This window comes from Rhinolophus sinicus, chromosome 2, assembly GCF_057876585.1.
Source record: "Rhinolophus sinicus isolate RSI-liver-muscle chromosome 2, RSI-T2T, whole genome shotgun sequence".
NCBI classification, from domain to species: domain Eukaryota; kingdom Metazoa; phylum Chordata; class Mammalia; order Chiroptera; family Rhinolophidae; genus Rhinolophus; species Rhinolophus sinicus.
This window is the reverse complement of record NC_142502.1, coordinates 142,529,075-142,601,163: the sequence shown is the minus strand read 5'-3', so window position 1 is coordinate 142,601,163 and position 72,089 is coordinate 142,529,075. Positions and strand designations below refer to the sequence as shown.

The following is a 72,089-nucleotide window of genomic DNA, read 5'->3' as shown; positions in this document are numbered from 1 at the left end:
AGGTCCTTATAAATAGAAATGGGAGGCAGAAGAGGGACAACCAGAGAGTAGTGGCATAAGACAGATCTAGCCTAATGTCAGCTTTGAAGACAGAGGAAGGGGGCCATGAGCCAAGGAATGCGGGCAGCCTCTAAAATCTGGAAAAGGCCTCCAGAGAGAACACAGCCCTGCTGACCTTTTCATTGTAGCCCAGTGAGACCCATTTAGAATTCATGCTCTCCAGAATTATAATATAATAAATTTTGATATTTTAAACCCTAAGTTTATGGTAATTGGTTACAAGAGCAATAGGAATCTAATACACCTTCATGTAAAAAAATACAAAGTGTCATAATTAGAGGCATGGTGTAAGGTTAGAGATTAGAGGCATCTGCCTATAAAACGGTCAAGCCAAAGATAGACTCTCATAACAGAGAAGCACCAGCTTCACCTTCAGAAATGCTGGCTATTCTGATTACTCAAATGTAATAATTCCAAAAGACAACCTAGAACATACTTTAAACAATGCTAATATAAATTTTTAAATGGTACTCTTTATAAAAATAGTCTAAGTGATTGAATGATCATGTAAAGTACTATGGACAAAAAAGGGGTTCTATAATAAATCTGACAAGTCCAGTAACTAAAAGTAACCTCACAGGGTGATCTGTTCATAAATTCCTAACTCGACAGGTCATGAGGAGTAGTCATGCCTCAGGCCAATAAAAGGTTTATTTTCTCCTTAAGCAAGCACTGTCCATTGTTTTTCGTGTATCTAGGTTAACACAACTTTGAAATGCATCTTTTTCAGGCCCCTCAGAGGCATAACCACCCTCAAGGAGCACATCATCATGTTAACTCTCCAGTGCCTTGCTTTCTCCCACCTTCATGCAATCTTCCTTATGTTCCTGCCTTAATTACAAATGTGCAAAAGAAAGAGCAAAACTGTCATTATCTGTAGCATCTGAGATATTTCTTCCTGGCAATGTTGTCAGTTTGGTTCAAATATACTGTTATAAAAATTCTCTACAGGGTTGGATGTTACTTACTCCAATGATACTAAACAGTAGTATACTGTGTATCAATAAGTATTAGCTGTGTTTTGTTTTTATCACTAGTTACAATTTCTGGAGTACCTGTAGTGCTTATATACATTCTCTCTAAACCTTATAAGAATCTGGCAAAGTCAATATTATCTTCATCTTATAGATGAGAAAATGGAATTTTAGAAAGATTAAGAAATTTGCCTGAGGCTACCCAGCTCATAAATTAGTTTTAAAATTATGTATAATTTCTTAATGTGATTCTATGAAAGGATAAAACTCATTTGAATGTGTAAATTGTAGCATGTTTAAGCAATGTCAGTCACAGTTCTTCCACATTTCAAAGAATTTAAACTACAAAGTGGACATATTTTCTGAATCATCAAAGAGAGATCACAGAAGTGAAAATGCAAAAATCTGACTTTTGGTCTCAGCTCTAAAACCCTGCCTCATCGTGAGATCTTGGGCATGTCTCTGGATCTCAGCTTCATTGTCTAAGAAATCAACGAGGAAACTAAAACTTCACCACGGTCTCCTGCCACTCTTTTATTCGCAGGTTTAAGATAAATAACTTCCTTAATGTACAAAGGCCAGAACCATCAGTAATTTACTTATAATGACCTCAAGCATCCTGTTCTCCACTGCATGTCTCTAAACCACCTCCCTGCTTTATCATGCTGACACCTTCAGCCTTGCTTCTCAGGAGAGCAGACACTTCTGATTTTCCTTTCTCCACTGATTACACTTCTCACTTTGCAAGTCATATCCCTGCTCTGTTCTTTAATTGATCACGACTCCTACATTTCCTCTCTGGGGAAAAAATAAATAGAAAGAAATTAAAAATAAGTACTCAATATGTATTGATGACATTTTGCTAGTGAAGGGGAACAGAGTTTGCCACTCCAAAATATGTCTCTTTGGGAAATAGATTATTTTAGGCTCATTAATTTTAAGAAACAGCAGACAAGGGAGGAGCTCTGACAACCCACTATAGTAAACACATCGTTTTAAAAGGACATTTACATTTGTAAGGGAAATCTCCATTTGTAAGACTGTCTCCCTCACTGTACTGCCTTCGCTATCAATAGAAAAGGCACAGGCTTAAATCTGCGTAACAATCTTACCCTCATTTGCTGTGCTTTTCCTGGTAACCTTCTGTAACTGACTCTCCACCCCCAAAATCTTCTTTTGTCTTTAAGGTGGTATTTAAGGTGATGTCTTCCAGCATTTTGGCAAGTTACTCAGTGTTCCTGGATTTCTCCCAGGTATACAGGAAGTATACATGTTATTAAACTTTAATTTGTTTTTCTTCAGCTAATCTCTCTCATATTAATTTGATTATTAGTCCAGACAGAAGAACTTGAAGGGTAGAAGATAATTTTTCCTCCCCAATACCAGGAATGAAAATATCTAGTGAATATTTTGCAACATGATAAAAATTTCTGAAAACCAAATTTGAAAAAAACAAAAAGATTAAGCCTTATACTTTTTTAAGCCCATGTTCTCTTTTTCTATTTTACTAACTTGTAGATATTAACTAAAATTCACACACACACACACACACGATCCAAAGTCCCTTTTTATTAAATCTCAGCATTTCCAGAAAACAGTGTTTTATGTCATGTGAATCACTGACTCTCAGGGTCCCTTTGCTGTCCTTTATTAATGTCTGTCATCAACATGTGATATAACCAAAATGGGTTTTGTTCCTCATCAATAAAAATTCCCCAAGTTTTATAACCCTAAAACAAAAACTCAAAATGCTCAAGGAAAGAAAATGCTGATTGATACACCAAAACTACTGTCTCCTAAGGAGCTTTCCACTCCCGTGAGCTGTCAATCCCACACCATACGTGAGTCTTACAAAGATACGTTTTAACACAAATATGGAATATTAAAATAAAAATATCTGCAGATGAGATAATCCTAGCTTACATTACGAGTGCAATTTTAATTAAAGTTGGCATATTTCTGCTGCTATGATTTAAAAGATTAACTAAGTTAGACAAGGTCTCAGATCTTTAACTACACCTAACCTGTTTGTGATTTTTGGCACTCTGCATTTTAGGTGTGTTATGAAGATGACAACGTGCCAGTCATCCAAGCTGTCAAACGCCTGCTAAAATCTGTTCAGAGCCAAACTCATTTGCACTCAGATGAACACCTCCCAAGAAGCAATCTCTTAAATACCTATAGTTTTAGTTGCCTGTCATGGCTAGTAAAACAAATTTTACAACAAGTCCAGCATGATTTTCCCAAAGTGCTGAAATAATTCCATAGAATAAACCAAGGTAAAGAATGATGGGAGTTATTAGTCCTGTAACCATTGTATATGATTTGCAGAATAAAGCATTGGGGTTGGATATGTATGTAATTATGTAGTTTAAACATTCTTCTGAAACAACTTAATTTACAGTATTTTGAAACACAACATTAAAAATATGTCTTCCATTGAGGGGGAAGAACACTTTTGTACACTGTTAGTGGGAGTTTAATTTGATACAGAGTTCTGACAAATAGTTCAAGGATACGCAGCATGATGTTTTAGTGTTTATATCCACTAATCCCAGAAGTAGGAAAAAAGGTAAGGGTAGCTGAAGAGTCTCCTAGGCTGAAGGAACCTTCTCATGTGCAAAGTATGAAGTGACAGAAAGTCTTTTCCACAACTGTTAATACAGAAATTCTCTGGCACTCAGGAGCACTGTCTTCACAATTTGGGTTCTTGCAAACAAGCACAAAGGTGACATGTAATAGTCTTTAATGTTCCTGAGGTATGACTATATCTGCATAGCTGGGAGGCTTGAGAACATCTCTTTGCCAGTGAGTGCGCAATGAGTGTCTCTCATGTGACATTTCTCATTAGGGATTTGTGGGGATATTTATATTTTCTGTTATACTTTGCTCTAAGATTGTGTAGTGACCTTTCAATGGTCAAAGTTAAGAGAAACTGCTGTGGGGAATGGGAGCAAATGCAGTTTCTTGACAAGAATTGTCAAGCATCACTGTGGGGCAATCTGAGGTAAGAGCGGGTGTGCACTCTTAATTTCAGTTTCTGGACTGTTCCTATGAACTCCCACACTAAGAGATTTACATCTGTAAAGTATCATACAATAGATGATAGATGATAGATAGATAGATAGATAGATAGATAGATAGATAGATAGAGGAGAGAGAGAGAGAGAGAGAGAGAGAGAGAGAGAGAGAGAGAGAGAGAGAGAGAGAGAGAGAGAGAGAGAGATGGTATGTGGCCCACAAAGTGATGTGCATGATGTTGGATCTGCTGGCAGTTTCTGGGTGTAGGCCAGAATCGTGTCTCGTGAAGCCGAAGAATGGAAACACAGACCAGGGAGAGGCAAAAAGTTTTAAAAAGAGGATAGTTTATTAGAGGCAGGATAAGAGGTTGCAGCTCCCGAGCAGGAGGGGGTCCCAAATGGGGGGTGCCCCATGACTGAGGCAAAAGCTCTTACTTTTATACCTTCCCTTGCCTGCTTGGGGAAGGGGAGCTGTTTGAGGAAGGGCACTTGTTTGAAGAAGGGAACTGGCGCCTTCTAATGAAATTCGTCTACCAGGTTTGTTCTGCTTGCCCATCTTAAAGGAATTAGCAAAGCAACCCACTCTTATCTACCAGATCTGCTCCATTTGTCAGGCCAAAATGAATTCTATGATTAATCTCAAGGCCTTGTTACATTATGTCTTGGAGTGAAGGAGTGATTTCAAAACCTGAAGTTTTTGGATATGACTGTCTTTGTTTATTCCACCAGGGACCTCCCTGTCTACCTAGGGACATGCTAACTCTCCTGTATCAAAAGTCAGACAGATGGATGGATGGATGGATGGATGGATGGATGGATGGATGGATGGATGGATGGATAGATATAGATGGATAGATAGTATGTGGCCCACAAACTCTAAAATATTGCCTACATGGCCCTTTACAGAAAATGTTTGCCAACCCTGGGTCAGAAAATACAAAACTATGCACACTTCTCTGTGGTTACTTGAACTTCTCATTATGTTCAATAGCCTGCAGCACAAAAGTTACAGGGATGGACTGATTCACATGGGAGCTAAAGGGATTAAGAGAGAAAGAAAAAACTGAAGTATTGGATTGTGGGGACTAGGCTGACCAGAAAAAGAAGTATAGAGAGCAAAGGGCTGATATATTTGAGGCAGTGGAAGAATAAATGGATTAGAGATCTTTAAAATTGGTACAATTAAAGTAAGAGAGCAATGAGCTGAGAATATTGGAGTTTGGATGAACTCAGGATGGGGTATTTGGGATTAATATTTCAGAGACGAATCAGTTCCGAATTACGTCACGGAGAATGTGGCCTTGGGAGTGAGCGGCAGAAATGGAATGCAGAAAGATGGCTGGAGTTGAACAGGTTAAGGACGTTTAGATTCACATACTAGATGAAAATTATCCATATGGTTATATATATGGGGGTGGAATTTTAAATATAATAAGCCAGTGTGCTTTATTTCCTTTGTAAATCAGCCACCGTGCCTGAAGTCAATGAACACAACGTTGGGAAGAAATAATACAGTCTGTTCTCAGGAGGCTGTAAGAACCAGCTCTAGCACACCACTGAGTAAGAGTAAAGGAGATCTCAAGAGAAAGAGGATATGATGTTCAAGAGCTTTAACTAAACAGGGGGAAAAGAATAAGAATATTCTAGTTATGGGACGATGAAAACAAGAAATGGAAAGTAAAGAGGCCAGAATCAATGTTATATTCCAAATATTATGCCTTATAGAGGAAGACTCTTAAATGATCTTATTTATAGGCCAAGGAGCTCTTTTGGAAAGCGGGTACATGGCAGTTCTTCATATTCTTAGGAAGCTATGGAATTGACCAGTATTATCAGGATTGTTTCTGAAGCTCAGAGCTGGCACTTTAATTTCCTAATCAAGTACTAGAAGGCTCCAGCCATTCCATAATCCCAAGAAGGGATGTACACATTTTGGAGCAAAGGAAGAAAAAAGAAGAAACATTTTAATATTTTGTTAGAGAAAACCTCCTCTCAGTTCCTGAAATAGCAAAAGAAAGGTACAATTGAATGACCTCATCATCAATTATCTTTGTTACAGTAAGGTTACCATTTGAGGCAGGTAATAGAAAAACAAACACAAAAGGAAAACTCTTTCTTTATATGATCCTTTATCTTGTACAAGTTCAATGTATTTGGATGTTCAAAAATTAGGAAACACACACACACAAACTCACCGGCATAGATTGCATAGATAGAAAATAAAGGACCTTACAGATAAAGCATTCTGGGGGAGAGAGCAGGGTAATTTCTGTTTCTTATGTATCGATGAGTACGTGCTAAATTGTGCTGAGAGAATCAAGGACCAGAAAATATCAGCAACTTAAAACAACAGTCTATTGCACATTTATATCACATTTTAGTAACCACAGAGCAGGAACAATGCAATGAGCTACTCATGGGCTCTTAAAGCTTTTGAAGGGAAGTAAATATGATTGGTCCATTCCTGTTTCACTGGCCAGAGAAAATTACTTGGCCACTCCTCAGTTCAAAGGGGTAGAGTATTTCATTCTCCTATAGGGCCTGAATATTTGTAAACAAGTGTATAAAGTAGCTCTTTTAGTATTTTGAAATGTTTGTCTCACTGCTTTAAAAAAAACAAAACAAACAAACAAACAAAAAACACCTAATAGACTTGAAAGATCAAGAGTGGATGTGAGGCTTAGGGGGAAGGAAATGATTGAGCCAGGGCCAATGATGTTGATGAAAGTAGATATATGGACCAGGAGTTCATTTAATGGTGACTGGTAAGGTTGATGATTAGCGTCTAAAGACAGGAAGCCTCAGAACAGGACAATTTTTTTACAATAAGGTAAAAATGAGTAGGCACAAGAAGTAAGAGATTGCTTCTACTTCCTCTCCTTGTCCCCTGATCATGTGAGGAGTGCTTGTGAAAGGAGCAGCCCATGTGGGGGAGATGTGACTTTATTTCAGTCAGGGAGGTGAGGGAGAACTTTGGAGAGTTGAAGACTAAGGGGAGAGCAGGGGCTTCCAAAGGGCAGTAACAGAAGGATGGCAGTACGAACATCTAGTCCTCTAGGAAGAGAGGACTAGAAAGAACAGATGACCAGAGAGGCTGGCATTTAGGGCACAGCTAAGGTTGATTGAAAAGAGAAGTTTGGGGAAATGAGCTGGCCCCAAGCATCTGAGTGCACCCCAGGACAAAGTGGTTCCTAGCCCTGCATAGGTTGGGATTGCAGGTGATCTCATAGGGCCGGGGATGCTAGGAACTGGTAAGCCCAACATAGGCCTACCCTCCAAGACTAACTAGGTCACATGATATATTCCTAGTCATCCTACAAAGTAGGGCTTTAGCCCAGAACTCACTACACAACTGTGCAAAGCAAAGAAAATCCCTCAGCTAGGAAAATTGATCCTTAATACTTCGTTTTTCTTTACCCTTTCATTCTAACTCAAGAGCACATACATTTCATCTCTGCAAAAAAAATCTGCTACAATCTCTTAAAGGTTCATAGAAAAAGAAAGTGTAAAGAGAGAATTGGGTAAAAAGAAAGTGCTAGTTTGAAAAAGAAAAGCAATTTCTAGTTTCGGGAACGTGATAGAGGAGAGAACAAAAATAACAGTGAGAAACAAAAATGCAAACAATGATGGATTCATAAGTTTAGTCAAGGCATTAAATAGGGCAGGTAAAAAAATGTTAATTGTGATATACTAAAAACAGTTGCAGAACTTCAAGGAAAGGAACAGTGACTTACTGAAGGCGAAAATGAAAATTGATAGCAAGAGCTGCTTTATTTCTCATTTTTTTAATCTATAGAGAATCAAAGATATTATTCTGAAGATTGTTCCCTTTTTTCTTTAGTTTTTAAACTAGGATTTCTTTTGCACAAAACATCTCCCTCCAAATTGCATGGCTGGTAAAATGCAACTAAACATTTTCCGCAGCACCTTGACAGAAGACATCCCTTGAATGTCACTGAGTGGATGTCTCATGGCTCTCAATACCATGAGCAAACAACCCAAACACCTCTTCACACCACTCCTCACTGACATCACTCACACTTTCTGAGAAGAAATTCTTTTTGTATTATAGGAAACTATACCGGTGTGTGATCTCTGACTACTAAGTTAGTTGGTAGAAATTCTAGCATCTGATTACAGTAACACAGTATTAAAGAAGTAGCCTTATAACACTTAATAAGTAGCGTTTATGGCTCAAGAATTTCTTCCTAGTTGATTAAAATTCCAGAATCCAGGATTTTTTTTTTTAATTCTGGTTTCATTTTCTTTGGTAATATGATTTTTGGGCAAGGCATAAAATAGAGAATCAAAGGAATTTCTTTACTATACAGGAGAAAATTTATGGAGAAGAAATGAAAATGTTTGTGTGAAAATAAATTACACTCCATTTATAATAAGAATATGCAAACAAAATTATTTTTCTTCTGATAAATTATAAAAAGTGTGTGTGTGTGGGGGAAACAGAAACACACAATGCCTGTAGCAAAATGGTTACTTTCTCAGCTAGATTCTTCTAATTCTTTTGGAAAGCAATTTTGTAATATATTAAATGTACATATAGGATATCTATTGAAGGGAACCAAAGTTTTGCCACCCTGAAGCTGTTTTTCAGGATATCGATTTTGAGCTGTTTATTAAGAAAACCCTTTGTCCCCACCCCACCCCACCCCCTCTTTTCCTGCGCAAGTGATTCAGGTAGAAAAACCTCCTTTAGGATGGGAGATTGGGCTTAATCACCTTAAGAATTTTCACCCTAGCACCAGTCAGGAAGTCTCTAAGCCAGTTATCTAGATACCCGCCCCGCCCCTCCTGCCCCCAGTGTGTCATTTTTTCTGAACTGCCTAGCAAGAATGTTCCTGCCATGTAAATTCTGCTCTTCCTCAACTCCCTGTAAATCGCCCATTCTCGCTTCTGAAATCTAATACCCCTCCCACCTTTCTCTTTTGTCCATAATGTTTTATTCTCAATGTTGCCTCGCTCTCTTTGGGATTTTCATACTTATGTCAATTCCCCAGGTGTATGTATTAAAACTCAGATTTTCTCCTGTTAATCTGCCTCTGTTAATTTGATTATTAGCCCAGCTAAAATAACTTAGAAGATAGGAGGGAAAGTATTATTTTTTTTACGCCCACATTATCAAATATAAAAACATTTATAAATGCAAATACATACTTTAACTCAATAATTAATGCTTTGGGAAATTTATCACCAAAGCCTTATATATAAGATAGTCTACACAACGTTATTTATAATAGTGGGAGTTTGAAGTTTTTGGAGGACCTGAATCTTTCCAAAGAAGGAAATGTGTAACTTAATTATGTTATAATTGTCAACGAAAAAACATCGAGCCTAAGAGAAAGCTTATAAGAATTTATTTGAGCCAAACTGATGACAATTGCTGGGGAGCAAAGTCTCAACGGATTGAGAAAATGCTGCAGAAAATGGCTGTTTGCAACTTATTTTAAACATTAGAATCAAAGGAGGAGGGTTACATGAAATCCATTGGTTGTAGATTAAGGGGATGGGAGAAAGCAAAGCGGGGAAATCTTGGGATTGGATAAAAAGCAAAATGGAGAGACACACACTTCGTTTACATTGGTGGGTACAGGATAGTTAATAGCATTTTACAGCACATAGAGATGGTATTTGGGGAACAAGATAACAATGAGGGATTTTGTAGTTTCCTGCTCTGGTGTGGTGGGTTGTGCCCCCTGGGGGGTCCGGGGGAAAAAAGGGATTACTCTGACATTCCAAGGGTATGTTATCTTAGATGCAAAAAGACAACAGACAGGCTCACTTAAGGTAAAGATTGACCTTTGTCAAGGAAACTACAGGCCAAGGAAGTGACTTCCTGCCATGGCCCACCTTAGTTAGGAATTTTTATGTTCACGCCATCCTATGTGGTTATTTTCAGTCTCCTGAGTTTGTCAGGTTTAACATGTGGCTTCTTTTCCGTCCACATAATCAACCACTATGCAAAACACTGCAATTATTAAGAACGAGCGCTCCAAAGACTAATACAAAAGGCTTATGTGATGCATAAAACATTATGAAAACTGAATATACATAATAATTACAAATATATGTTCACAAATGTGGTTGGTGTCTATGTGAGTGTACGCACAAACACACACACACACACACACACACACACACACACACATCCCCCTTAGGATCATTTTGTTTGGAAGGATTAGAAACCCCAATAAAAACTGGCTTTTAAACAGTAATAACATCGTATAAATCAAGATCCTATCAAGAAACGAATGGCACAGTTAAATTAAAATAATTTTGAAGAGGATTTGTGTAGAAAAAGGCTGGTTACAGAATAAGTGTAGAGGAAACACAGGAATCAATGCCAGAATCTGGGGCTAGAGGCAAGGAAGTTGTTCCTACCCCTAGGCCCTATCAGAAGAAGGAAAAGAGGGTAGAGAAAAGAAAATAACAGAGAACTAACTAGCAAAAGTGATTTGCAGGGTTATGATATGCAAATTTAACAGCAGACCTGCCTACGAAGAACTTGTGGAAAAATTCTCAGCACCCAGTGGGATGGGAAGGGCAAACTAAAAAGGCAGAGTAGGAAAAGAATCCATTATATATGTTTGCTACACTATAAAAGCTGATGTGATATAGTGTTTGAGGGGGGCCATACTGTGACATCACGTAAAAAGGCGCATCATAATTTGTGAGATGAAAAGGCTCTGGGAACATTCAAAACCGCACATCACAAACCTTTGAATCTCAACGTCTTCTCTAATTTTACCAGACCCAAAATAGTAACATTAAAAACTGAGACAGATGTGTTATTTCTAGGAGGTCTCAGAATAACTTTTGATCTACTGCTTTAAATTCACAAGGAAGAAACAGTGTTATATAACCATTGTCAGAACAAAATAACCTTCATTTTGACATCACTCGAAGCAAAATTTGTAAAATAAGAACAAAAGGCAACAATGACACAGTGTTCCCTTTGAAAGCAGATTAAATTATAGGCACAATAATCAGGATGATATCGGTTTCCAATGCAGACAGTTTTAGAAATGCTTTGTCTAAAAGTAAATTGTAATTTCCTGATTTTGATCATTATACTGAGATTTTGATCGTTATACTAAGACTATGTCCTTGTTTTTAGAAATACACACTAAATATGTAGGGCTAAAGGGGCGTATATCTGCAACTATATATATATATATACATATATATAAAGTGATGAAAGCAAACATGGTAAAATGTTAACATTTAAAGAATCTAGGTAATGGATATATGGAGATTCTTTCTATTATTTTCACTTTTCTATAAGTCTGAAATTGTTTCAAAGTAAAATGTTAATGTATAATATATAAAGTTTCAAGGAATAAATTCTTAGAGACTGAATACCTCCTCTTAGGAAAAAAAAATAAGAGCTACAGAAGTAATTATTGAAGATAGCATTGTTGGGGCAAGCACTGATAATGGAGATTTATTTGTTTAACACCAAGTAGTTATTGAATGTTCTGCACCCCACCAAAAACAGTCCTCTGAAAACTCATCACCATTTTATATTGCTAATGACACTCTCGATACATAACATGACACACTTTGATCTAGTGCCTATACCATCTGGTGAATTGAGGCATTGAAGACAGTGAAGGAACAATAGAATTACTTAAAATTATGGTACCAGATTTGTAAATGGACTCAGGTATAACTGTCATCAACATACACAAACAGAAGATTAATAGTAAACTAAATGATAATATATTTGTCATTGGAGGCAAAGCTATATTTAGTTGTTTTTATCTCATGGTTAAACAATATTCAGGTAGGAAAAATATATACTTACTTGTCAAATAGCATAAAGTAATTCCTTTATAGTCCAGAAGGAATTTTATTTCTGAAAAATATTAAAAACTGTAGGCTTTCAATCATGTACCCAACATTAATCTAGCAGATATTTCGATGCCATCTACCACAAGTCAGGCACTATTGTGGATACTGGGGATATAGAGAATAAAACCAAAACAATTCTTGTCTTCTTTGTACTTACATTGTAGTGAAGGTAACAAAAATAATAATAATAAAAAGTAAAATATGTAATGTTACTGATATTTGCTAAGGTAAAAAAATGAAAATAAGCCATGTAGATATCTGGAGGAACAGCACCCCAGAGAGGGAACAGTGAGTGCAAAGGCCCTGAGGCAGGAGCACGCCTGGTAGGTTGAGAAGCAGCAATTTAGCTGGAACAGAGAGAAACAAGGAAGAGAACAGAAGATGAGCCCAAAAAAGTACCTGGCACTTAGATCACATGAGACCTTATAAAATTAAGGACCATGGCTTCTACTCTGAATGACATGGGAAGCTGTTAGAAAACCATAACATGATCTGTCACATGTGTTTCAGGATTTCTCTGGCTTCTGTATTGAGAATAAGCTTGCGGGACAGTAAGTCCAGAAGCAAAAAATCAGTTAAGGGACTATGGCAATAATCCAGGTAAGAGATAATAGTGATTTAGATCAGAGTAGTAGCAATACTGGTGGTTATTTTATATATATATATATATATATATATATATATAAACATGGCATTGAAGACAGTGAAGGAACAATAGAATTACTTAAAATTACTTATATATATGGGCTTGGGGGTGGTCTGGGGTTGCCAAAAAAATGTATACATATGACTTGTATTCATCTTTTGTTATCGATATATATTGGGTATTACAATTTTAATACAGTTTTTACCTTTCCTAAAATGGGTATATATATATATATATATATATATATATATATATATATATATATATATTTGGTCCTTGCTTTGAATGGACTGCAGAACTATAAGTATGTCCGTACAATCTAAAACTATGCATCTTAATAATCAATTTTATCTTGGTAATCAATGGGAAAAATCACAACTGTTCCTGAAACCTTTAAAAAATTTTTTCTTTGGCGGACGGGTGGTTCAGTTGGTTAAAGCACAAGCTCTGGGCAACGGCGCTGCCGGTTCGATTCCCACATGGGCTAGCGAGCTGTGACCTCTGCAACTAGAATAAAGTCAATGAGCTGCCACTCAGCTCTCGGGTGGCCAGATGGCTCAGTTGATTGGAGCGTGGGCTCTCAACCACAAGGTTGCCAGTTTGATTCCTTGACTCCCGCAAGGGATGGTGGGCTGTGCCCCCTGCAACTAACAACAGCAACTGGACCTGGAGCTGAGCTGCGCCCTCCACAACTAAGATTGAAAATGACAACAACTTGACTTGGAAAAGTCCCAGAAGTACACACTGTTCCCCAAAAAAGTCCTGTTCCTTTTCCCCAATTAAAAAAAAAAAAAAAATCTGAAAAAAAAAACAAAACAATTTTTTTCTTAAAACATTAAATATTTCCTACTGTCAGTTATAAACATAAAGGGGAATGAAAAAAGAGTATGACTATTATTTATTTAGAACAGTATAATTTAAAACATTGGAAACATTGAGATTTAGTGTTTTATTTCTTTGCAAAAGACTTTTCCAGAGTAATGTGAACAGATCTTGCCTTTCTCTTCTTTTAAAACTTCAAATAATGAGCAGGCATCTTTCCTATGCCTTGGTGAATTCTTATGCTCCTTTCTAAGTCTGGGTCAGTTTCCAACAATTTATCCTTTGTACTTTCAGTGCCTTGAAGTGCCCCTGAGAGTTCCCTTAGGGTGAAGTTATTTGTCAGCATCACCTCCTCTGGGGCATTCATCCTTTTTGTCACAACCACTTTCTTCACTTATGCTGATAAGTCTACCTTTACTGAGTCCCTCTAGCCACAAATCTTGAGTCTCCTGAAGTACGGCTATGCCAACAGTCCCATGAACAGGTATTTCTTCTATAACTCTACTATGTTCAATTTGAATTTCACTTCAAGCGTTATCAATTTTCATTTCTTTGTTTCATTTTTGGCTTTGTGGGTCAATTCCTTTTTCAATGATCCCTTTTTGCAAAATGCCATGTGGGTTTATCACTAAGAGACAAGGAGGCAACACAATAACACACTTTGCTGTGCATGAACTGAAGAGCAGATGTGCAGCGACCAATCACCAACAGGCTTTAAAAGAAATGAAGTGATTGGTCATTGCTCATGATGCACATTTGTTATTTACATAAGGATACGTGGACTGAAGAGCTAGCAGTGAATACTGTACTTTATATAATTACTCACAATGAATATACCGTGGTAACTTAAATTTGGACTACGTTATTGGTGAACTGATGTTATTTAACTAAACTGTGGTAACTGAAATACATATCTATCAGAACCACAAAGTGAGGACCACCTGCTTTCTGAAGTCAGAGATAATAGGAGTTTTTGGAAGATAGGATGGATGTGGGTGTGAAAAAAGAGCTTCCCTTTCATGGCACCTGCTTTGTTGGTGATATTTATTATCTGATTACTGCCTGTCCCTCTTTGATAGGAGGGCAAGGACCACACTTAACTTTGTTTCCCATTATACAGTTGATGTTGCACTTTCTCAGATAGTATCTCTTTAAGTTTCACAACAACCCATGAGTAGGTATTACTAATGTCATTTCACAGATGAGGACACCGAAGCTCAGAAAAGTTAAGTAATTATCCTAGTTTCATACAACTAGTAAGTGACAGACGAGGACTCAAATTCATATCTTTTGAATTCAAGATACTCAAGATAGTGAATTTAGTACTCTTTCCTTAGAAGCACCTTATACCTCCCAATTAGACATAGAGCAGAGTCTTAGAAAGCCTTGCTTTGGAAACCATAGCACCGTGTTTTCTATGCCATAATGAGTTACCAGATGGAAGCTGTAGAATGTGAGAGCAGAAATAAAATGAATGTTGTGAGTTTGACTCTTCTGTCTGTATAAATATCCTACAAGTTTCCATTTAAATTCTAGTCTTAACCTCCATGACATGGATATATAAAATATTTAAGGATTTCTTTGTTATCATAGCAACAAGACTAGCAGTGCCTAATTCAGCTTCTAATTATAATACTCATGAAAACCCATAAAAAGACAAACTGGCAACTACACTGATGGAAGGCAAAAGAATACATCCTAGACTTCAGAAGAATTTCCACTATCTTCATAAACAATAAGGACAAATTAACAAATGCAATCCTAAATTGCTGAAACTCTAGTCTGAGAATCAGAACATTAAGGGGAGGTACCTAAAATATAGAAAAAACTTTGACTCACACCACTAACCATACCTAAGTCGAAAGTGTCTAGTTGCATTTATCAGAAACCACCTCTCTTTCCCAGAGGAATTAGCTTTTAATCCAGCAACTTCTCTCTCTTTCTTCACCATTTCCAAAGCCTGCATTCAGACATTATTCCTCTCAAGATGCAACAGAACCAGAAATCAACATGACGGAGCAATTTGAGGGAGACTTCTTGATCTCAATATAATGGCCAACAACGCTATTGTCCTGGCTGTTTTAACATCCAAAGTAGTCTGTCAGAATAGAAAATCATTGCTTTGTTACTAGCATATTGTTAGTTTAACAAGAAAGATCCTTAGCAGACATAACTCACCCATTTCAATTAAGGGACTTTTTCACCTACTTTTACATTTCTGATGTGACATGAATTTCTTACAAGTACTTTTAGAACTAACAATAATCATTTTTAAATTATTTAAAAATTTTTTGTTATTATACAATAGCCTAAAGTATCCAATTAAATGTATTTTAAATATTGAATACTAAAATAACTAACAGAAAAATTACTTGAGAATATCCTGTATAATCTAGAGCTGAGAATAAGATTGCATAATGTAACACAAATATCCTTTCTCTTACAGCCATTATATAATAAATACCAAATCAAAATGTAAAAAGAAACAAATTGATAACACCCCTAACTGAAGACAGAAGAAAATACTTTCCACAGGGGGGGCATTTCCCTATTTGTATCCTCAACAGGGATACACTAAGAAATGCATTCCTGAATAGTTCAAGTTCTGCTTTGGGAATCGTAATCATGAAATCTACTAAGAGCAGATGATTCCTTTAAATTTTCCAAAGGAAAAATATGTATTATCATTAAGCTGACAGATGCATGCATTGCTTAAAATTAAATGAGTATGACTATCCTTATTTTAAGAGAGAAATGGAGGATTTGATATGCATACCATGGAGGATACAGTGATTTCTCAGAGACTGAGCACACACTTTGCTCAGAATGGTTCTGAAAAAAGCCTGTGAGAGACAGAATAGGCAGATGATTGTAGGTTCTATGCAGTTTCCTTCTGGATATTGCCTAACACCCCCCTCATCCTCATCATATGCACAAACCCCAGCCTATCCCAAGCCTTCCTCATCCTCAGACTTAACCTCTCTCAATCTTGTGGCTTTCTCAGGAGTGAGGGCACTCTGGTCTAGGGGAAGGATCCACTCCAAACATCACTTAGTAATTGTTCTAAAATCCTGAAAATGTAGTGGTTTGTTGTTGTTGTTGTTGTTTTGTTTTGTTTTGTTGCCACATTAAAAATAACCCAGCAGGAATTTCTGGTCAAGATAGTGGAGTAGGTAAATGCTGTGCTCACCTCCTCTCAGGATCACATCAATTACAACTAAACTATAGAAAAACCATCATTGAGAATCACCTGAAATTTAGCTGAAACGAAGCCCTACAACCACAGACATGTAGAAGAAGCCACCTCGAGACTGGTAGGTGGGGCAGAGATGAGGAACGGGCTGGTTCCACACTCATGTGTGACCATTAAAAATTAGGAGGGGTACCTTGGTTGTGGAGGTGCCCCTCACCCCAAGGAGCGAGGAGTCCCATCCCTATACCAGACCCCACAACCCTGGATTCCAGTGCCGGGGAGAGAAGTGTCCATAACTTCTGGTTGTGAATACCAGCAGAGATTGTGGCTGAGTGAGACGAGGGCAGCTGGAGTCCCAGGCACTCCTCTTAAAGAGACTACACATGGATGTATTCACTGACTGACTCACTCATTCTGAGCTCCAGTGCTGGGGCAGCAGCTAAAAAGGTGCCAGGGACATACGGGAAGGAACTGATTGTCTTGCTACAGGGTGAGGGCTAGAGGGGTAGTTTTCTTCCAGATGGAGGAACTGGTGGAGCCATTCTTTGTTGAGCCCTCTACCATCCTGCATGCAGATGCAGGCAGATGCCATATCTGAGTCTCCATCAAACTGGCAAATCTTTTGTCTGCCCTGCCCTAGTGATTCCTGGAGACCCTGCCCCACCCAACTTTCAGACACAGGTAAGCCACTTCCAGTGGCTTTTCCATACAAATAACCTGTCCGAGCTCATGCTGTGGACTTTCCTAAAATCTCTCAAAGATTCACAACATGCAAACAAGCAGCCCTGTCTTCAGCATGTCCTGTACCACTGGTTGAGCAGCCCTAAGCCCGGCACTAGTGACAGCCATCCTTGCTTCACAGTTTGGCCTCTTGAGGCACCTCTAAGCCCAATGCAGGCAGCGGCCATTAGTGGATTGCTTTGTGGCTCATACCAGGTGGCCCCAGGAAGAGCACAGGCTGCAGCTAAACTTGGCCAGCAACAGGTTCCCTCCCAGGAGGCCTCAGGGCTGGCACACCAAGTGGACAGCTTTTGACCAAGCCGGAGCATCACCCAGGTGCCTAAAAGGATGACACACCAAAAGGGTACACTAGGCAGACACCAGAACCCTGCTAAAGTAAATGCTCCTCTGTAGAGTCAGCCCTTGTACAACAGCTCCGCCACAACAAATCAGCATGAGGGTCAATCTCTCCCATTGATGGGTAAAAAGCAACCAAGCCTCAACTGCAACAGGGGGACACACACAACCCATGCAAGGGAAACACCTGGAGCACCCAGCTCTGGTACCCAGGGAGACTGTACCCCTGGGTGCCATAGCACATCTACTACATAAGGCCACTCTGCTAAGACCGGAAACCTATGGCAACACTATCAAACATAGAAGCAAACACAGGGAGGAAGCCAAAATGGGGAGACAAAGAAACATGTCCCAAATAAAAGAACAGAACAAAGCTCCAAAAAAAGAACAAAATAAAATGGAAAAAAGCAATCTACCCAACACAGAGGTCCAAACAGTGGTTTTTAGGATGCTCAGTGATCTCCGGGAGAACTTCGACAAAGAGACACAGAACACAAAAATGGAAATGGAAAACATTTTAAAAAGTCAGAAATAAAGAATACAATAACTGAAATGAAAAATACATTAGAGGGAATAAACAGTAGATCCGATGAAGCAGAGGACTGAATCAGCAATTTAGAAGATAAGGTAGTAGAAAACACCCAATCAGAACAGCAAAAATAATCCCCAAAATTAGGAGAGTTTAAGAGACCTCTGGGACAACATCAAGCATATCAACATTTGCATCATAGGGGTACCAGAAGGAGAAGAGAGAACAAGGAATTGAAAATCTATTTGAAAAAATAATGATGGAAAACTTCCTTAACCTGAAAAAGAAATTAGATATACAAGCCCAGGAAGGGCAAAAAGTCCCAAACAAGATAAACCCAAAGAGACCCACAACAAGACACATCACAATTAAAATGGCAAAGGTTACAGACAAGAGAGAATCTTAAAAGCAGCGAGAGAAAACCAGTTTGCTATCTACAAGGGAGCTCCCATAAGGCTGATGACTGATATCTCAACAGAAACTTTGCGGCCAGAAGAGATTGGCAGGAAATAGTCAAAGTAATGAAAAGCAAGGACCTACAACTGATATTATTCTATCCAGTAAAGCTATCCTTTAGAATCAAAGACAGATAAAGAGCTTCCCAGACAAGAAATAGCTAAAGGAGTTCATCACTACCAAACTAGTATTACAAGAAATGTTTGAGGGACTTCTTTAAAAAAGAAGAAGACAAAGAAGATAAAAAGTAGAAATAATAAAACGGTAATAACTACACACGTATCAACAATTACTTTAAGTGAAAATGGATTAAATGGTCCAATCAAAAGATAGGGTAGGGGCGGCTAGATGGCTCAGTTGGTTAGAGCATGAGCTCTCAGCAACAAAGTTACTGGTTCAATTCCCACATGGGATGGTGGGCTATACCCTCTGCAACTCAAGACTGAAAATGGCAACTGGACTTGGAGCTGAGCTGTACCCTCCACAACTAGATTGAAGGATGACTTGGAACTGATGGGCCCTGGAGAAGACATTTCATGAAAATGGAAACAAACAAAAAAAGCTGAGGAATCCATACTTATACCAGACAAAATAGACTTTAAAACAAAGGCTATAACAAGAGACAAAGAAGGACCCAGTAATCCTACTTCTGAGTACTTATGCAAAGAAACCCAAAATACTATTTTGAGGGACGTGTGCATCCATGTGTTCGTTGCAACATTGTTTACAATGGCCAAGATATGGAGGCAGCCTAGGTGTCCATCAATAGAAGAATGCATAAAGAGGGAGATGGTACATATATACAATGGAATATTTCTCAGCCATGAATGAGAATGGGTTCTTGCCATCTGCGGCAGAACAGATGAACCTGGAGCGAATTATGCTGAGTGGAGTGTCAGACAGAGAAAGACAGAGGCAATGTGATTTTGCTTATATGCAGAATCGAAAGAACAAAATAAATGAACAAATAAAACAGAAACAAACTCATAGATACAGAGAACATTTTGATGGTTGCCATATGGGAGAAGGGTTGGGGATAAGTGAAAAGGGGAAGGGACTAAAAAGTACAAATTAGTTGTTACACAGTAGTCATGGGGATGTAGAGTATAACATAAGGAATATAGTCAATAATATTGGAATAACTATGTATGGAGTCAGATGGTCATTAGATTTATCAGGGTGATAAATGGGAGGAGGGTTGGTGGGCAGGGTGAAAAAGGTGAAGGAATTAAAAAGTACAATTTGGTAGTCACAAAATAGTCATGGGGATATAAAGTAAAGCATAGGGAATACAGTCAATAATATGATAATAACTATCATAATTCCAGGTAGGTACTAGACTGGTCAGGGGTATCACTTCTTAAATTATACAAATGTCTAACCACTATGTTCTACCCCTAAAATTAATATAATATTGAATGTCAAAATAAATAAAGTAAAAAAAAAATAAAATGAAATAAAAATAACCCAGCAGTTAACATGTCATTTATGTATGTAAAAATGACAGATTCAGTACATGCCACTAATTTTGTTTCCTTCCACTAAAAGGGCAATAAAGGGACTTTTGCTTTTAAAGACATACATCCCCAAGTAGGAATATAACAGAAGAAACAATGTCAACAACATTTTCTAAAAAGGAAAGCAGATGGAGGAGCAAAAACTTAGAAGACTAGTAAAAAATGAATTCTAACCTGGCAAATGAGGAAAGTGTGAACGTGTTCACAAAATCCTTAAAGGCTCAGGTATAGGAAGGTCAAAGTACTTTCAGAAACGGAGTGCTAACATAAGGAAAGTTGGTGAAGAACAGTTTAAGAAGCAGCTAGAGACCAGGTCCTCTCCTCTCCTCTGTGAAGCTGGGCAAATTTTCCCCAGTCACCAGACAGAAGACCAGTAGTTTATTCTCTGGAGATTTGTCTTAATGTGACATTCTTAACCATAAGTGTGCTACCAAGATTCCCAGACAGCTGAGAAAACCTTATAAAGGAATAACAGATCAAGAAAACAGAAAGAAAGCACTTGGAAGAAATAGAGATTCTGCAGGGGAAAGGAAGCTTGAGAAAAACTCAATAATCCTAAAGACAGAAGAGGAGTTAATAAAACATTATAAAAAGGCACATTCATGGAACAAAAGAAAGGTCATGAAATTTAAAATATGAGAGCGTAATTTTAAAAACATTTAATAGATTTTTTAGAAAATAAAATACAGGAAATCTCCCAGAAAGAAGATGAAAAATGAAACAGAAAATAGAAGAGAAAGAAAAAAAAAAAAAAAAAAAAGGAAAGAAAGCTTGTACATTTGGATTAAATTCTTTCTTGGTTTCATTAATAAATAAATATACTCATTTTCAAAAGTCAAATTATACTAAAAGGCTTCTAACAAAAAAAAATGATCGATTCCCCCTCCACTTTTTCCTAGTTCCTACTTGAAGATTTCAGAGAAAAGCCCTTTGACTTTTTCAGCTGTTTCTTGTTGACATTTACCTAACTTTATATGTTTAAACACTATGTATTTTGCTATATTTAGATACATCAATTTTGGACATAATCCAATTACTTCCTATGATGGTCATCGAGCATTTAACTCTTATACTCCCATCGCCTTTGCTTTCCTTGCTCCATGATTTCAATGTAGTTGTGCTCGTGTTTTTAGATTAAATCAATATCCAGTTATGTCTATGTAAATATTACTCACAGCTGAGCACTGTACTGTGATTACATTTCTGTTCTTATATTTTTGCTGAAGTTAATTATTACCATCTTTTTTATTGATGTACAATTTACACACGATAACATGCACTCATCGTTACGATTCAATGAATTTTAGTAAATTTATAGAGTTGTGCAACTATCACTACAATCTAGCTTTGGAACCTTTCCATCACCCCCAAAAACTCCTTTGTGTCTGTCTGCAGTCAATGCCTGCTTCAGCTCCCAGCCCCCAGGCAACTACTCATCTGTTTTTTGTCTCTATAAATTTGCCTTTTCTGGAAACTTCATAGAAATGGAATCATGCAACATGCAGCCTTTTGTGTCTGGCTTCTTTCACTTAGCATAATATTTTGAGATTCATTATGCTGTAGCATGTATCTGTAGTTTGTTCCTTTTTATTGATGAATAGTATTCTATTTTATGGATATACAACACTTTGTTAATCCACTCACCAGTTGATGGATATTTGGATTGTTTCCATTTTTCAGCTACTAGAAATAATGCTGTTGTGAATATATGTATACAAGTCCTGGTGTGGACTTTTGGTTTCACTTTCCTTGGATAAATAGCTTGGCATGAAATTGCTGAATGGTATAATAAGTTTACGTTTAACTTCTTAAGAAACTGCTAACCTGTTTTCCAAAGTAGCCATCTCATTTCACATCCCCACAAGCAGTATATGAGAGTTTTAGTTATTTTATCATGTCACCTACGCTTGAAATTGTCAACCTTTTTGTTTAAAGCCATACAGTAGCATCTCATTTTAATTCACATTTTCCTAATGACTAATTATTTTAAGCATGGGCTTATTAGTCCATGATCTTTTTGATGAAATGTCTGTGCAAATCTGTTGTCCACTGTATTAGTTTTTATTGCTGGCATAATAAATTACCACAAATGTGGCGGTTAAAGTAATACACTTTTATTATTTCACAGTTTCTGTAGGTGAGAAGTGCAGTTGGGCTCAGCTGGGTTTTCTGCTTAGGATTTCACAAGACTGCAATTAAGGTATCAGCAAGACATCTTCCTTACTGGACGCTCTGGGAAAGAATCCTCTTTCAAGATCACTCAGGTGGTTGGCCGAATGCAGTTACTTGTGGCTGTAGGACCAAGGTCTCCGAGTCCTTGCTAGCTGTCAACCAGGGACTAGTTTTTGCTTCTAAATGCTACCTGAATCCCTTCTCTCCTTTCTATGTGCCCCCCTCCAGCAAGAGGGCGTTGCTTCCCTCTCTCACTTCAAATCTCTTTCTCTTTCTATCGCATCTCTTTGACTCTAGCTTTTAAGGGCTAGTGTGATTAAATTGGGACCACTTAGATAATATAGGATAATATTCCTATATTAAAATCCGTTATCTTAATTACAATAGCAAAATCCCTTATGCCACATAGCGTAACGTATCCACAGATTGGGAGGGATTAGGGCACGAACATTGTGGGGGTAGGTGGGGGCTTGTTGCCTAAAAAACACATTTTAAAGTAGATCTTGTTTTCTTATTACTGAGTTGTATAAGTGCTTTATATATTCTGAATACAAGTCCTTTAGCAGAGGTTAGCAAACTTTTTTGCAAAGGGACAAAAAGAAATATTTTATATTTTAGGGGTCTCACAGAATCTCTTTTGCATTTCAACTTTTTTTTTATCAACCTTTAAAAATATGAAAGCCATTTTTAGCTTATGGATCTTACAAAATAGGTCTCAGACCATAGTTTACTGATTCCTTGAGATGTTTGATTTGCAAATATTGGGGGTGCCAAAAAATGTATACACATAACTTATATTCATCTTTTGCTATTGGTATATGTTGAATATTACAATTTTAATACAGTTTTTTTCCATTCTTAAAATGTGTATACATTTTTTTGGCACCCTCTGTATTTTCTCCAAGTTGGTGGCTTGTTTTTTTATATTTTCTTACTGATGTCTTTGGAAGTGTGGTAGAGAGAATTTAAGATGGCTCTCAAAACCCGTGCCTCCTGGTATTGGTACCTTGAGTATGGTGTTTCTAACCAATGGGATGTGACAGTTCATTACATGTACACAGTTAAAGAGCATAGCACCCTTCTTGCTAGAATCCCTTTCTCCTTCTAGAGTCTTTCTTTCTTTCTCCTTTCTGGCTTTGAAGAAGCAAGCTGCCATGAATCCTATAGCCCCCAGGTACCACATACTGTCAACAGCCCTGCAAGTGGGGAAATGGATCTTCTCTAGTTGAATCTCATGGAGACCTCAGCCCTGGCTGACATCTTGATTGCATCCTCATGAGACCCTAATCTGACAACCCAACTGAGCTATGCCCTATTTCTGACTCACAGAAATTGTGGAATAATAACTACGTGTTGTTTTAAGTCACCAATTGTTATGCGGCATGGAAAAGTAATACAAAGAGCAAATGTCTTTAAGTCCATTTTATTGCTTTTTTTCTTTTGATATCGTATGGAAGAAATCTTTGTCTAACTTAAAGTCACAAAGATTTTCTCCAGTGTTTTCTTCAAGACGCTTTATAATTTCAGTTTCTACATTTAGGTGTATCATTGAGTTAATTTCGTATTGTGTGAGATAAAGGTCTAAGTTTTTTTTTTGTTTGTTTTGTTTTTAACATATGTATATCTAACTGTCCCAGCATCATTTGTTGGAAAGGTTTTCCTTTCCCCCCATTGGACTGCTTTGGCACCTTTGCTGAAAATCAATTGACAATAAATGTATGGATTATTCCTGGAGGCTTAATTCTGTTTGTGGATCCATAAGTCTATCCTTACCCAAATACTCCACTCTTCTGATGAACATAGATTTATAGTAAGTTTTATAACTGAGTATTCCAACTCCTTCAAATTTGTTCTTTTTCAAAATTGCATTGGTTAACCTAGGTTCTTTGGGTTTCCATATAATTTTAGGAGCAACTTGTCAACTTCTACTATGCTACTGGTTCTTCTATTACTAATGCCTCCTAGGGTTTTGACAGAGATTATACTGAATCTACAGAGAATTGCCATCTTAACAATATTGAATCTTTCAGCCTAGAACATAAAATGTCTCTCCGTTTATTTCAATCTTAATTTCTCTCAGCAGTGTTTTGTAGTTTTCTGTGAATAAGACTTATACTTCTTGTGTTACATTTATTCTCGGTATTTCATTCTTTTCGATGCTATCAGGAATGAAATTTCATTCATTGTTCATTGCTAGAATATAGAAAAATAATTTAGTGTTCAATAGTTATCTTGTATCCTGTCCTTGAATTCATTTATTACTTCTAGTATTTTTAAATATCTTTTAGGAGTTTCTACACTTAGGATCATGTCTTCAAAAAGGGCAGTTTTGCATCCTCCTTTTCAATCTTTATGCTTTCAATTTTTTCGTCAGGTCTCCTTGTACTGGCCAGAGTCTCCAGTCCAATGATGAACAGATGGTGAAAGCGGACATCTTTGCCTTATTCTTGACCTTAGGGACAAAGCACTAAGTCTTTCACAATTAAGTATAATGTTAACTGTAGATTTCTGTAGATGGCCTTTACCACACTAAGAAAGTTCCCTGCTACTCCCAATTTGTTGAGAGTTTTTATCATTCATGGGTACTGAATTTGTTTTCAAATGTTTTTATTTCTGTGTCTCTTGAGATGATCATATGGTTTTAATATTTTTTCTATTAATATGGCACATTAGATTGATTTATTTTCAGAAGTTAAAATAACTTTGTATTTTTGTGATTAGTCCTACTTGGTCATGGTGTACCTTTCATATATGTTGCTGGATTTCATTTGCTAATTTGTTTTAGGACTTTTGCATCTGTATTAAAAAGGGAGATATTAATTTGTAGTTTGGTTTTTTTTTTTGCTTTTTTTTCCTTTGGCAAGCATCAGCTTGTTCTCTGTATCTATGGGTTCTTTCCTACTTTGTTTATAGTTTTCTTTTCTTGAGATAACTTTGTGTCTTTGGTATCAGGATAATAGTAGCCCCTTATCACTGGGAAGTATCTTCTTTTCCCCTATTTTCCAGCAAAATTTGTAAAAGATTGGCATTATTTCTTACTTAAATGTTTGATAGAATTCGCTAGTGAAGATATCTGGGCCTGGGCTTTTCTTTGTGGATTTTTAATTACTAACCTAATTTCTTTACTTCTTGGTCTGTCAAGATTTTCTATTTCTTCTTGAGTTAGTTTTGGTAGCTTTTGTCTTTCTGGGAAATTGTCTAATTGTCTGCTTCATCTAAGTTTTCTTTCTTGCTTTCTTTTTTGGACATAATATTGTTGACAATATTTTCTTATACTTCTTTTAATTTCTTAAGAGTTGGTAGTGATGTCCTCTCTTTTATTCTTGAATTTACTAATTTGTGTTTTCTCTCTTTTTTTTCTTGGTCATATAAGATCAAGGGCAACATAGTATACACAGCTTAGTGGTCAGCCCATGATTGGTCAGATGTTGCACTCAAACATCCGAAGTCAGTAAACATCTTGCTCATAGGTCTATTAGTTGGTTGGGAACACATCCAAATTTCAGGCAGTTTGACTCCTGGGCTCTGCTTTATACTCTTTCATGCTCTTTCAGGTCTTCTCTGTGTGGACCCAACAAAATTAATTTTGATTTACATCTGTATGTACATGCATCTAAACTCCCTGAATCAGCCAGTAATGTGTGAAAAACTTAGCTAGCTGTTTATTCACTAATTTTTTTGGAATCTACCTGTTAAATTTCTGGTTAGTTCATAGGTCTGCCGTTCAACCCAACCAGGATTACAACATCAGGCTTGCATTGCAGGACTATGGATTTCATTATACTTTTCCTACTACGTAAGATTGCTACTATTATAGGCAATACTTCTGGGTGTGGGGTTTTCTTTTTTCTTTTTTGGGCCACCACTCCAAATCAAGTCACCCTTTAACAGCAAAGGTGATGGCTTTAAGCCTAGCCCCACCCTGGTACAAATACCAAGCCTTTCGAGCTGAAGGACTGGATGGAAACAGCCCCAAGCAAGAATGGCACAGACTTTCACAGTTCTTACTTGAAATTCAGCAATGTTTTGTTTTTTCTTTCTTTTTTTTTTTTTTTTTTTTAGTAATACATACTTTTCAATTTCTTGTTTGTCTCTGTTTGATTTCCATAGCCTTGAGAAAAGAATTTTTTTTTTTAATATGTCAAGTTTTATACTTACTTTTAGAGGGACAGGATTTGCCAATCTTTTCACTTTGCCAGAATTGGAAAGCCTTGCTTAGGCCACCTGGCATCTCAGATACCTATCTGTTTTCATTTATTCAGTTTTTCCTTATATTTATTGCTAAATGTCCACACCCATACCAACAGAGTAATTTTTCACCAGAAAGAAATCTTTCTCTGTTTTATTTTTGGAGTCTTAACCTCCTGAGAACTTCTATTCTGCTTTTATCTAAAGTATAAATTAATTGCACCACTGTCTTAGGACATCATTTCCTAATTATCCTAGGAATTCTCTTCACCTAGGATCTCTTGATTTAGATTATCTGTCTTCTGAATCTCAAAACTGTCTCTTTTTTGTTTTTTTCCCTTATTTTGGTGGAGCACAGTCTGCAACAGAGTTTTTTTTTACTTTTTTCTTTTTTTTCATGTTAAAGATAGCACTCTTTCAGAGAGAATATCATGGCGGTCCTCCACATGCCTTCTTCTGTGGTCATACTGCTCTGATCTGTTTCCCTCAAAGTGTATGGCTGGGTGGAATTTATTTGTTTTTGAGATAGACAATGCAATTTGAAGTAAATAACATAACTGCTAGAGAAAATAGTTGAGGAAAGAGAAGTGCAATACCCAGAAATAGTCTTCTTTGTCAGTGATTTTAAAATTAGAGTTGCATTCTTTTGGATAGGACAAGTGGCTGTTTCTGGCCTCAGTATGGTTTCAAAACCAAAGCAAAGGGTACCCAAGGAAACACATCACATTCTCATTATAGAAACATGAGGATTACAAGTCTATGCAAAAGTTAACAACTGTCCATCCTAACACCCATCAGTACAGACCTTTGTCTAAAGAGGAGGTTCAATGTGCAAAGACTAAAATTTTAACAAAACTTGGATTGGTTCTAACACACAACCCTTGTCAGACGCATCCTCCACATTTGCTTATCTCAAATCCAATCAAGAGCAAAGAACATTGTCACAGCTGTGGAGACCATGGTAGAGCCCTGCACCCTGGTAATGATGGGACTGGTTGTATCTTGGAGAAGAGGAAAAAAATGAGGCAGTGCCTTTGGTAAATGATTTTATCCACTCCAGAATTGCCAACTTAATGTTTTGAAAAAGGATATGGATAAATTGACCATTATTCTCTTTATATTCAAGATGCAATTTTGTCCTGACATCTCTCTTCAGCCAGCTCCTGGTTTTTATCCAGTATATCCACACTGATGTCACCCAGGAAAATTTCCTAGTTTATGAACACTTCTTACAAACTCTAAAGTCTACCAGGACCTTTGAAATGGTAAAAAAATAAAAATAAAAAATAAAAAATTATTTGCTGAGCAAAACTAATTTAGCAAAATATCTGAGTACCTAAGATGGACTGCCTGCAGTGAATAGCCACACATTTATTTTGGCTTCAATGGTGAAGATGGAAGCTGTATCCATAGTACTGAGGCTCATTATGTTCTCCCACTACCACCAAGGAGTTGTCCTACATCCTACATGAAGATTGTCCTCTGCAGCAAAACTTATATTATCAATGCCAGGGATAAATGTATTACCTTCCTAAGAAGTTTTATCAAGAACTGAAGGTATAATATTAAGTTCTTAATTATACTGAAGTTCATTCAATTTCAGAAAATCTTAAAATTCTTTTTTGAAGGCTAGAAAATTTTGTTATTGTTGATGATAGAGTATGTATTTGCCTATGTTTACTTTAAAGCAAAGAACATTCTCAGAACCACTTAAAAGAGAGACTTATTTTGGCATGGCTCACTTGGAAGATGATTTGGGTCTGTATAAATGAAGTATATCATTCCCTTTAAGACAATAGTCAAGACTGTGCAACCATGAAGTCTTAGCTAACCTACCAAGTCAACCGGGCCCATAACTCCCAAATATTTACAAAGGACTGGGCCAAGCAACAAATGGACGATGAAGGGCCAAAGCCTGTCTGGCCTCCATGTTTAAGTCAACTTTTCACCTCTTATTCAACCTTACAATACTATGTACCTCTTCTTCATAATACTTTCTATGATTGTAACTGTATATTGTTAATAGTCTTTTTACTGTGTCAGCTGGCTACAATCCCCATTATTCATTCAAACACTAACCTAGGTGTTGCTATAAAGGTATTTTGTAGATATGAGTCACGTCCATAATCAGTTGAATTTAAATAAGGGAAATTATCCTAGATAATTTGGGTTGCACCTGATTCATTTAGCCGAAATGTGTTAGAAGCCAAGCTGACGTTTCTCTAAAGAAGAAATTTTTGTGTGTGGACATCAGCTTTATCCCATTCCTGAGAGATTCTAGCCTGCCCCTTCTGATAGCCTGCCCTACAAATTTCAGACTTGCCTAGCTAGCCAACGTAATTGAGTAAGCCAACTCCTGGCCGTAAGTTTCTTAATATGTATCTTCTACTGGTTCTACTTCTCTGGCTGAACCCTGACTTTTATAACACTGCTGTGTGATTTTTGGGTAAATACTAGTATGTTTTACTCTCACATAAACTTCACAAAGGCAGAGACTGTACCACTTTTATGTATGTATTTATTTAGATACATGGTATCTAGAGACATTATTTAAATACACCATGGTATCCTATAGTGTATCTAGTGCCTGGCTTACAAAACTCACTCAAAATATGCTTGCTGAATGAGTAATTAAAGATCTATAGATTTCTGTATTTCTAACTAAAACATAACACCTGAATAGAACTGTCTTGGCAAGTATGGAAGTATGGAAAAAGAAGTCAAAAAGGCTCCTTTCCACCTTGACGGTGGGTATACGTTTCATTATTCTTATACACAGGAATAGATTCTGGTCAAGTAAGGACAATAATTAGTATTTACCGAGAACTTGTTCTGTGCCAGACACCATGCTAAATGCTATACCCACATCATCTTTAATCCTTAAAACAACCTTGGGTGGTAAGGATTATTATGCCCACTTATAACCAGAAAATCGAGAGACATAGGAATTAGGAAATTTGTTCAAGATCACAAAGATGGTAAGTGATAAACTAGGATGTGAACCAGATGTGTACTGCAAAGCCAATGTTTGGCTACATCACCTCCTTCTTAAAACCCTTCTGCTGTGATGGTCGGATATATCCAAATGAATATATCCGAAGTTTTTATACATAGAAAAAAATGTCACTTATATACAAAGCAGCTATAATTGTTATTATTAAATGCATAAAATAGTCAAAATGTCAAGTTTTGTGTGTGTGTGGATTTCTGATACATTTTGGAAAAAAACAAACTTGAAATCAATTAACGCAGCAAAAGAGTTAAGTTTGGAAAGCCAGGGTCTTTGAGAGCCCATTAATAAAAACTTGGACGGTGTTCATTTGTAATATTCCCCATTAATCCATTAAATATATGTCTCCAGTATACACCTGTTTTCTGCTGAAAGTGTTAATGGCATTTCTTTTCACTACCAGAAGTGCTCTGATTTGGATGTTAAATGGTACGGTCCCATTACATATAGAAGACTGTGTTGTGTGTGTACGCAGGAACTGAGGCAAGCCTTGTCTCTGCCGTGATTCCATAAGGCCCAAGACAGCCGCAGTAGGAAACCAGCCTCTTCTCTGCTCTTCTCCACCCTTGTTAGATCGAGTCTGCACAACCATATCTCCAGGGCACTTACACATTCATGTGCATGTGTAAAGGTGGAAAATGGAATTTTCCAAACACAATTCCAATAACTAGAATATGGGGCCTTGACTTCTGACCTCACTGAATTCCATTACGTAAACATCATCATCCTGAATGAATGATTCCTCCAGATCCGACTTCCTGTGAAGACCTAATCCTGACCATCCTAGATGCATTTCAGAGCAACTTTGTCCAGGCCAAGCAGGAAAAGCATACGTTTTCTCTCCCACAAAACCAGCAGATGCCTGGAAAAGGGGCGGCCCCTCAAAATGACCAAGATTATCTAATGTTTTGGGGGTGTGAGGTGAAGTATGTTTACTTTACACTGATTTTCACAAGCCAGTACATGGTGTTCTAAGATTATTAAAATTAACTCAGAGAAGAAAAAGGACATGGAAATAAAAGAAAATTTGGAAAACACTCAGTAGTTGCACAGAAAAACTATTGGGGGGGAAGTTACCATGTAAAAATAATGATGTTTTAATTGATTATTTGTAGGTTAGCTATTTATTCTTAAAGCATATGTAAATTAAAGGCCCTCTTCTTAGGAACGCATCAAGCGAAACCTAAGACTGAAAAGATGGAAACACAGATCACCTACTTTTAAATCTTGGTTATTGTATATCTTTCTCTGTAGATGAACAATGGCTTAAGAAAAATATTTATCACATATAGCAAATTTTTCACAACTTTCAATATGTTCTGAGTAGCCTTAATTAAATTCAGATCTTCAAAATATAGTCCTGTTCTTTTGATAGCAATCAAAGAAGCAATCTGGAGGATATATAACAGTAATGTTTTTCGGTCTTTCCTACCAGGAAAACCACATTTTTTCTGGTCTTAAAATAAGCTTATGACTGGTTTTCTTATAAGGGTCAAAAAAAAATGTCCGCAAAAATATCAGCCTAAACAGAAAACACATTTCTCTCCCTGACATAGCCTGGAGCAATAAAACAGGGTCAGCGTGTGTGTGTGTGTGTGTGTGTGTGTGTGTGTGTGTGTGTGAGAGAGAGAGAGAGATATGTGTTATGCTGCTGCTTTTGCTAGATTTTTTTTGTTCTTCTCTAGCTACACTGTTTTAATTCTCTAAATATTAATAAAATTGGGGAACTAATCCTGAACATGTACCTTTAAGCATAAGGAATAGCTCATAATGATATTAAGTTGCAATCTAACAAGCAATTAGAGACTAAAGAATAACACAATGGTCAAGTCACAAAATAGATGTTGTAATAAAAAAATCTTAAACTTACCACTATGGCATATTACCTTTGTTCTTTTTGCTATTTATGTACTCATCTTGGGTTGGAATAAATACCAACATTTCTTTAGGAATATGGTCTTAATGAAAAATTAAGGATCATGATTATACTCTTGCCAAGTGGGGACTCAGGGTTTACTTTTATGTCTTGGCATCCATAAGAGAAGAAAAACTATATATGAAGTTATTTGAAATCTTCCATTCTTATTAATAGCTTCTTTCTGAAGTATGTAAATATTTCTTTTTATTAATACTAGGATAATTTTTCATAGCTTTTCCTAAATCTTACCTCAAAATGCTTTGGAACATAAGGCAGAAGGGAATATAAAGCGACTTTAACAAACCACTGAAGAGTAAGCACTGATTGTAAACCTCCATAACAGCATTGCACCAAGAAGCCAGCATAGAACATGGGCCCTGCCATCGAGGGCCAGGGTGGAAAAATGACTGCCCATGGACCAAATGTAGCCTGCCTGGGGTCTGTTGTTATACAGCTCTCCACTTAAATGTGTTTTACACTTTTAAAGAGTAAACAAGGCAAAAGAGAATATGCAACAGAGACAGTTTGTGGCCTGCAAAGCCTAATATATTTACCATGTGGCCTTTTACAGAATTTTGCCAACCTCTGGTCTAGAAGGTCACAACATTGTCAGGAAAAGGTCGATGTGTGTATGACCAATGTTAATTAATGAGAGACACAGGACTATATAATCAAGGTCTAGCGTATATTGAATGGACTGAAGGTCAGGTAGGGTTTCAGAGAAAAGAGGCACTAATCATTGTGAGCCAAAATTATTAGGGGAAGTCCCTGTAGAGGATTGCCTCTGGAATGTTCCTGGGCTCACGAACGACCTGGGGATCTTGTCACCTTGCAGATTCCGATTCAGCACATCTAGGACAGGCTTCAGGTTCCGCATTTCTGACAAGCGCCCAGGCGATACCCAGGTTGTTCTTCCACACACAACATTTTGAGTAGCAAGGACTTAAAGGACAGGGAGGATTTCAAAGTGTGACGAGTAGTAAAGGGGCTGCCCATTGATGCACTTAGAAGCCATGGTAACAGGCTTAGGAAAATAATTCAACAGCAGAATAAAGATACCTGTGTTTTTCATATATTTCTTGCCAATGAGATGACAACCCCCAGGGCCCAGTTTTCCCTAACACTGTTACCCAGATTATTGATACTAGACCAAAGCCAAAAGAGTTCTTTACCTTCAAATGAAATACACCAATCATTTTTTCCAATAGTCTGAAAGACAGGAAAAGCCCTGTTGAAAGGAAAATTTTCTTATGCAGGGAACTAAATTAATATGAGCAGAGTTAGTTTTATAATATAGATTTTATAATTTCTCCTATTCATTTTTTACATTCAAATTGATCAAAAATGTTATTTAAAACTTTAATATGTTTTAAATGCTGTAATTTCATCCCTAAACAATCAAAAGCCATTTTCAGCTCTGGCCAGAGTATTCTGTATAAATAACCACTCACCAAAAGAACCATTTGTCATCTAGGACAATGCAAGCGTCCTTCAGCATGCATTTGGCTAAGCTAACCTAAATACAATTAACAGCTGTAAAAATGTTAAGACTATTTTTACTGCAACATAAAGAAATTTGCGACAGCCTCAGAGACAGTGGAGCAGTGTTTTAAGTTAAAATTGTGGTGACTAAGTAAATGATACGGATACTGCTGCTTGAAGAAGAATCAAGGGCGATCTTTAAAACCAGGCCGTCTTCCTGGTACTCAAAAAAGCAAAAACACATAGAGGATGACTAGATTCCATTACAGCCGGGAAAAACAAAGTTATTAACCCTGAATCAGACATTTTGGGGGTTGCTCAGAGTCTCCCCCCAAAGTTTCACTTAAAGTAGTAGAGAAAAATGTCTTTGCAAATTACTTCCATGACCCCCACAGCCATTATTCCTGACTAGATACTGGCCTGATGGGGGTTGATACACGAAATGATCAGAGGGATTGAATTCAATTAGTGGTACTGCTGAGTGGTACCTGCAGAAAGCACAGTGTGCCAAAAAACACGCTCCACTTCAGAACTGAGTTAACCTGCTTTTCTCCCTTCTTACTACCAACATCTGCTCAAGTCATTTACACGTAAGTGTGATTTTGACAAAATTTACAATAATCATCTTGTCCTTAAGAATGGCTTTGGCATCATGCTTTGCAAACAGCATTTAAAATAAAAGCATTTTGCAGCTGACATTTCTCTGTTCCCAATTTGTGCCTTCCAATAAACACTAAGAAACAATTAGACGAAAATCATATATGGTGATGGAAGAACTGATTTGGATGGTGAGCACACAATGTGATATATGATGTATTACAGAAATGCACACTTGAAAACTATGTAATTTTACTAAAACCATTGTCACCCCAATAAATTTAATTAAAAAGATATATAATCCTTGATCCCAAGCTTTGTTTTAGTTCAGCTTTTGTGGATGTAAGGAATACAGACTAACCGGCATTAGTTAGCTCAAGGAAAGGAAGTTTACTGCAAAGGGTCTGTATTGAAAGAGAAAAGGAAATGACTGAAATTACAGTAGAATCTGGCCTTAGGGGCATGGAGCTGAATGGTTGCTCAGTTTCCAGGTGTGTGGAATATATAGATGTTCATTCCAATGGCCCTGGCAGTGTAACACTGCTGCTTCTTTCTATTCCACTATTAGCAGGCTTTCTTATAATTTCTGGCCCCCCATGGTTTTGCACACAGCCCTCTAGCAAATTCTTCAGCTCTCCAAGAGGAAATATGATTGTCTGCATGTCTCTTTTTGTGAGTCAGCAGTAGAGAGCCAGCCTATAGAGTGGTTCCCAAAGTCAGCTGTTCACCTCTAGTCCATTCAGATTCATCTGCTTGGGGTCACCTGGTAGGACCAAAATCAGTCAGGCAGCAGAGGCTCCTGATAAAGTTCCCTTAGAAGAGGGATAGGCATGGTAGGTAATTTTAATTACAATTGCTAGTAGGTCAGGACAGAGGAAAAATGGGCCCAGTACTTAACTGAGTACATTTTGGGGTATATTTTAGAAACATAGTAACCAGATTGGAAAAAAGTGATCTACTCATTTTGTTGCCTGTTCAGGTACTGCCAATTGTATCCTGATAGACTTGGAGCTGGGGCAGGGCTCTATACACATACTATGGTGCATAATAACACATTATGATTTTTTTTTTCATGAAACAAAAACTTCTCACAATTAGTCCAGCAAATAGTATCATTGTAATGTAAGTGACAAGGCAATAACCCCACAAAAAAAGCTACTTAACAACAAACTCTCAATTTTTTGCTTAATAAACACTGTCAAGTTTATGGATAATTTCTGCAACTAAAAAAGTAAGAGTTTAGAGGAGATCCAAGATGGCAGAGTAGATAAACACTGTGCTTGCTTCAATCCATGAACACATCAAAATTACAACTAAATTATAAACCAATCAGCCTGAAGAACCATCTGAAGTCTAGCTGAACAGAAGAATTATAACTATGAAGAAGACACCTAAAGACTAGTAGGAGGGGCCAGGATGTGAAACGGGGCTGATCCCACACTTACATTTGGCGGTTCAAAATTGGAAGTGATATCCCACAGAGGTTCCCCACGAAGGAGTGAGGGACCCCAGACTGCCACACCAGGCTCCCCAGCACAGATTACTGACAAAGGGAAGGGGAGCCCCCACAACAACTGGCTGTGAAAAACTGGGGATTCTGACCATCCGGATGGGATGAAAGGCAGTGGGAAACCCAGACACCCTCTTACCGGGCCCACGCAGGCACTCACCCTGGACTCTGGCAGAGGGACGGTGACTCTGGGGGCGTCGGAGACATGGAGAGAGACTGAGTTGTGTAACTTTGGGGCAAGGACTGGAAGGACAGTCCCCATTTTCCCTGAGTGGGGCCCTTCTCTCATACAGTCGGCAGGCAGAAGCCATCTTTCCTGTGTTGAGCCCGCCCCCACAGGCCAAATCTGTATCTGATTGACCTGATGAGCTCTGCTGCTCCCTGCTGCTAACTCACTGAGATCCTGCCTCCCCCAATTTGCATACATCAATGAGGCCTTATCAGTGATTGAAATTTACTGGAGCCTGCAGGGGGCAGCAGGCCTCGGAGTGTCCTGGCTTTTTGCACAGCTACCCCAGGCCTGGTACTGGTGGCAGCCGTCCTCGATTCGCAGCATGGCCTCTCCCACATACCTCCAGGTACAGCACAGGCAGCAAACAACAGACAATTGCTTTGTAGCTCCTAACAGGTAGTCACAGGCACTGGATGACCTGGGCCTTCCCTGGAGCCCCTCCCAAGAGGCCCCAGAAACAACATACTTGGAGGTTGGCTTCAACCACAGCAGAGCACCACCCAATTAGCCCCACAAGAAGCACATTAAAAGGGTGGTACCAACAGATGGCAGAGGCTGGTAGGACGATTATCACTCAGTGCGGTAAGCCCCCTGCACAGCAGCCTGTAAACTGTGGACATGGCCAAACCCCATAGCCAGTCAGCCCGAAGGTCAATACCAAACACTGGCATGCCAACAGCAACCAAGGCTCAACTATACTGTGTTTCCCCGAAAATAAGACCTAGCTGGATCATCAGTTCTAATGTGTCTTTTGGAGCAAAAATTAATATAAGACCCAGTCTTATTTTACTGTAATATTAAGACTGGGTCTTATATAAGACCAGGTCTTATTTTACTATAAGACCAGGTCTTATATAATTTATCATATAATACAATATAATGTAATATAATATAATACCTGGTCTTATTTTACTATAAGACTTATATCATATAAGACCGGGTCTTATATTACTTTTTGCTCCGAAAGATGCATTAGAGCTGATGGTCTGGCTAGGTCTTATTTTCGGGGAAACACAGTAACAGGAAGGCACACACAACCCACACAAGGGACATTTCTGGAGCACCTGGTGCAGGTGAACAGGGAGACTGTGCCACTGGGCCCCAAAGGACACCTACTACATAAGGCCACCAGGCCAAGACTGGGACACACAGCAGATCTACCTAATACATAGAAACAAAGAGAGAGGCAGCCAAAATGAGGAAACAAAGAAATACATCCCAAATGAAAGAATGGGAGAAAACGTCAGAAAAAGAACTAAAGAAAATGGAGGTAAGCAACCTACCAGAGACAGAGTTCAAAACACTGGTTATGAGGATGCTCAAGGAGCTTAGTGAGAACTTCAACAAAGAGACAGCACACATTAAAAAGGACATAGAAACCATAAAAAAGAACCAGTCAGAAGTGAAGAATACAATAACTGAAATGAAGAATGCACTAGAAGGAATCACCAGCATCCATATGTTCATTGCAGCATTACTTACAATGGCCAAGATATGGAGGCAGCCTGGGTATCCATCAATGGAAGAATGGATAAAGAGGAGGTGGTACATATATACAATGGAATATTGCTTGGTCATGGAAGAGAATGGGTTCTGGCCATCTATGGAGCCATGGATGGACCTGGAGGGTATTGTGCTGAGTGAAATGACAGAGAAAGACAAATGCAATGTGATTTTGCTTATATGTGGAATCTGAAGAATAAAATTAACAAATGAAACAGAAATAGACTCAGACACAGAAAACATTTTGATGGTTGCCAGACTGGGGGGTGGGGGCAGTTGACAGGGTGGGTGAAAAAAGGGAAGGGATTAAGAAGCACAAATTGGTTGTTACAAAGTAGTCATGGAGATGTAGGGTATAGCATAAGGATTATAGTCAATATTGTAATAACTATGTATGGTGCCAGGTGGCTACTTAGACTAGTCACAAGGAATCACTTCTTAAATTATATAAATGTCTAACCATATACTGTACACCTGAAATTAATATAAAATATTTCAGTCAACTGTAACTGAAAAATTTAAAAAGGGGGCAGAGGTGATGGGCAATAAGTTGTCTAAATTCCCGGGTATAAAACTAGTAAGTCATGGGGCTGTAATGTACAGCATGGGAAATACAGTCAATAATATTGTGATAGCATAGTACGGTGTCGGATGGTTGCTGGACTTACGATGGTGATCACTTCTTTAGGTATATAAATGTTGAATAACTATTATGTACACCTGAAACTAATATAATATTATATGCTAACTATAGTTTTAATAAAAATCTTTTTAAAAAGAAGAGTTTAACTTTGGTTTATTAAAAATAGTTCATTGTATTAAACCTTACTTAAGCGTATATACACATATTATTCAAATGCTAAATTTTGGCATTTTTAATCATATTGCATTTAAATGTCTATAAGGCTTATATTTTGTTTATTAAGAACATTTTATCAATGAGTTTTTTGTACTGTACTTATTCAGGAGTTATGTTCAGGAAGTACATTTAATTTGAATTACATTAGAACTGTAACAGATTGTTTGAATTAAGCAACATTTAAGCTAAAACTTATGACAGTTTCCTATCACATAATGATTACAATTATAGCCATCCTGGATAGGCACTGGGTAAAAACACACGTCTGTTCTTTGGGCTCGAGTTATTCCTTTTTACAATGGTTACTTGGGTACTACAGATTATGTACAATTATGGGAAATTGTTCACTGTTATTTCACTTGCAGTATTAATATGATTTAAAGGATTACCACGTGGTTATTACTCCTATAGGAATTAGGAAATTCTTCAAACTTCAACTATTTTCTAAGTGAGAGTTGGGAATTTTTCAGAGTAATTACGTCTTTGAGACAACCATGATGCCATCTATTTAATAAAATGTTGTAGTGGACATTCGAGATTTTTTTTTTCTGCCTCTGGTATTCTCGGTCAGTTGAGAGGTAGAAGAAATCCCCAAGAGAAATAACAGTATACCTATCAATTTATATTAATTAGGCAACTAGAAGTTCAAGTAGTTAGTTTGAATTTTAAGAGATGTAATTTCCCAAGCAGTCATATCTAGTTATAAATATATAAAACCAGAATAATGGTTTAAAAATATGTAAAAGTAATCATGGCAAGGAAAATAGTAGAAAGTCAAGGACTGAGGAAAAAGGATGACATTATTTGGTCACGATGGTTGGCATAATTGTTAAAACTGAAACTCAAGTTTAGTTCTAGGATTCCTGGTAGCCAAACTGAAGAATAAAAACAGGAAATTACAAAGAAGAAATATATGTCAGTTCCTCATGGAAATAAAGATTTTGCCTTACATTAAAATTTTAAAATATTTTTATTGATAAATATAACATATATACAGAAAAGTACACAAAACATGTTCAGCTCAATGAATTATCACAAAATCCAAAACTAAAACAAGACAATGAACAAAACCCACACATCCCCCCCTCTCCTTTTAATGATGGTCCATTCTCCCCTCCACAAAGTAATCGTTATCCTGACTTTTATGGTAACCACTTCCTGGATAGTTCTTTATAATTTTATCACTTGAGCTTACATTCTTATACAATATAGTTTAATTTTGCCTGTTGAAATTTATATAAATGGAATTATATAGTATTCTGGGGGAGGAAGTGGTGGAGTCTGGCCTCTTCTGCTCAACTTTATGAGAGTTTTCCACATTGTTGTAAAGAGTTGTAGTTTTGCATTTTCATTACTATGTAGCATTTTGTTGAGCAAACATAGCTCAATATATTTACCCACTATACTGTTGAAGAACCTTGGTTTGCTTCCAGTTTGGGGTAATTTTGAATTTTATTGCTAAAAGCATTTTTATAAACTGTATCTTGATGCATACGTACCTAGATTTTTCCATTGTTTATATTCCTAGGAGTGGGATTGCTAGATCCAAACTGTTTTCCAAAGTGGCTGTACCAAGTTATACTCTCACCAGCAGTATGTTATAGTTCCCATGTTGGGTCCTCTGGTTATCCATCTCCCACAGGCTTCAGTCAAGGCTGGGCCAGTGCTCTCATGTCTGGTTTATTTCCTTGATACCGGTATTGTATCTTGTCAATTTTAGCCATTCTGCTGTGTGCAGAGGAATATCACATTGTGGTTTTAATTTTCATTCTTTTCATTACAAATGTGGTTGAGCACCTTTCTACAAGTTTGTTGATTATTCAGATTTTCTTTTGGAGAGCCTGCTACAGTATCTGACCCATTCTTCTTATTGGTGGTCATTTTCTTAATAACTTATATCAATTCTTCATATATTTTACATATAGGCCCTTAATTTTATCTCTTATAGATATCTTCTCCCAGTTTGTACTTCGCTTTTCATTTATTTTCTTTAATGTTGTCTTTGGATAGACAGAAGATCTCAAATTATCAATTTAATGTAGTCAAATTTATAATTATTTTCTTTATAGTTGGTGACCTTTTTGGTCAATTTAAAATTCATTCTGTCATAAAGACAATTTACATCAACTTCTAGAATGTTAATTATTTTATCATTTACAATTAAATATATAATCAATTGGCACTTGATTTTGGGATACAGTATGAGGTATTGGTTAAGCTTCTTTCTGTGTGAATATAAAATTGACCATGCCCTATTTATTATCAAAAAGTCCTTTCCCATGGCTCAGGAAGGTTGTCTTTATCTTAAATCAAGTGTCCATTTACTTAAAGGTCCATTTCTAAGCTTTTTGTTGTTTCTTTCATCTATTTGTCTATCCTTTCATCATTGTTACACTCTTAATTCTTTATAAGTCTTGATAACTGGTAGATATCCAACTTCATTATCCTTCAAAAGTTTCCTGGATATTTTTAGCCTTTTGCATTTCCATATACTTTTAAAATAAATTTGTCATAACACACACACACACAAACACACACACACACACACACACACACACACACACACACACACAGTCCTACTGCAATTTTGCATGGATTTCCACTGAATCTGTAGATCAATTTGAGAACTGACATTGTAACAATACGGAGTCTTGCAACCTATGAATATTATTATCCTTTATTTATCTAGGTGTTCAATTTCTTTCAAAAATAGTTCATAATTCTCTCTGTAGGGGTATTGCAATTTTTGGTTAAGTTTATACCTAGTTATTTGATATCTTGTATGCTACTATAAATTGTATTTCTTTAAGAAGTCAACATTGTTACAAATCAATTGAAACAATTGATCTTTGAATATTAACTTTGTATCAGCTACTGTTAATTGATGAATTTAATAAGTTTTCCTACATTTTGTGGATTTTTCTATGCACATATCATCTATGAAAAAATATTTTGCTTTCTTCCTTATACTTTTATTTCCTTTTCTTTAAAATACTAAAACCCACAGTAATCTGAACGAATAATGTGTAATTCTAGTTGTAAATGCAATAAAAAGATGCCAATGGATTCAATCTTCTTTTCACCTCTCCTGCTGTCACGCTCAGTTACTATGGACACACCTGTAATCCTTAAACTCCTTTCCAATGCTGATCAATCTGAGCAGAGCCCAGCAAGGTCGGAAGCAGGCTGCGGAAGCGCGCTCCCCAAGCACGCTGACCGCACCGCCCCCCGCCCGGACGCAGCCAATCAGCGGCCGCCTCTTACCAGCGCGCCATCGGCAAAAATGGCGGCGGCCGTTAACGCAGGGTCTCGTTTTTAACTCCATTGCTTTACTTCTCCCGTGCAAAATGTGAAAGGAGAAACGGCTGGTGGAGGGGGTCCTAGGCAATGAGTCGGCGAAGAAAACATGGGGACAGCCCTGGCCTGATGAACACGCCGCGCAAAGCGGCGGCGGCTGACGAATGCACCTCGATGGTGGAGCCAGGGAAGAGGCGGCTTAGGTCGGCCCGCAGATCGGGGCTCCGCGGGGTCGGAGACGGGTCTCCCCGGCCCATGCCGCAGCAAGAGCAGCCTCCAGCAGCCGCTTCGTGCAGTAGAAGTAACCCCGAGGGTGAGACGTGGGCAGCGCGGCCCTTCTGGGCTTCGGCACTGCAGCCCCACAGCCGAACTTGCAGCTGGGAAATTTGGGGTGGGAGTGAGGGTGGAGTCTGAAGGATGTTTTCTTTCTCTGGGTTTCTCCCCTCGCGAGTCCAAAAGTAACCTGACACACTTCCCACGGCTTTAGTCCCCGAATTTGAGCACTGCCCTGTTAGGTTTGACCACTCACTTGCCGCCCCTGCCACAAGAATGGGCCGTGTGGGGTTTACCTGTTTTAAGGGAGGGCGGCTAATTGCTAGGCTGCTCTTCCAGTTAGCAGCAGAGGCAGAGCGAGGAGAAATGTGATAGACCTGTTGCCTTCAGCGTATTCTTAGGGGGATTATTCCCCTTAACCTTTTCGCCCTGACTTGCTTCAGCGAAGCGACCCTATGAAAAGCTATAGCTATTTATCCTCGAAGCCTCCGTGATGTCTCACTTCTTTATGAATAAACCGGAAGTTCCTATGTGTAGGGTCCCTCAAAGTAGGAAACTAAGGGCTGCGGAATATTTCATTCTGATCAATTTTTGGTGTTCCATTTGTAAAAGATTTCTAATAAATTCCAGTAGGAACTGAAACTCATTCTAAAGTTCTTTACTACAGCGTGTTCTTAAAATACGGCTTTTGTGACCTTAACTTGGCTTCACTTCACTTTCCCAAAGCAACACCGGAATAAACAAAAACAAATCTCTGGAAATGTAAAAATGATACTAGACAAAACTTTCTAAGAAATGGATAACTTAAGTTTTTTGACGTAATTGGTGTCAGATAAAGTTGGTAAAAGCGGACTGAACAGACTTTTACTGAAGTTTCTGTTGAGTGTATAAATTACAGGTGGTTTCCAAAGCCTCCAAGTTCCAGTGATAATGAATGGAGTGACTAGGGTGTATATATAGTATTATACATTCATAGAGCTACTAGAGTATCTTAAAATACTTGCTATTTACCATGTTAAATTTGTGAAGTATTACAGGGATTGTTATGTGAAACATTTCAGTTGTGGAAGTAATATCTCTGGGAGAAAAGTTTATAGTTGAACTATGAAAAGTAATTGTGTCTAAGCTATTATTTAATATTGAGGTATTATGAAGTGATACTTTAAAATGCAACAATTGTTATTTTAATCTTATGTAGAAAGGTATGAAACACCAAAGAGAGTGCTGAAAATGGATTTATTGTCATCTACCTTCAGTTCTCCTAATGATCCAGATGGACAGACTGATATCTTTTGGGATCAAAATTCTCCGATGACAAAACAGTTAGGTAAATTGTTACTTACATTTTTATCTGGATAACGGTTTCATAAATGATTAGGATTTAACTACAGAATTTCAGTCGGGTAACATCAGAATTTTTTACAATGGATGCTTTTTGAGAATCTTATGTGATTGTATTGCTGTGATAGGCATGTGATGTCAGAGAGCATAGTGCTCTTAGCCATGCTAATTGTTTTCTAAGAAGTGACCACTATTATTAAGAATCAAGTTTTTTATTTACAATTTATAGAAATGTCTTTGTTTCTTTAGGTAAAGGAAGAAGAAAACAGATTTATACCACAGATAGTGATGAGATCTCACATATTGTTAATCGAATTGCTCCTCAGGTAACTACCACTAGTTTTATAATTGATTTTAAAACTGAAAAATATGCCATTAAGTCCTTGTATAGTTCATTTATATGAAAAATGTTTTGTCTTGCAATTCTCTTTTCTGAAAATAGAGCAGCAAGGATTACCTTTACCTTTCCTACTACTGAGATTTATGTTTTGAAAAAAGAAACGATGTAAAATTGGTGATATATGTTTCCCTAAGCCTAATATTTTTACTTAATTTTTTAGAGTGATGATTTTTTATTAGAGCTTTGTGTTTGTTTTGTTTTTAACATTGTTTAACAATATATGGCATCATTTTTCAAGTTACTAAAATAATAGAATCAGATAATAAAAATTTAAACTTTTAAGTTTTTATAATTGGCATTGTTTACTGTTTATAGCATACCTTTTCCCCATCGAAACTGCTATGAATACTATTGACTTACAAGATCATCAAGAAAAATTATAAAAGCTGTACTAGGTGACCCTAAACAAGTCACTTAAGCTTTCGGAACTTCAGTTCATTCGGCCATAAACTAGAATTACTTGTCTTGCTCTCTTTATTGGATTATTATGAGGATTAAATTAGATAAAAATTCTTTGTAAACTATAGAGCACTATAAATGTAAGGTTATGTTAAAGTTAATTATGATAGTTAAATTATTTGCTGTAATAGAACCATCTGCAAAAGTTTTTCTTTATTTCATTTCTTGTACTGCTTAAGTAAAATCGAAATAATAAATTCAAGTCAACCTTTGTTCTGAACCTCTTTCCTCTCTATTTTCCATATTTAACAAGGTTTAAAGTCAGAAAACATCCAATTTTTGCTTAGTGTCTTTTCTATAGGAAGTAGAGTATTTTTCCTTGGCATGCCCATGGACAGTGACTATATCTATATATTGATGGTAAACAATAGATGGCACTGTCCCAAACTGTGGTTACAAGGAATCACCATAATCCAGGTGGAGGAGACAAGAAATAAGGTTTTTCTTAGTAGCTATAAAATATCCGAAATTACAACTAGCACAGTCAAAACAGCTCTGTTGCTACTAGCTCTACATTCCATGTTTCGCATGTCATAGAAATTCATTTTATATATGGTTCATTAGTTAAATAGCATTTATACCATAATACTGCTTACTTCATGAGTTAACAATAGACTTCATTAATTGTGGGTTTCACATGAAAGAAGCACAATAAAATATGTTTGGGCTGGCCAGCCTAAATAGTGATAAAAAGATAGTTGAGTAAATTATTGGACTCTTTACCTAAGTGGGCTGGAAATAATAGCTCACATGAAGAAATGTCAACAGTATGCAAGTGGTAACTTGTGTATAAGAAAAAAATACAGTGAAATTAGTTCCTTTTAAATGATACCCTTTTTAGCTGAGCACTTTTAAAACATAAATCTTCGATAGTAATCGGGGGTCTTTTTAAAAGCTTTTAAAAAGTGTTCTCAGAATGACATATTCATGTTTATTTTTAGGTATGTTATCAAATAATTATTTAAGTCACCTTGATATTTTCAGACATGGCATTTAAAAAAATATGCACTTTCATTTTAATTGGATAGTCATTTTACTTTCTTCAAGGATACTTTTTATATAATGTTGTTTATTTGAAGATGGTGTACGAGGTGTGACAATTAAGTTCGTGAACTTATCCTAGAAAAAGTGCTACATAGCTCATTGCTGAATATCACTAAGGTCACCTTCGAAGTACTCCCATTGAGAAGCGATGCACCAACGCCAGTGCCTAGTCCACCCCTCAAAGCAGTTTTGGAGCTCTTTTTCTAGAATGGCCATCAGAGCTGTGGTCATATTACCCTTGATGTTCTGAATATCATCAAAATGTCTTCCTTTCAATATTTCCTTTATCTTTGGGTAAAGAAAGAAGTCATTGGGGGCCAGATCAGGTGAGTAGAGACTGTGTTCCAATACAGTTATTTGTTTACTGGCTAAAAACTCCCTCACAGACAGTGCCTTTTGAGCAGGTGCACTGTCATGATGTAAGAGCCATGAATTGTTGGTGAAAAGTTCAGGTTGTCTAACCTTTTCATGCAGCCTTTTCAGCACTTCCAAATAGTAAACTTGGTTAACTGTTTGTCCAGTTGGCACAAATTTAAAATGATTAATCCCTCTGATAAACAAAAAAGGTTAGCAACATCATTGCAACAAGTTCGCGAACTTAATTGTCAGACCTCGTATATTTTTTCCATCATTTTTATAAAACTACACAGTATACTCGTAGGATTAAATGAAGTAATATATTTAGGTACCTTATAAAGCATCTGGATTGCATTGTGTTATTATCAATGAAGAAATTTTTAAAATATAACACAAATAGTATAAAAAACATACAAAAAACCCATGTCTATATAAAATTGGATATATAAAGTTGTCATATTTTTATTCTCTAAAAATCGAATACATTTAAAATTACTTGGTAAATGGACAAAATAATCCATAATTAAATCATCTTTAAGAGTGTCATTTTCCCCAACTTCAAGGTTGTTGAAATAAAAAGGGAAAAAATATAATGAAAGTGAAATTATTATTATTTTTTTTTAGTATTTTGCAAAGCTAAAATCTAAGTTCAGCTGGACATCTAAGGAAACTGCTTGTTGATCAATTAAGGACTCTAGTAAATAAACATGGACTGACATCTTTTTTTCATCATTTTGCTAGATGCTGAACTATCATAAGAATAGTCCTGGCCTTCAAGTAATTTTTAATCTAGTGATAAGATTATTTTTACCTTGTGTGATAATTATGTTCATTCTAGGTACTATAAAAATATACTAGAAAATGGTTAACCTATTTGATTTGTTGGTTTGCTTTGTAACTAATGCATAAATTCATTCTTCAATATTTTGTGTGATCAAGTGACTGAAAGGCATAACAAAAATATATAGGACTAAAACAGCTTTTCCCCTACCTTATTCTTAGCATCAGTTCTAACCTGGTACTCATCTCTAACTCAGTCCTTACTGTAATTCTATGTAAACGTTCTTAATTCAGGTGAGTATCGATTGTCCAACTTTTGGAGATTAAGATTATAATGGGGATAGGGAAAATTTGAAGACAGGTGATATAGAAAGAATTCCATATGTATCTCTCTTTATTATTAATTCTGTTGTTTTCTGCTATACGGTTTCTAATACTAATATTTATTTTTATGAATATCTTATAAGTTGATCGGTTTTCTTTTGATAAAAACATGCTTTTATTAAATATGCATTTGTTAAATAATCAAATTACTAAAACTACATTTTTTTGAAAATAAGGAATTCCCAATTCTGAATGTTTTCATTTCCTGAAACATAAATGTATCATTTCTTGCAACTTGTTATTACCATCTTCCAGCTTCTTATTGTTTTGGAGATTGATTAGTAACTATCACCTTACCAGAATTGATTACTTTAAGAAAATAATTCAGTGTAGTTCAAAGTTTTTTTTCTTTTTCTTTTTTTCTTTTTCTTATTTTTGTACTTTACTTTTGCACCTCTTTTTTCCACCTTCTGCCAAGGTTGAAAAATCAACAACAGACTCCATGCTGGGTGTATGGATTGGTGCAACTGCTATTCCTTGTACTCCTAATGTAGCAAAGGGAAAATCAAGAGCAAAAAGCTACACAAAGTAAGTTCAAGCTTTATAGCTTTTCAAATATCCAGTGAAGCAAATATTTTTAGTAATATGCTGCTTTGGTGTTGTGAATATATCAAAAGAAATTTTTTTTTCCTTAGTTTTGACAAGTAAAATTTTGAACTTAAAATCATTATAACGTAGGTTTTAAATTTTTCAAGTTTTATCATATGTTAAATAACAATTGAATGTTATGATGACTCTTAGACTTTTTCTTAGTTACAATTTTTTAAATATTTGTTTAATAGGTTTAAAACACAAAATCGAGAGGAAGAACTTATGAAATTGGCTAAGCAATTTGATAAAAATATGGAAGAGCTAGATGTGACTCAAGAGCAAAACAAGAGAAATCATGATTTTATCTACATGATTTCAGAAGCAGAGACTTTAAATAATTATAAAGATAATGTGCAGATGCAGTTATTACTTGACGTAGTTCCTGAAATAGATAATGCTAGAATTAAGAAGTCAATGAAAGAAAACACCACGGTATCTGTGGTAAACGATCAAAATAGCAGTCAGAAGTCATTTGACCAAAATATTGAAGTAGCCCTTAATGCCATTTTTGATGGTTCTACTCAGAAATGTAGTGGACAGTTAAGCCAAGATCTGTCAGATGCTTTTTGTAACACGATTAATACTACCTTTGGAAAGAGAAGCGCTTTGAAAGAGGAGAAAATCATTACTAATGAAACTCTGGTCACTGAAAAACTGCCAAATAAACCTCCAGCATCACTTTCTCGTCAAGGTGATAACTCTGGAATGACAAAATCATATGTGACTTCCTGTACTAAGGAGCCAGAAGCTTTTAGTAAGCACATAGATGCATTTACTACTGGTGATTTTGAGGATGATTGGGAAAACTTACTAAGTAATGAACCTTTTGTTATGCAAAATGTAGAAATGTCTGAACCTCTCCCTGTTCCTAAAACAGCCCAGATGACTGATCAAAAGGGAATTTGTACCTTTAACAGTAAAAACGATAAAAGTAACTCAAGAACAAATATAAGTCTAGATGTTAGGTTAAGAGATTCAAGAATTTTACAAGATCTTTCTTCAAAGACACATAACAGTGAATTAATAGATGCTGGAAAATACAGATTTTCACCAAATTCAAATGGTAAACCAAACAAATTACCATCTGTTGGAAATAAAATGAAATTTGAGAACTCTTTCAGTAAATTCATTCAAGACAAAACTCAAGATTGTGCCGTTGCATCTAATCTGACAAAAGTAAAGGAAGACATTCATACTGAATTTATTTTTAATATAAATGCTTCTGAAAAAAAGTCTACTTTGAACACAGGATATTCTAATGAACAAAAAAATAAATCTATTTTTAATCAGCCTTTTAAAACGTCTGCTAATACAGTTTCTTTTGGCTCTGCTGCTTTGGACAATGCAAATCAGACTAATGCATCAAAGTTAGATTCTTTCTCTGATGATTGGAATGACCCATCATTTGCCAGTGAAATTGTTAAAGCGTGTCATCAATTAGAGAATACCTGGGAAGCGGATGATGTAGATGATGATTTATTATACCAAGCATGTGATGATGTTGAAAGACTAACTCAGCATCAAGACATTAGAAAGGACAGCAAGACATCAGAAAGTATACTTGAGATTAATAATAATTCCAAACATGGAGCCAAAAACAAGTTTACTAAATCTGAACAAAGAAATCAGTTGGTGCAATCAACACATTTGAATCTGAGCAATATTTCAGCACAAACATCTTCGTTGACAAATAGCTCACAAATAAATGAACCAGTGAAGATGCAGAAAGGGGAAATTTATGGAAATTCTCCAAGTTTTTTAGGTGCTACAACAAATTTGACTATATACTCTAAGAACTCGAATCGTCTGATCAATAATATGCCTTTCCCTTGGAATAACACTCATGTTCCAATACAAGTGAACAGTTCCAAATCAATTCTTACAAGAAGTTCAAGTTTGGATTCAGATTATATGAGTACAGAAATTGCTACTTATAAGAAGAAATTGACTGCTCAGCCTCTGTCCCATACGACCATAAAAGATGAAGCTCAGAGTAACCTTAACAGAACAGTTAGATTTTCTAAGTATACGTTTACAAAGATGAGAAATTCTCAGATTCTTTCCCAGTTCAATCAAAATTGTGTAACAGGAAGTATCTCTGATACCAAAATTACACAGGGTTTGGAGAAAAACAAAACTCATGTCAACTCATGTGGAAAGACTGTTGAACAGCAATCTTTGGTGAAACTCTCTGAATCTTTGAAACAGCTTTCAAAAGGTATGTATGAAATTGTTTTCTTTGAAAGGTAGCATCTTGGAAAGTAGCCAAACTAGCTTTTTTTTTGCATTGAATTTGCATACCATGTAAGGTAAAAACTATGAAATTTAACTAGAAGTTATAAAGTGATTTTTATAAATAATTATGTCGTAATATACAAAGAGTGGGTGATTTGTTTTTAGAGACTGCATTGAATGCTTTCCCAACATGTAATACAGTGACTAGCATATAGTAGGCACTCATTACATTTCTTTTGAATATTTTCTGAATTATTTTCCAGAAAATCGTACCTTAGATATATATATATGACTATGTGAGATTGTGTATGTTTAGTAAATAACTCATGGTTTTAAAACTTGAATAATCTTACTCCAGTTTAGGAGACACTGAGGTGAATAATATTTGAAAATTTAGAGCATTCTAATTAAACATGTTTGCTGGTATAATATCTGATGTAAAACTCGTTGTGATAGTTAGAATTATAATTTACTTACTTAGTACAACCTGTCATCTTTCATTCTTCCAATTCTTCTTTACCAAAATTCTTTCCATCAACAAATTACATTGTTTCTACCTGAAAAATCTCAAAACTGTCCATTTTCCTCACTGTCTATTGCTATCACCATTTTCCAAGCAACATTTATTGACTGGACTACTGTAGTTCTTCTACCTGTCTGTCCCCTTTCAAGTATGATCTCCAAACAGAATACTCTTTTACAAACAAATCGGCAAACACGGCATTCCTATGCTTAATCTCAGCCTTCAGTGGCTGCCCAGCTATTTCAAATAAAGTCCAAACTACACTGTGATCTACAAGGCCTTGGATTCTCTCTCCTTAACCTGCCCGTCCTCTTCTCCCTTACCTGCTAAGCTTCACTTGTACCAGCTGTCTTTCAGTTCCTCAAATGAAATAGGTTCTTTCCCAGTTCAGAAGCTTTGACTATGCTATTCCCAACGAAAACTCCTTCCCAACATCGACATCCCCTACTCCCACCCTTTGCTTCGTACTTTTTTATCCTTAGGTCTCAGTTGAGTGTCACTCTCTCACAGAGGCCTTCCTTGAACACTGTATAAGTAAGCCTTTTCCTTGTTAATTTTCCATCATCGCTTATTTCCTTCACTTTTATCACAATTTGTAATTAAATAATTGATTACCGTCTGTCTTATCAGTGAGCACCTAGGCCTACCACAGCATCTGCCACTTAGAAGATGTTTAATATTTGAATGAACATCATGCAGTATAATGTTAAAAAATCTGTTATTCACTGATAACGTAATATTTTTTCAAAGGGAGTATGTCTGTCATGACTACTAGTGCTTCTTAATAACCAGTACTTTCTCACAGACTCATGTCTTTGCAGATGCCATTTCCCTCACATGCAGATACCAGATCTGCCAGCCTGTTTTCCATTTGTCCTGTGAAACACAATGTGTCTCTGACCACCCAGAGTGATTTACATTCACTTTCTCTGGGTTTCTCCAATACTCAGTGCCAACTACTGTTACGGCATTTACTATACGAGCTTGTAATTACAGATTTTCTTAATTAGTCTCCCTCACTTGGGGCTGACATTAGTATTCTTATCTGTTATATAGATCAGTGCTAATGCAAGAAAGATTTTAGTTTCTTTTAACATTAAATCATTGTTCTCTGTTTCGATTCTAGATGATGCATTTGTTGGTATTAGTGCTCCAACTTTCCTATTTAAGTGATACCTCCTCTTTTTAAAAACAAATTGTAACAGTAATATGCTGGTTTAAAAAGAAAGAAAGAACAGTGTAATTTGAAGTAAAAAGTTAAGTCCTCCACTTTGGAATGCATCATGTAACATTTCTTTGTGTGTATAAAAACGTGTGTGTATACCTATAGATTTCCTTTAGTAGATGGAATTACATAGTATATACCCATTATTTAGCAACTTGATTTTGCCTTCACTTAATGTATTATTCTATCTTTTCCTGTTAGTGCATATAGATTTGCTTCAGTCCTTTTAATGACAACATCTTATGTCATTATATGAATGTACCATAATTTATTTAACTGTGTCTCTACTAATGAAAGGTTAGTTTGGTTGCAGTTTTTTGCATTACAAACAATCCTCCAGTGAGGATCATTTCCTTCTAACAAATTTCTTCATGCTCTTGTGATTGTATGTTAATTACTGAAAAATTGTTGTAGGAGAATGTTTTGAAGTTTGATGGATATCACCACATCTTCCCAAAAAGTTACATCAGTTTATATTCTCATCAACACTGACAGTGAATATATCTCTATATTATAGCCCAAACTAGATATTTTGAAACTTTAAGGATAATCAATCTATAATAATTTTAAATGTTTATATTCAAATAAGTGTTATGAATTGGTGCATATTCTCAACATGAATATATTTACATATAATTCCATTAGAGACTAAATCTCTGGAATATTTGCGTTTTCCCAAAACTTCTATGTCCTATCCTATCTGCATTTTTTGTGGATGAATAATCTGCCTTTCAGTTTACCTTATCAATTCTTCCTTTAAATTTATTTGTAGTATCTAATCTTCTAGTCATTATTAACCTTGTTGATATTTTCTATTGTTTCCACACCTTTCTACTTTGATATGTAGCAGACTGCTATCCAGGGAATATCTTTGAAACAAAACCCATTTAATTACCTCATTGCTTTGAGGCAGGGTTTGGGAAAGCATGGCCTGTCCAAATCCAGCCTGTATGGCCTGTTTTTTGTACAGCCAGCATGCTAAGAAGATTTTCACATTTTAAATGTTACAAAAATCAAGACTATTTCATGACTTTTGAAAATTATATGGAATTCCAATTTCATTATCTATACACAAAGTTTTATTGGAACATACTCGTAGCCACATCATTAGTTTATGTATTGTCCATGGCTGTTTTCATGCTACAGTGACAGAGTTGAGCAGTTGCAACAAGAGACCATATGACTCTCAAGGGTTAACATATTTACTTTCTGGCCAGTTACAGGAAAAAAAAAAAAATCCTGACCCTTGCTTTAAGTTAAAGATTAAGAACTAAGAACCACTCTTGCTTTGTACCCTGCAATAGTTTGAGACTTTGCTATGTATTTGTATTACAGACTGAGTTAAAGGAAGGGCTGATGGATGACTAAGTCAAATTTTCATGGTGTGACTTTATTATCTCCTTTGACATTATTTTCCAGAATATCACCAAGCCAATTGTAAGGCCACTTTTAGGGAGCTATATTTTTTTCTGCTGTCATGGATTATTTACCTGTTTTTCTTCCAAACTTCTGGTCAATTGAATGTTAACTGTGTGTGTGTGTGTATTCTGAGTTTCTTGTATTTCTCAGTTTTGAAACTGAAATATTAGATAATTAGTTAAGCTAATTTTGAAGTATCTTGTATCTTTCTGTAAGGAAAAATAACTACAGTCTGAGATTATTAGTTTAGGAAATAAAAGGCATCAGAATTAGGGAGTTTATTCAAAATACGCATCTCTTACCCTGAAGGCCCACTCCCATTTAGATTATACTAAGAAAGAGAAGACAGGTGATGTAGTTTGGGCAAATATTTTCCTTAGTTAACAAGAGAAATGTCTTACAACAAATAAATCTAGAGCCCTTGTTTAGATGTCAGTGTAAATAATATTTCTCTGCTGATTGTACTACAGATTCTTATTTACTCTGAAAGGAAGATTTTACATGAACAGTTTTACCAGTATAATACAAGATCACTTAAATATGTATTAAGGTGATGGTCTTAATTTTAAAACATCATTTAAATAAGAAAATATGTTTGCTATTTAAAGTTTGCTTCTTACTACTATTAATATAATCTAATACTTTAGCTCAAAGTGACTTAACTATCAAATTCAATTCATTTTATTAGAACTCAGTATTTTGGCAGAGGTAGAATTGGATCTTTTGTTAAAATAGAACTTTCTTATTTTCATGTATTTAATTTAAAACACATTGTTTATTTTATAGTACGTCTAAAGTATACACTAAAATATGCCGCATAAGAATATATCAAAATGCTTCCCATTTTTATATTAAAAAGACATTGGAATTGAAGATTTTATTCAGATATTCTGCTTTTTGAAATAATTTTCTAATGTTTATATAAAATGTATCCTCCAAATAAAAAGATAGTATCTGACAGTGAGTTACATGTTTATGGACATGCTGGATTTCACTCTTATCACTCAAACATTTTTTACTGAATGGCTGAAATGAAAATCTTGGAGTTCTATAGAGAAAAAGAGTGGGTGTGAATATGAACATAGCTCATAGTGAAAATAAACTAAGGTATTGGTATCTAATTCATGATATTTTGACTACATTTAAAATCTCAGGGTTTTCGTTTTATTAGTTTCAGGTGTATAGAACAATGTAATGATTACACATTTACACCCCTCACAATGACAACCCCAAGTCTACTCCCCGTCTGATACCATACACAGCTATTACAGCGCCACTGATTATATTCCACCTGCTGTACTTTACATCCCATGACTAGATATAGATATGGATATAGATATGTATAGATATAGATATAATTATAGTTGACATTCAGTATTATTTTATATTAGTTTCAGGTGTACAGCGCAGTGGTTAGGCATTTGTATAATCTGTGAAGTGATCCCCCCTGTAAGTCCAGTAGCATCTGATACCCTACATAGTTTTTACAGCTTTATTGATTATATTCCCCACACTGTATTTCACATCCCCATGACTATTTTGTAACTACCAATTTGTGCTTCCTTATCCTTTCACCTTTCTCATCCATCCCCCCACCCCCTTCCCATCTAGTAACCATCAGTTTGTTCTCTGCACCTATGAGTCTGTTTCTGTTTTGTTGGCTCATTTATTCTGTTCTTTAGATTCCACATATAAGTGAGATCATGCGTTATTTGTCTTTCTCCGTCTGACTTATTTCACTTAGCGTAATATCCTCTAGGTCCATCCATGTTGTTGCCAATGGTAAGATTTCATTTTTTTTTCTTATGGCAGAGTAATACTCCATTGTAGAAATGTATTACAGTTTCTTAATTCAATTGTCTATTGATGGACATTTTGGTTGTTTTCATGTTTGACTATTGTGAATAGCGCTGCAGTAAACATAGGGGCATATATGTTTGTTTGAATTAATGTTTTGGATTTCTTTGGATAAATACCCAGGAGTGGAATTGCTGGGTCATAAGGTAGTTATATTTTGAATTTTTGAGGAACCTCCATACAGTTTTCTAAAGTGGCTGCACCAATTTATAATCCCACTAACAGTGGATGAGGGTTCCCTTTTGTCCATATCCTCACCATTTGTTGTCTGTTGCTTTATAGATGATAGCCATTCTGACAGAAATAAGGTGGTATCTTATTGTGGTTTTAATCTGCATTTTTCTGATGATTAGTGATGCTGAGCATCTTTTCATATGTCTATTGACCATCTGTATGTCCTTTTTGGAAAAATGTCTATTCAGACCCTCTGCCCATTTTTAAATAGGATTGTGTTTTTTTTTTTTGGTGTGCAGTTGTATGAGTTTTTATAAACCTTGGATATTAACCCCTTATCAGATGTATCATTGGCAAATTTCTTCTCCCATTCAGTAGGATGTCTTTTTGTTTTGTTGATGATTAAAAATCCCAGTTTGTTTTTAAAATGTATTCATTTGTTGGTTATATAAATTATATGTCACTGTTCACAAGAATTGTTTTCTGGGTAATCAAAATGTGCCATTTTTAATCAAATGAATTGTATCACACTGTGAAAAGAGTGCATGAAATAGGGACAAATAGATCAGTGCTTGATTTTGGCCTAGAGCATTATGTCTGTACCTGGAATCTTATATTTAGTAGTTTCGTGTGATTTAATAGCCAAACCTGTATGGCAAATCTGAGTAATAAAAGATTAAAAATTAAAACTCATTCAGAATGACTTTATAGTCTATAAAACTAATATCTGTATTTTGTGTAATTTTTAGAGGAAGAAGAGAAAAATAGAAAGTATTCTCCTGAAGAAATTCAGAGAAAAAGACAAGAAGCACTAGTTCGAAGAATGGCCAGAGCACAGGCATCGTCTGTAAAGGCAGCTCCCACTTAACCTGGATTTTTTAAGTGAAATATTAGTTGGAAGGCTTAACAAAGACAGTTGATAACTATCTATGATAGAAAATACTGTTTCTTGATTTCTCTGTGAGAAATTTAACAGTTATAAAGCATGGACTTCTACTTTATTTAATAAATCAGTGTTGGCAGTGGTCAGTGAAACCTTTCCTTGGATATGTATGTGAAAGTAATTGCATGTAAGTTTAGGAAATTCAGAAAAGCTAACAATTATGTAGTAAAATTAAATAGAGAAAATTTGTTGTTTTTTTTAAGTACTGTGATTGCAGAGGATCATCAAAAAATAGGTTACTTACTTCATTTTTTTTATTATAATATGTCTTTTCCTAATACAAAGCTTCAACATTCTAAGTTTATAGAGACTATTTTTTTTAATCGTTTTTACTTTTGGTTACTGTTCCTTAAGGTCTATACATTTCTGAATTTGAATTAATACTTTCATATTCTTAGGAGCGTGGTTGGTAGGAAATAAAGGATTTCATTTTTTTTGGTAAGGAAATCACTGTCTTCAATTCCTAGTCTGAAGTAGATTTGAATTTTAAAATGTGATGTATTTTGGAAACTTGACACCATTTTTAGGGAAAATGCTGATTTAAGAAGTTTAAAAGAAAGAAAGTGGATTAGCTGTACAAGAAATGTAGCATCATTAACATTTAGAACTGTCAGAAGCTTTAGATATCATCTGATCCAGCTTCTTTATTGTGTAGGTGAGAATTGAATACTGTTTTTCTGAAAGTCACAAGGCAGATTAAAGCTGTATTGGGATTAGAATGATTTCTTTCATTCTAATGGCTACCTAGACAATCGTACCATTTCTTTCTCTGAGTATTAATACATAAAATAACTTGTTTGTTGTGGTATTATAGTATAAAACTTAAAAAAAAGTAACTAAAAGTACATTAAGGACTGTTTAAATATGATACTCATTGTTCTTGTATTAAAGAATTAATCATTCCAACATATAAAAATGAGTCTTTCTCTTTTCTGTTTTCTTGTAACTGTGTAATTTTCCCTTGATTAATTTACTTACTTTACTAATTTGTTTTTCTCTAGTACTCTTTTTTTTTTTCTTTCCTTTTTCTTGTTTGGAATTTGCTAAGCCAGAAGTAAAATCCAAGTAGAGAACCTAATGGCATTAAGGGTGCTTTATTCATCTCAAATACCTTTAGGAGACCTGAGGAAAGTTATAGATGTGAAATACCTGTTAGGTCGATCACTATTCAGGTGTCTTAGAGCTATGATAATATCAAAATAATTAAATGCATTTTAAGGTATTGCTATGTAGAGATATATCATTTTGAAAGTTTTGTTTTCATACATATATACAGTAGAGTAACACATTCTAGGTAACTTTTATTATTTGTCTAAGCAAATATAATAAAGAACCTAAATAAATACAGTCACGCTCCACTTAACAACAGGATACGTTCTGGAGAAATGTGTCATTAAGTGATTTTTGTCATTGTGTAAACATCATAGAATGTAATTGACACAGACATAGGTGGTATAGCCTACTCCATACCTAAGCTATATGGTATAGCCTATTGCTCTGTAGGGAGGAAAAATAATTTTCCTCTTGCCCTTCTGGGTTCTTGGCTGAGACATCTCCGTAGATAAATACAGGTTAACAGGAGAAAAACACATTAAATAACACGTGGACCTTCTGTATATGTAGGAGAGACCCCAGAAAACTGAGTAACTTACCAAAATGGTTGAAGCCACCATCTTAAATACCATCTTCAGCTGAAGACAAAAAAAGGTTGGGGGTGGAAGAGTCATTTATGGGAGGCTATATGGTATTTCTGCATTGATTAGAGTTTCTGGAGATCAGGTTATCCCCTTCTTCCTGGTACAGGAAAGGAGACACCCTTACAAAATGGAGATTTGCCTTACAAGTGTGTCTTTTAAAAGGGGTCAGTTTTACTTGGTTTTTAGTGCTTCTCCCCATGTCTGCTGTTTCTTAAAATTAGCCTTAAAGAATCCTTATGCCAAAGAGACATATTTTAGGGTGTCAAATTCTGTTCCCCTGCAGCTCCTGGGCTGCTAACCTGTACATCATGTTACTGTACTGAATAGTGTTGGCAATTGTAACACAATGGTAAGCATTTGTGTGAAGTGTTGCACTCCATATAGTATAGGGTAGTAAGAGCACTAAGCTATAGGAATTTTTCAGCTCCTTTATGATCTTATGGGGCCACCATCATACAGGTAAAATAAAGAACTGAGAATCTGTCTTTTTTAGAGAGTGGTTTCACTGTGTTCTTCCTATGCTTTGGATATCTCTACCTTTGCTTAAGTTCTTCCCTGCCTACCACTTGTTTTCTCTCGAGTGCCTTTAGCTTAATTTTACACAAACAATTCCAGAGAATTGAAGGGAATGGACTATTTTCCAACTCATTCTATGAGGTGAGCATTATCCAGATACTAAAACCTGAAAAAGATTAAAAGAAAACTAAAGGCCAATATCCCTCATGAACAAAATGCAAAAATTCTAAACAAAATTTTAGCAGAGCAAATCCAACATTACATAAGAAGAATGGTGCACAATGACCAATGACGTTTATCCCAAGAATGCAGGGTTGATTTTTAACATTTGAAAGTCAATGAAATTCACTATAAAATCAACTCTAAAAGAAAAGTCATATGATTAATAGATTGGAAGGAAAGTTCCTCAACCTGATTAAAGACATAATACAAAAAAAAAAAGATAACATGATAATGGTGGAACTGTTTCCTCCTTAAGACTGGGAAAAAGACAAAGTTGTCTGCTTTCACCATGTCTATTCAATATTGTACTGGAGGTTCAGTAAGGCAAGAATAAAATGAAAGTCATCCTGATAGAAAAGAAAATATACAGCTTTATGTACAGACAACACGATCATCTATTTAGAAAATGTAATCTATAAAATAATTGTACTAGAATACGTTTACCAAAGTTACAGGATACAACATCCATATACAAAAGTAAATTACATTTCTATATACTAGCAACAAATGAAATTTAAAAATATCACTTACAAAGGCTTTTAAAAATACAAAGTACTTAGGGATAAAGCTAACAAGATGTGGAAGACCTGTACACTGAAAACTAAAACATTGCTGAAAGACTTAAATGGAGAGAGATACCATGATCATAATTCAGAAGACAATATTGTTAAGATAACAGTTATCCCCAAATCTATAGATTCGACACAATCCCAATTATATCAAGTCATTTTTTTTTTAATAGAAATGGACAAACTAATTTTAAAATTCATATGGAAATGTAAAGGACCTAAAACACTAATATTACCTGATTTCAAGACTGGTAAATAAAGCTGTAGAAATCAAGACTGGTAGTGAAGTATAGATAGACAAATAGATCAGTGAAACAGAATATGCAATTTATAAATAGATTGACACACAAAAGGACAATTGAGTTTTGACAGTTACAAAGGCAAGTCAGAGAAAATATTTTCAATAAATTTTTTTTGTACAGTTGAACACCATATGCAAAAAAAGTCTGTACCTCATGCTATACCAAAATTTAAAAATGTATCATAGACCTAAATACAAAACTTAAACTGTAAACCTATGAGAAGATAAAAGAAACTGACTTTGCATTACCCAAATTTGCTTTAAATATGATACCAAAAGCACAATCCATAAAAGAACCAGTTGACGAATAGGAATTCATCAAAAGACATTGTTAAGATATTCAGTGAGGGTGCCAAGACACTCCAATGGGGGAATAGTTTTTTCCACAAATGGTGCTAGGACAACTGAATATTGACATGTAAAAGAATTAAGTTCAATTCCTAGCTCACACCATATAAAAACTTACAAAAAATGGATTGTCAGCCTAAATATAAGAGCTAAACTCATAAAACGCCTTGGAAGAAAACAGGAGTAAATCTTTAGGCAAGCTTCTTAGATACAACACAAAAGTCAGGACAAAAAAAATGAATTTTATTGCAATTAAAAACTTGCGCTTCAAAGGATACCATCAAAAAAGGAAGAAAAAAAAAACAAGTAGAAAAGTCTTTGCAAATCACATATTCACTAAGGATCAGCCTCTAGAAAGTATAAATAACTCTCAAAACTCAACTTTAAGACATAAAACAACCCAATAAGAAAAGGCAGAGAGCAAAAGATTTGAACAGCCAGTTCATCAAAAGATATATAGATGGCATATAAGCACATGTGAAGTTTATCATCATTAGTCATTGGGGAAATTAAAATTAAAACTACAATGAGATCACTACACATTAGAATGACTCAAATTAACGAGACTGTCAAGTATTGGTAATATTTGGAGGGACTGGAACTCTCATATGCTGCTGATAGCAATATAAAATGGTAAAAAAAAAAACTTTTAGAAAACAGTTTTATGATTTATATAAACTAGATAATGCAAACTAATGTTTTATGGCAGAAAGATCAGTGCCTGGGGATGAGAGGAGCAGGGAAGGATGGATGGGAGGGATTACAAAGCAGAGAATTTTGTGGTGGGGGTGTGTGTGGGATATATTTACTATTTGATTTTGGTGTTTTCATGGCTGTATGTATCAAAACTTACAGAATTGTACACTTGATGTGCAATTTATGGTATGTCAAATATACCTCAAAACCTTATTAAAAATAAAGGTAATTGTATTTGAACACTCACATTCATAATAGCATTGTTCATAATAGCTAAAACATGGAAGCAACCAGACATCCATTGATTGCTGAATGGGGAAGCAAAATGTGTTATGTACAGAGAGGGCCAAAAAAAATGTATACACATTCTACGAAAGGAAAAAACTATTAAATTACGCTGATGGTAACCACTATGAGCACCTCTTGTAATTGCAGGAGTCAAATGTGACTTGTATTCATCTTTTGTTATTGGTATATAGAGTATTACAATTTTAATACAGTTTTTTCCTTAAAATGTATATACATATTTTTGGCATCCTCTGTACATAATGGAATATTATTTAACGTCAAAAAAGGAAGGACATTCAGACATATGCTACAACATGAATGAACCTCGAGGATATTATGCTAAATTAAACCAGCCAGTCACAAAAAGACATACTATGTGATTCCACTTATGTGAACTACTTAAAACAGTCAAAATCATAGAGACAGAAAACAGAACAGTGGTTGCCAAGATGTAGGCGGAAAGAGGGAATGGAGAGTACTGTTTAATGGGTTTAGAGTTGCAGTTTACAAGCTGAAAAGAGTCCTGGAGGTGGATGGTGGTTGTGAAGAGAAAGCCGCTATTTCGAGTTGCTGCCTAGGCATTATCTTATGACAACCCTGCTCACACCCAGAGTCTGGACATTTAGATAGGACCCGAGCTTAAGATTCCTGCCATAAGTTCCCATGTTGTTTTTTGGGGTGTTGTTTTTGGGGGCACACCGTTTTTAAAATTTTTATTGGGGAATATTGGGGAACAGTGTGTTTTTCCAGGACCCATCAGTCATTGTCCTTTAATCTAGTTGTGGAGGGCGCAGCTCAGCTCCAAGTCCAGGTGCCATTTTCAATCTTAGTTGCAGGGGGGCACAGCTCGCTGGCCCATGTGGGAATCGAACCTGCAACCCTATTGTTAAGAGCTCGTGCTCTAACCAACTGAGCCATCCAGCCACCCTGGGAGGCACACCTTTTAAAATAACCATTTAAAGAGTTGAGCCCACAAAGAGTTACTGATCTCTACCCCAATCACCTGATAGTAATCCGTGCTTGCTACCCTACTCTCTATCTTGTTGGCTTGACCTGGGATGGAGAACTGCCCTTCTCCCTGCCCAATGTGTCTTGGCCTCCCCCTACCTCCTTCATATCTGGGGTCTGTAAGTAATGAATCTTGTGACTTGACTTCTTCTGTGTGAGTATATTGAAACGGCACCTTCAATCAAAACTACTCTGGGGTTTTCTTCACTTTCCCAATGCGGGAGCTCAGAGGCTGAGGAAGCTACCTGCTGATCCCTTGCGGGTGGCTTGTGCCTCCTCATCCTGTAGGTCATAGTCTGCCTATTACTGAGTTAATATACCAGCTATGAGCACCCCCAACACAGTGGTGATGGCTTCACAACATAATGACTGTATTTAATACCACTGAACTTATCACTTAAAATGGTTAAGTTGATAAATTTTGTTATGTGTAATTTACCACAAAAAAAATTGAAATAAAATAAATATAGAATCTGGAATCAACTGAATTTTTTCTGCTCTGTTATATTAAAATCAATTGGTCTATTCTGTACTTTGAATAGATCATTTATACATGTGTAAAATATCATTTAATGGTCATTTGGAAAATATTGGTTCACTGAGTTACACGGATCTTCCCAATGCTGGTACATCATTATATGATCAACTTTCTTAACTAGTATCACCACTAATCTCAAGAACTGTCTTCCATGCATTAAAAAGCTATCAAGTTCATGGTAGCTTATATAAGCTTTCCCAAATTCTAAGTTTTGCTTGAAAGTTTGAGTTTTTCCATTGATAAAAAGCAATGTTCGTTGTTTTCCTCAAAGTAACAGGCTAACTTTTTTTTTTTTTTTTTGAGATAATGCATGGCAAATACCTAAGTGTGAATAACCATACTTTGTCTCTCTTTCAAAGAAATGCTATTCCATGTAAAAAAGCAACTAATTAAACTCGCACCATTAGTTGAGGCAATGTTACACGTTGATACGCAGCGGAAGGGCTTTTTGTGTACTTACATTTGATCTCACAGAATATTAAAAAGACCTATACTCAGGAGTTGAAATTTGATACAATTAATAATTATTATTGCTTTATCAGAGGCATTAAGTGAAATGTCTTCTTGTTTTGTTTTGTTTTTTAAACTGCAAGTGTGTGGCGATGATGAATGCCATGACTACTAGTACACATTGTTGCTACTCACTTGGTTTGTACCACAGCGCTAGTAGTTCTGCCCACCATTGCTAGTGAACCGCTAGTTTCAACGCGGTAAAAAAGGAAATAATGTCTTAGTACTATTATGAAAACAATGTTGACTTCACAGACTCTCTGAACAGGTCTCTTGAGGATGGTGGACACTGCACTTTGAGAACCATTGCTATGGAGTGTACTCTGAAACCATTAGTAGCAACAGTTCAGAATTACATTTGGCAATATAGGCATTAAGGGTTTGTAGGAGGTGGGGAGGGCAGATAAAGATCTCTTATATGATACTATAAGGGTACATTCAAAATATATGCACATAATATGTTTTAAAAAGAACTGTTGAAGGATGTTACATCAAACACATTAAAATGGTGATACGGGGTTGAGAAACTGTTTCTTTTCAACAAAGGCAATTGCTAGGTCAATTGTTATGTTTTTTAACATAGCAAGTCAATTCTAGGTTTTTGCATTCCTGTCTAAGGAGTATTGAAATAATTGTAGTGGTTCCTAAATATTGATGCAAATCTGGCAATGGAAAAGAACACTCAAAAACAAAAAGAAAAGTCAAGAAGAAGTACAAAATGAGTCATGGGAATATGAGTCAAAATGCAAAATTCTTACTGCATACTTATTTTCTTACACTTTTCTTGAGTACCAATAATGAAATCTAAAGATTTTTATCCTTTTTGTTTGTTTTTGTTACTGTTTTCAAATGTGTGAGAGACCTTTAAGCTCTATTCATTCATTTTGAGTACAGCCCTTGAGTCTATTGCTCTACAGCACCCACCCAAACTTCCTTTCTGGGGACAGCTTTGTCTAGTGCCAGCTTATCTGAACTGTCATTCTTTATCACCTACTGGGAATCTGAGTGGGAGAACTCAAGAATGTCTCTCCTTATTTGATACCATAGTGCATATTTGGGCCAAACTGTCCTGATCCATGGTGTGTGAAAGGTTAGTTCTTTTCCTCATTACTGTCTTCAGTCTGCATTTAGAGAAAAAGGACACTCGAGATCCTGGAGATTCCTAACAGCTAATATGAAGCTTTCAAAGAATATGCCCTTTATAGCTGTCTAATGATTGAATAAATCCTTACCTCTAATCCTTTCTTTAGTAAGAAGTCTTACCCCATAATTTTTTTCATCTATAGCTGGTTCCATTTTCTAATACATTTACATCTTTTTGACTTCCCTGAACCCTCTTGCAATGGTAAGTCTTTCCAGATGGAGCACCCAGGTGGAGCTAGCGTCAATCATAAATATTTGTATACTAAGTACAGTAGGCAGACTTTTACATTGGCAAGAACAGGGTACATTTTAGTAACTGCTGTCACATACTTTTGCTATGTGCTTTGCAAACTTAATGTCACTTTATTGTCACAAGTGCCCAGTGACATTATTCTCAAGTCAGAGATGAGGAGATGGGCTCAGTTTTACTATCCTGAGCTATACTCAGTTTTAATACCAGTACAGGTTAACTCCAAATCTCATGCTCTTTCCACAGTAATTATTTTCTACTTCGTATATTCCACAGTCACTGTGATTATTCTTTTTAAATTCATTATTTTGCTATGATTAGTTTATGGTATTGTACAGACCTTTTTTTTTTTTTTTTTTTTCAGTACAACTGGACTGCCATAATCAAAAGATGAGAATTCTAAATGTTTAATAGAAAACATTTACTTCTTTGATATGAAGAATTTAGTAGTATCTTCTAAATGCAAATAGAGACAACATTGTTTAAGTACCAAAGATATCCTGGGTCATTTATTATATCTCCAAGTCTGGGAGTACTCTTTGTAAGGCAGAGTGAAACAGATGCAGAAAACTTCGTGACGTTATTTAGTAACTTCAGATGTCTTTATGGTTTCGTGCAATTTCAACTGTGCAGTCTCCCAAAAGACATAGAAATAGAAAATGCTAAGGGAAATGAGCTTTAAAATAAGGGATATTTTCATATGACAAGACATTTTAAGAATATTTTAAAATAAAATTTAGCCTTAAAAACACCAACTAATTACTCACCTGCTGCCTAGCATTGTAATTGTTTGTTTGTTTTAATTTTATCAAGCAGTATTTAAAATAAAAGGAAAGGAAAGGAAACAAGGGACCTAGTAAAATAGGTGAAATGCTTGAGTAAAGTATGAGGTTGAACAATTAAGTTCACGAACTCATCCTAGAAAAAGTGCTACACACCTCATTGCTGAATATCACCATGGTCACCTTCGAAGTACTCCCCTTGGGGAGCTGTGCACTGATACCAGAGCCTAGTCCACCCTTCAAAGCAATTTTGGAACTTTTTCTGGAATGGCCATCAGAGCTGTTGTCATATTACCCCTGATGTCCTAAATCACATCAAAATGTCTTCCTTTCAATATTTCCTTTATCTTCAGGTAAAGAAAGAAGTCATTGGGGGCCAGATCAGATGAGTAAGGAAGGTGTCCCAATACACTTATTTGTTTATTGGCTAAAAACTCCCTCACAGACAGTGCGGTGTGAGCTGGTGTGTTGTTGTGACGCAAGAGCCAAGAATTGTTGGCGAAAAGTTCAGGTTGTCTAACTTTTTCATGCATCATTTTCAGCACTTCCAAATAGTAAACTTGGTTAACTGTTTGTACAGTTGGTACAAATTCATAATGAATAATCCTTCTGATATCAAAAAAGATTAGCAACATTGTTGCAACAAGTTCACGAACTTAATTGTCACACAGTGTATATTACATTAACATTTTACTACTGTGCATTTTATAGCTTTAAGATATGAAACACACAAATCATTGTCTCTAGATCCTAATACACAGAGAGGGAAATTTAAGCCATGGGGACACTAGTGCTTTAAACTCCGGGGAAGAAAAACTCCCCATCTCTAAGCTGTAATTATTGCCCAGACTATTGAAATGGCATTTCTGGAATTTGGCAATGCTTACTCAAAAAGAGAACCACAGGTCTAGGCTTTCTATACAGTCTCAGCACTTGTGAATATGTCCGTTACTGATAAGCTAGTTCAAATAATTCATCAAGCTTTAGATTTCACTTGACAATGGTATTTTTCCACATGTGTGGTTGTACATTTAAAGACTATAAGATTTATATTAATAACCTACATCTTTTAGTTGGTTATACCTTTGCACTTTTTATGATGTTGAAAGTTTTATCAGTGATTTTAAAAACAGCATATTTTTGACATGTAGGGGTTGAGGAAGTATAGCTTACTTTCATTTATAACAAAATGTTTGTAGAGGAAAAGATTACCAGGTAGAGGCACTTAATTAGTTATTTGAATACTTCTAAATATTTTAACAGCAAAGATAGAGATGATAGGTAGATTGATGATTGATAGATAGGTAGATAGATAAAATTATTAATTGATGGTTTAATGTCTTAATTTTCTTTTTGTGAATTGTCAATTACCAGTACACATAAAACAAAATCTGGTTTGTTATTATTTCTGCTTTCATTACAGACTTACTCTCTTTTCTTAGGCATACCCTTAATATTTTCCTGCCTTAGGATTCTAATATGCACAAATGGAATTATATTTTTTATCCATTTAATTAGTACTTTCCTTTGTACCTCACATTTCAGGGTCATTTTAAAAAAATAGCTTATTGTTAACACTTATTAGGCGCTGGCCTAAGCATTTTACATGCATTATTTCATTTAATTCAATACTTCTGTGAATAGGGTATCACCCCATTTGGTAGATTGGAAAATACATAAACATAAACATAAGGAAACATAAGGGGGTTAACTTATTCAAGATTACATAGCTAATAAATGATACAGCCAGAATTCAAACCAATCTGGCACAAATACTCTCCTAATGATTACTTTATTATTTACCATGGAAATGGGATATCTACATCTTATAGATGAAGACATTGAGACTCAAATGAGACTAAGTGACGCAATCAAGGCTGTAAGGCTAGAACCAGTACTAGAAGCCAGACATTCCCAATCTCATCGGACTTAATTTTGCACTAGGTCATGCTGTAGATTTGACCTTCTTTTCTGTGTAGAGTTAGGAAATTTAAAAATTGCTTATCTATCTATAAGGTTCCTGAATTTTCACCTGCTAAAAAGTCTATTTTTAAATATATTTGATTAAAATATGTAATAAATAAGATAAATTAATATCAACTAATATTTATAGTACATAATGGATGGCTCATTTATAGGAATGGTTTGGATCACTTTTGTTAAAATAATGTGACTTTTGTGTACACATATATTCCCACAAAAGACTGATTATAAGTCTGTGCTTTATGTTAGAAATAATATTACAATTTATTGCCAAGATTTGAGGTAGTAATAACCTATAAGCTTTGTTGGACAGGATTATAGGTTTTTGCCAGTAGATAATTTTCATTGACTAAAGTACCCATATCGTTTAAATTAATATGTATAAAAAAGAACTTAAGAATTTCAAAGCTTAACATTTTTAGTTGTTTACTCAGCTACAAAGAAGTTATACAGACATTGCTAATCATTTAAAATACATTCTAAATTAAATTATGACTTGTTTCATTATTGCTTAATTTATTACTATTTGCTTATGCCCTCATTTCCAATTCTATGCTGATGTTACAATTCTTGATATGAGCAGAGTAGTAATTGATTTATTTCAATGTAATATAATTCTTTATACAAATTCAGTCCATTTCAATATGTAGATTTTGAATTATCTTGCAGTGGAAGCTTTTCATTTTATTCTTGTAGCTCTCAACTACTCCAATATGTTATCAAATACGGCTTCTTAAAAAAATGAGTAAATAAAAAATCTTTTTGTTGTCAAGATACTTGTAGCAGGGTATGGTTGCTGTTAAAAAAATTTTTTATGAGTGTTTTTGTAATTGATTTGTTTTATATAATCTTGTTTGAGTTGTATACATTGTCTTAATACCACGTATGATTAGTCCCTTAATATATTTCTCATGAAGTATCTAGGAAACATATGTGAAAGTTAAAGTTCTAAACATTTAACAGTCAACTTTAAAAGGTTTTGTTTCCAAACTTTAAAATTATGTAAACCCACTAATATTAGCAGATTCGTTATTTAGTTTTTTACTCAATTTTGTAAAATATGGGTAAAATATATTGAAATATTCAAATAACTGCACAAACACTACTGTATAAGAATGGAAATGCTAACAAAACAACTGTAGGCTTTCATGAGGTGCATAAGTGTAATTCTAATGCATGGCATGCAAAAAGAGATACAAAGACTATTGATGTGTGGTACTTAAAATTTTAGGTTGAACACTACATGTATATCCTGCAAAGAGGTTTATTTCCAAAATAGTTAAAAATAGTTTTATCAAACATTTTACCCTATTATTTTATTTTTAAAAAACTGTAAGCCATGTTTTAGGTATAGCTTGATCCAAGTGCTCAAATGATACCTTGGGGTCCATCTTCCTCTCTCTCTCTCTGTGTCCCTGTCCGTTGGCTTCATCTTCAGCCATGCTCACTCCACACAGTGAGAAAAAATGGGTCCTACCATTTTAAAAGTGGGAACACTTTTACATGGTTTTTAATATCAACCTCTACATGGAAACAGGCCCCTCTCTCTCCTAGTTTCCATCTCAGTCACTGAACAAGAGCTCTTATTTTCCCTGCTTGCTCACATGCAAACTTTGGGGTAGGGAAGTAGCCCTTAACTGACAACTCTACCAGAATCTTGTGACATACAAGAGAGGCAGTTTCCAAAAGGAAGTGTGGGGCAGATAAAAAAGTAACATTTTTATTTTCTTGAGTCGGACCTTGTCCCCACCATTAAAAAAAAAAAAAAAAAAGAAAAGAAAAAAGAAAGAAAGAAAAGATTATCATTATTCTAGAATTACTTTGTTTTCAGAGATAGCAAGAAAAAACATAGTTCCTTTCAACACCAGGCAACTGTATAAATTGCCTCTTTTTAAACTGTTGGAAGTAGTCTTTATATTTGAGAGAAGACAGAATACTGCTGATGAAAGGGGCGGATTACCTTAGGAAAGTATTATTGAAATCTCACATAACTCTCCTATTTTTGGTTCCAAGTTGAATATATTCCACATCAAAGTGAGCCAAATACTTTAAGCAAATTACGGGATAAAACATAGGAACAGTTTTATGTGTCTGGAAAAAAGCTCTAAAATTGATGAATTAAGCCTGAAATAACAACAAATAATCAATTCAAATGGTGTCATGCGACAGTCAGAAAATATATAAATGTGCCCAGAAACTTCCCAGTGAAGGTTCATATACAGAACATCAACATTTCAACTGCCATGTCAACTTTGGTTATCCATCTATATTTTCATTTGTCTGATGCTGGGCTCTTGACCAAGCTCCTGCTTCTGCACTGTGTCTGGAACTATAAATGCATGAGTCACACACAGTATTACTTGGTGAACCAAGTTGAAAAGTCAGTCTAAAAACTTAACCACAGAAATCTTGGGTTTGAAACATATCCATCACTTAGTTAAAAGATTACTTGGGAAACTAAGTATTGTCCTACTTTTCTTCTTTAGGCAACCATGTTAAAGAGGGAACATGTGAGCAAGAATCTCCAAAGACCTACAGATAAAATTTACCCAGTATTGAAAATATTTTTCCAAGTAGTTAAACATTATCTAATATTAGGATCTTATATTAGAATTACTTATTAATTAAGTGACAAAATATAAACTTTTAATTACTCTAGAGAGTACAAAACTGCCTAATTAACCCATGTAATCATGATAGATAGTAAAAGTTGTTACTTCAAGTCCATAATTTTTAGGTGTGGGTTGTACTCGTAAAACCTAGAAAAACATCTAAAAATAAAAACAGCAAAAACTAAGAAGCCAATAGCAAAGGTAGTTTAACATCATGAAAATATTCAATTAATTCACATGAAGGCCGATTAAAAAAAAAAAGCAGATGACACAAATAGAGCACAATTAGCAAGATGTTTTCTTACTTGCTTTTATGGAAGCCACCTCTTCCTCCCATTCTCTACCAAATGTAAAACAGTTTGTGTATTCTGTCTCTCCTTAGCAGAACTTGTCAGTTTTTCAAAATTCAGTTCAGTAGGGTGCCCCATAACCTCAGCTTTCTGATAGGTTAAAGAAAAATGTTTTATTTATTTTTTATTTTCTTTATTTTTTTAGATTATCCAGCTGTATCTCATTTTTAGGATCGGGGAAACTTTCTCTTGTGACTTCCTACATATATCATGAAGAGAAGTGGAATTCTTCATCAATAGCTTCTGTCTTTGGAATAGTGTACCCAAGTTATTCGGCATACAAATTCATAACTACTGTATTTTCATTTAAAATTTTACCATCTGATTTTATAAAGTAAACTCTCTCATTTAGTGATTTGGAGCCTGAATTCACTCTTGCCTGAAATTAAGATGGTGGTGACCCTCTCTTTTTTTGACTTGTATATGCCTGGTAAATTTTGCTTATCCTTCTATTTTCCCTTGTGAATCACTTTGTTTCATGTATGTCTTCCTTATACAGTATGGAGTTAGATTTCAACTTCTCTTAATGTATGAGTTAACTTATTGATAGTTATGATAATAAATATATTTAGTCTTAGTTGTCATTTTGTGTTTTGCTTTTTGTTTTTTACACGTGTTAAAAAACGTCAAATTTAGATTTCTACTCTCCCATATGTATGTGCATGTTTACTCGTTTCTTCTGATAATTGGGAAGTTTATATTTTTGTTCTAATAAATACCTTTATAACAAGAACATCATACGCGTATAATGTCTTAAACCTCTATTTCCCCATTTCTTTAAACATACCTAAGTTGTTTAATAGCAATGATACATTAACTGTATTTTCTTTTTCCTTCTCCATTACTTCTCCTCTATCATTTTATTTTTGTTGATGACATTATCTTTCATGTTCTTAGCCTCTATATATGTAATTATATCTCTACTAATGGTTTGTTAGCTTTTAGTGATGTGCTTTGATCAACAGCTATTAAATATGAGGGAACTGGAAAACTTACAGCACTTCTTACTTTCTTTCTCCCTGTCCTATTCATTTTTTGTTGGTTGTATTATTTCTGCACTTCTGGCAATGTGACATTTATATTCTTTGGTAACTCTAATCCTACATTTTTTAAAAAAACTTTTCGATGTTAATAGAAACAACGGTCAACATCATCTTTTCTATAGTTTTCTTATTCTAGTAGATTACTTAGGGAAGACCCATTCATTCTTACAGTTTTAGTATTAGACTGGTGCAAAAGTATTTTCGGTTTTTACAATTATTTTCTACCTTTTAAATCGTAATTACTTTTGCACCAACCTAATATTTCCTGAGTTCTTGTGTATTGCTTTGTTTTGAATTTTTAAAATTTTTTATACTTTTGATTAATTAAATACTTCTATTTATATCCAGATTCAATTGCTGCTGAAATGTCTTCTTAAATGTACTTGATTAATACAAATTAATAATGGTAATAAATTAATTAAAGAATATATCAAAAAATAAGTTCACACAAAATTATAAAAAATACTATTCTCGAGTCTTCCCAGACCTCCAGTAAGACCAACTCTTCAAAGGTGTCACTGAAGACTACTAAAGGGCGTGGTATCTTCTGAAGTGAAGCGAGGTGGGGCTCAGGACTGAGCTGTGATACCATGGAGCCTGGGCCGTCCTCTGGAGTGGCAGGACAGGTGGTTCAGCTGTTTCTTCAGCGGAGGAGAAAGGAGCCCCTCCAGCCTTCAGGCTGAAGCCACACAACTCAGTTCCTCCACATATATTCCTGGTACATTGTGAGCTGCTACCCCAGTGCTGGAGCTCAGAGCCAGTGATTCCCTTGGTGAGGATCTTGTGAAGACGCAGCCAGGTGGGCCTCAGGACTGAACTGCAATATCGTGAAGCCTTGGCGGTCCTATTGAATGGCACAACACAAGGTTCAGCACTTTTTTCAGTTTAGGGGTCTTGTGAAGTTGAAGCCAGGTGGGGCTCACTACTGATCTGCGATATCGTGTAGATTGGCCAGTCCTATGGTGTGGCACAACACAAGATTCAACTGTTTTTTCAACTTAGGTGCAGGCCAGAGGACATGGCTCTGTCTGTAAGTCGAGGTATCTGAGACCTAACATTCAGAGACCTAACATGAAGTCAAGGTCTCTAACATCCAGAGACCTAGCATTCCAGCCTTGTTTGTTATTAAAAGTGAGAGGGGATGAGTGATGTCATAGGGATGGCGGCAGCGGGCGCACTTTTTTATTTCTCCTCCAGATCTTATCACAAACGGGACATCTATAACCCATCAAAGGACTCTCTGCTCATCACGCAGAACAGCTAAGAGACTCGTGCAAGGATTACTTGAAGGTGGGCAAATTGGGCGAGCAGGGGAAGAGGGAAGGGAGCGGAGTGGAGACGCGGCCTGCATCTGTGGCGATGGAAATGTGGCCAGGCATCCACAGCTGCAGAGGCGCAGGGGATCCCAGGACAGAACAGAGAATACAAAAGCCAGGAGGTGGGCTATTTCCCTGTATCCCACAGCTGATGTCTCCTGCTGAGGGGCAGCATATCTAGCATTTGAGGCAATAACCTCAGCTGAGACCCCCAGCTGGGCCCTAGATCGGACAAAGGACACAAACTCCATACCTGGGCCCCTGCCCCCACTCTCCCAATCCTACCCCCGCCCTTCCAGAGACTTAAACTGGCCCCTGAACTGAAAAGTAGTGTCAGATTACAGAGGAGCGTTAGTGCTCAGGCTCTGGGAAGATCGGCATGCAGCTCTGACCCAGGGAAGAGGCTGGGAAGAGTGATTTTTACTGGGCTAGGAGAGAAGAGACTCCTCCATCCCCAGCCACCACCTTTTCTGGCCTGCGGGAAGAGTGTGACACGGCTGGGCTGGGAGAGAGAAGACCCCTGCATCCCCAGCCCCCACCCTTTCAGGCCTGCCCAGGGCGGGGCAATTACAACTGCGGAGGCACTCCCAGGGATCAGCAGTAAGCGGCAGACGCAGCTCTGGGCTTTCAGCAGCTCAGAAATCTTCCTCCTGCCACACACACACACACACACACACACACAGAAGAAGTGACATAAAGCTCAGGAGAACTGGGCACAGGGCTGGTGGTGCTACTCTCAGTGCGCATATGTGCAGGCAAGGGCAGAAACTTCACTGACTTTGTAGAAACTACCATCCAGACCCCTCAGCCCCTCATCTAAATCTGCAGTCCCAACGTCACTCTGGGCACCAGGTGACTGGTTCTGCCTGCACAATACACAGAGGACTCTTTGGTACAACAGAGGACTACCTGGAGATCACTTGGTGGGCTTAAGCCAAGACTGGTGCTGCTTGCTTTTTTTTGTTTTGTTTTGTTTTGTCT

General features: G+C 36.1%; 1 protein-coding gene across 3 annotated transcripts; it reads left to right on the top strand.

Annotated features, from left to right (window-relative positions):
- Positions 1–40,882: 40,882 nt before the first annotated feature.
- Positions 40,883–69,326, top strand: ETAA1 (ETAA1 activator of ATR kinase). Of its 3 annotated transcripts, none has more exons than XM_019718170.3 (6): positions 40,883–41,244; positions 42,403–42,531; positions 42,795–42,871; positions 46,388–46,497; positions 46,752–48,778; positions 68,895–69,326. In XM_019718170.3, the coding sequence occupies exons 1-6, from the start codon at positions 41,022–41,024 to the stop codon at positions 68,918–68,920; spliced, it is 2,592 nt and encodes an 863-aa protein (XP_019573729.3). In that variant the 5' UTR covers positions 40,883–41,021; the 3' UTR covers positions 68,921–69,326. The 3 variants fall into 3 exon arrangements, with proteins under 3 accessions (XP_019573729.3, XP_019573720.3, XP_074188178.2); XM_019718161.3 differs by lacking the exon at positions 68,895–69,326 and adding an exon at positions 54,743–59,533; XM_074332077.2 differs by lacking the exons at positions 40,883–41,244; positions 68,895–69,326 and adding an exon at positions 54,743–59,533 and having other exon boundaries at positions 42,505–42,526.
- The last annotated feature ends 2,763 nt before the right edge of the window (positions 69,327–72,089 follow it).

Excerpts from the sequence above, each read along its gene's own strand:
- ETAA1 (XM_019718161.3), top strand. The coding sequence starts at position 41,022 with ATGAGTCGGCGAAGAAAACATGGGGACAGCCCTGGCCTGATGAACACG. Across the intron at positions 42,532-42,794 it reads TCCGATGACAAAACAGTTAG|GTAAAGGAAGAAGAAAACAG; the intron begins GTAAATTGTTAC and ends TTGTTTCTTTAG. Across the intron at positions 42,872-46,387 it reads TTAATCGAATTGCTCCTCAG|GTTGAAAAATCAACAACAGA; the intron begins GTAACTACCACT and ends CCTTCTGCCAAG.